The 68663-nt window shown below is 58.4% G+C and overlaps 5 protein-coding genes across 6 annotated transcripts; 2 read left to right on the top strand and 3 right to left on the bottom strand.

Moving 5' to 3' along the window:
* Window positions 1-13935: 13935 nt before the first annotated feature.
* Window positions 13936-16016, top strand: CCDC188 (coiled-coil domain containing 188; the record flags this gene model as incomplete). The annotated part of the gene is made up of 9 exons (XM_080717538.1): window positions 13936-14472; window positions 14570-14677; window positions 14754-14858; window positions 14928-14984; window positions 15069-15128; window positions 15216-15280; window positions 15417-15474; window positions 15700-15749; window positions 15830-16016. 9 exons carry the CDS (start codon window positions 13936-13938, stop codon window positions 16014-16016), a joined length of 1227 nt encoding a protein of 408 aa, XP_080573664.1.
* Window positions 16017-18851: 2835 nt separating this feature from the next.
* ZDHHC8 (zDHHC palmitoyltransferase 8) lies at window positions 18852-31093 on the bottom strand (the record flags this gene model as incomplete). Its single annotated transcript, XM_080717928.1, has 11 exons — window positions 18852-19002; window positions 20006-21006; window positions 21819-21928; window positions 22011-22131; window positions 22297-22435; window positions 22503-22594; window positions 22784-22886; window positions 23011-23183; window positions 23278-23435; window positions 23534-23655; window positions 30990-31093. The coding sequence occupies 11 exons, from the start codon at window positions 31091-31093 to the stop codon at window positions 18852-18854; spliced, it is 2274 nt and encodes a 757-aa protein (XP_080574054.1).
* Window positions 31094-36030: 4937 nt separating this feature from the next.
* RANBP1 (RAN binding protein 1) lies at window positions 36031-44208 on the bottom strand (the record flags this gene model as incomplete). The annotated part of the gene is given in 8 exon segments (XM_080717478.1): window positions 36031-36291; window positions 36591-36656; window positions 37270-37398; window positions 39077-39234; window positions 42052-42188; window positions 43963-43986; window positions 43990-44049; window positions 44053-44208. Coding segments are annotated over 8 exon segments (834 nt in total). The 3' UTR covers window positions 36031-36187.
* On the top strand, window positions 44207-48287 carry TRMT2A (tRNA methyltransferase 2 homolog A; the record flags this gene model as incomplete). The annotated part of the gene is made up of 11 exons (XM_080717847.1): window positions 44207-44355; window positions 44540-44648; window positions 45824-46005; window positions 46121-46235; window positions 46332-46447; window positions 46525-46636; window positions 47112-47234; window positions 47373-47448; window positions 47651-47767; window positions 47875-47971; window positions 48056-48287. 11 exons carry the CDS (start codon window positions 44207-44209, stop codon window positions 48285-48287), a joined length of 1428 nt encoding a protein of 475 aa, XP_080573973.1.
* Window positions 48288-50739: 2452 nt separating this feature from the next.
* DGCR8 (DGCR8 microprocessor complex subunit) lies at window positions 50740-67655 on the bottom strand (the record flags this gene model as incomplete). 2 transcript variants are annotated; one of them, XM_080717450.1, is made up of 13 exons in its annotated part: window positions 50740-50823; window positions 51909-52022; window positions 53270-53397; window positions 55003-55109; window positions 55372-55472; window positions 58005-58087; window positions 59702-59800; window positions 60917-61018; window positions 61276-61473; window positions 63015-63297; window positions 63461-63603; window positions 66388-66547; window positions 66945-67655. In XM_080717450.1, 13 exons carry the CDS (start codon window positions 67653-67655, stop codon window positions 50740-50742), a joined length of 2313 nt encoding a protein of 770 aa, XP_080573576.1. The 2 variants fall into 2 exon arrangements, with proteins under 2 accessions (XP_080573576.1, XP_080573577.1); XM_080717451.1 differs by lacking the exon at window positions 59702-59800.
* Window positions 67656-68663: the final 1008 nt, after the last annotated feature.

Genomic DNA, 68663 nt, shown 5'->3' with positions numbered 1-68663 from the left:
AGAAGGGGCATGGGAGAGAGAGTCCATGCACCGTGGACACTCGAGGACAAAGGTCCTTCAAGACCTGCCCTGGCCTGACCAGGTGAGATACCTCTCAGCCCATCAGACCAGCACAGGAGGCTTCCGTACCGGAGCACACACCGAGACATGGAGGCCAGCAAACCTGGCGAGGGTGTGGCAACGTGCTGCCACAGGGATGGTGGTGATGGTCACAGTCGTACCAAGTGTAGTAATGGGGCTGGTGGAGGAGATGGTGGTGATGGTATAGGTGACCATGGTGGTGGTGATGGTGATGGTGGTGGTAGTGGTGGTGGTGATGGTGGTGATGGTGGTGGTGATGGTGGTGGTGATGGTGATGGTGATGGTGGTGGTGGTGGTGATGGTGGTAGTGGTGGTGATGGTGGTGGTGATGGTGATGGTGGTGGTGGTGATGGTGGTGGTGGTGATGGTGATGGTGGTGGTGATGGTGGTGGTGGTGATGGTGGTTGTGGTGATGATGATGGTGATGGTGGTGGTGATGGTGGTGGTGGTGGTGATGGTAGTTGTGGTGATGATGATGGTGATGGTGGTGGTGATGGTGGTGGTGGTGATGGTGGTGGTGGTGATAGTGGTAGAGGTACCCATGGTGGTGGTGATGGTAATGGTGGTGATGGTGGTGGTAATGGTAGAGGTAACCATGGTGGTGGTGATGATGATGGTGATGGTGATGGTGGTGGTGGTGGTGATGATGATGGTGGTGGTCATGGTGATGATGGTGGTGATGGTGGTGGTGGTCATGGTGATGGTACAGGTGACCATGGTGGTAGTGATGGTGATAGTGATGGTGGTAGTGGTGGTGATGGTGGTTGTGATGGTGATGGTGGTGGTGATGGTGGTGGTGGTGATGGTGACGATGGTAGAGGTAACCATGGTGGTGGTGATGGTGGTGGTAGTGGTGGTGATGGTGGTGGTGATGGTGGTGGTGGTGATAGTGATGGTGGTGGTGGTGGTGGTGATGAGAGAGGTAACCATGGTGGTGTTGATGATGGTGGTGATGGTGGTGATGGTGGTGGTGATGGTGATAGTGGTGGTGATGGTGATGATGGTAGAGGTAACCATGGTGGTGGTGGTGATGGTGATGGTGGTGGTGATGGTGGTGGTGATGGTGATGATGATGGTGGTGATGGTGGTGGTGGTGGTGATGGTGGTGATGGTAGAGGTAACCGTGGTGGTGGTGATGATGGTGGTGATGGTGGTGGTGGTGGTGGTGATGGTTAATGTGGCGGTGATGGTGGTGATGGTGGTGGTGATGGTGATGGTGGTGGTAATGGTGGTGATGATGATGGTGGTGGTGGTGGTGGTGATGATAGAGGTAACCATGGTGGTGTTGATGATGGTGGTGATGGTGGTGGTGATGGTGATGGTGGTGGTAATGGTGGTGATAGTGATGGTAGTGGTGGTGGTGGTGATGGTAGAGGTAACCATGGTGGTGGTGATGATGGTGGTGATGGTGGTGGTGGTCATGGTGGTGGTGGTCATGGTGATGGTACAGGTGACCATGGTGGTAGTGATAGTGATAGTGATGGTGGTAGTGGTGGTGATGGTGGTGGTGGTGGTGGTGGTGGTGGTGATGGTAGAGGTAACCATGGTGGTGGTGATGATGGTGGTGATGGTAGAGGTAACCATGGTGGTGGTGATGGTGATGGTGGTAGTGGTGGTGATGGTGGTGGTGGTGGTGGTGATGGTGATGGTGGTGGTGGTGGTGGTGGTGATGGTAGAGGTAACCATGGTGGTGGTGATGATGGTGGTGATGGTGGAAATGATACGGTTGTGGAGATGGAAGTAATGGGGTGGTGGTGACAGTCATACAGTGACAGCAGTGCTAATGGAAACCGATTCTCTCAGACCCAGTGAGCAGCCCCGTCGCTTTCTCAGCCAAGTAACTTTGCCCCCAGAGCCGCCAGGCTTCCCCTCCTAGAGGGCTCCCCCTGGAGGCAGGAATCACAGTGCCGACTGAGCCTGACAGGATGGCCAGTATATCTTGAGCTCCCAGAGAACATTTAATCTTAGTTAAAAATAAATAAGTGCAATTATTGGAAAGGGTAAAATAGCCTCATATTTACTGCAAGTGAATCGAAGGTGATTACTCTGGGAAAAGCCCTCCCGGGCTGCCTCTGGCCCTCCTGGCGGGTTCACTGGAGGCAGTGGGCCGCTTTGCAGGACCTGGTGGGAGGGGACAGTGGGATTACCCCACCAGCACCCCGGCAGGGGAGGGGGTGAATCCCCTCCCAGCTCCACAAGTCACCCAGCCCCTTGCACCTTGTCCCCAGGCCTGCACAGGCTCCATTCCTGCAGTGGGAGCCCACCTGCGCCCTAGGGTTGGGTGAGGAAGACGGTGCCCGCACCGGGTGCTGGGCGATGGTGAAGGATCGGGGCTGGGGACAGCAGTCAGCCTGTGTGTGCAAGGCGGCCTTGTCTTCCCTCCCCAGACCCCAACCCAGCCGGAAGGGTTCTGAACAAGCACCTCCCGCCGACCCGAAGGTGGTCCCCAGGTCCCCACCGCCTCGTGGTAAGGCCCTCAGGTTGGAAGCCCACAGAGCAGGGTGGGGACCGACCTGTCCAGCCTGGGCTTAGGAACCTGAGGCAGAGCAGATGGAGACTAGACGAGAAACACTTTTTAAAATTAATTTATCTAAGCCAGGCGTGGTGGCGCACGCTTGTAATCTCTGTGCTTGGGAGGCTGAGACAGGAGGATCGCACAGGTTCGAAGCCAGCCTCAGCTACTGAGTGAGGCTCTCGGCAACTCAGTGAGACCCTGTTTCCAAATAAAGTATAAAATAGGTCTGGGAGTGTAGCCCGGAGGTAGAAGGCCCCTGGGTTCCACCCCCAGTACCACCAAAAAAAAAAAAAATTATTTATCTATTTCTTTAGGTACAGGAGGTTGAACCCAAGGACATTCTCGCTCTGAGTTACATCCCAGCCCTACTTTATTTATTTTGGGCTCTGAGGATTAAACCCAAGCTCTGAGCTTTAACCCCAACCCTATTTTGCTTTATATTTTGATACAGAGTCTCACTAAATTCCTGAGGATCTTGCTAAGGGGCTAAGGCTGGCCTCAAATCTGCAATCCTCCTGACTCAGCCTCCCAAGTACTGAGATTGTAGGCATGAATCACCATGCCCAGCTTAGACTCACTTTTAAGGGAGGCAGAACTGGGTTCAAGGTCAGCTATCCAGCTCAGCCCAGGGGCCCAGGCCCTGCTACAGGCCGGGCCAGCCCCTCCCCCGGCTCTGTGGGTTCCTGGGCAGGGGCCAGGCAGCCCCACCCCTCGGCTGACGGTGGGCTAGCTCAGCCTGGTCTTCCCCTTGGGGGGTCTTGGCTCTTCCCTGGCCTGGGCACTGGCCAGGTGAGGTCACCTTGCCCAGAGCTGGCCCCAGGGTCTGCTGAGATCAGGGGCCTAGAGGTGCCCACCCCCAGGCTCCGGGCTGAGAGCCCGCCCTGCCCTGGGTGACAGCTGTGGGAGCTGCTGTTATCATCAACGCGGGACATGCCGAGTGTGCCAGGGAGGAAAATCCCATCTTGGAATTTCACGTTGGATGCAAGTTCATTTCGCCTGTGGGGCCATAAAACCCTTTTTCCAATCACCTGGTGCTGTCGGCTGCCAAGGCCATTAATCCTGGAGCTATTATTTAGAGCCGAACCATCACTGGAGGGAAAGGGGGGTCAAGTTCAAGCCCCTCGAGGAGCTCCGGGGTGTCTCCCACAGAGGCCGGGGACACGGATAGAGCGCAGCTCCAAGCACACAGGGCATGGTTGAGCACGCCTGTAATCCCCGCACTGGGGAGGCTGAGACAGGAGGACCGCAGGTTTGAGGCCTGCCTCAGCAACTCAGCAAGGCCCTCCCTCAGCAATTTAGTGAGACCTTGTTTCAAAATAAAAAATAAAAAGGGCTGGGAGTGTAGCACAGGAGTGGAATGCCCAAGGGTTCCATCTCAGTGCCAAATAATAAAAATAAGAAAAATTTTAGCCGGGCATGGTGGCGCAGGCTTGTAATCCCCGCGCTTGGGAGGCGGAGACAGGAGGATCGCGCAGGTTCGAAGACAGCCGCGCTGGGTTAAGAGACCCTGTTTCCAAATAAAAAGTATAAAATAGGTCTGGGAGTGTAGCCCGGAGGTAGAAGGGCTTCCAGGAACCCCAGTACCACACACAAAAAAATTTTTTTAATTGTTTAAATAATTAAATAGGACTAGGGTTATAGCTAGAGGTAGCTTGCCCCTGGCTTCAATCCCAGCACCACAGGGGGGAAAATTACCCTCCATCCCAAGCCAGGCACAGTAGCACACACTTGTAATCCCAGTACTTGGGAGGCTGAGACAGGAGGATCGTAGGTTTGAGGGGCTAGTGTGCATGGTAATTTAGCAAAACCCTGCTCCAAAATTAAAATTAAAATAGAGCTGGTGGTATAGCTCAGAGGTAAATACCCCTGGGTTCAATTCCCAGTACAAAAAATAAAATAAAATTACCCTCCACTCCGGAAGGCTCTCTCTGCAGGCTGCAGGGCCCTGGAGTTGGGACCATGAGCCTGTGGGAAGATGAACCCAGAGAGGGCAGAGGGTCCGGGCGCGCGCAGCTCAGCCCACTCGGCCGCCGCCCACAGCCGCGTCCTTCCCGTCCACAAACCGCCCCCCAGCCCCCACCCGAGATTGCTATGATCCTGCAGACTATCTTTAAAAATCGTTTCCTTGATTACCGAGGGTAACAATAAAAACACGTAATTGAATCTCCAAGAAATTACCATTTTTATAACTTGCGCCCAGTTCCTGAGATAAATTAAACGTCTCCCTCGCACGGGGAGCCTGCACTTGGCTCGTCAGCCAGGGCTCGATGTTGCCCTTTTGCCTTAGGAAGAAGAACGCCTCAAGCCTGGCATGCTGACACCACCTGTAATCCCAGTACTGGGAGGCTGAGACAGGAGGATCACAGGTTCGAGGTCAGCCGCAGCAATTTAGCAAGACTCTCAACAACTTAGCACAACCCCGTTTCCAAAATAGAAAATAAACCAGGCGAGCCGGGCGTGGTGGGCACGCTTGGAATCCCCGCGCTTGGGAGGCTGAGACAGGAGGATCGCACGGGTTCCAAGCCAGCCTCAGCTACTTAGTGAGGTTCTCGGCAACTTAGACCCTGTTTCCAAATAAAATATACAATAGGTCTGAGAGTATAGCCCGCAGGTAGAAAAGCCCCTGGGTTCCACCCCCAGTACCACCAAAGAAAAGAAAAAAGAAAAAAGAAAAAGCAGGTGTAACAGTGCAAGCCTGTAATCCCAGTATTTGGGAGGCTGAGACAGGAAGAGTCGTAGGTTCAAGGCCAGCCTCAAAAACTTAGGCTCCTCAGAACAGCTTTCTGGGGGAATGTGGCCCAGGGAACCAGACAGAGGGGGCTGGAGGGCAAAGCAGGCGAAGGAGCCATCCCATGACAAGGATGGAGGCTTGGCCTCCCTGCCTGCCTCTTCGTGGCCAAAGGGAGCCCACCTGGCTAGGCGGCGCCTCAGGGCCCCTGGCACCTCAAGGCTAGGCAGCCGACAGGCTCTGCAGGAACCGGGCTGGAGGGGAAACGGGTGCAGGGCCCAGAGTAAGCACCCCAACCAGGCCACCTGGACCCACCCTCCGGAGCTGCCCCGCCGGCCAGGCAGCGGAGGCCCTGCTGATTGAATAAACCACCGCGCTGTTTGTCAGTAGCTTGGATGGTGACAGAGAGTTCCCATGTCTCTCCTGGGCCATTTGGTGGTGGGGACTCTCAAGTCCCAGGCTGAGGATTGTGCTTTCTGCACGCGATGTCCAGCTGCGCTCAGCAGAACTAGCTTCAAGCACAGGACTCTGCAGGGAGACATTCAGGAGGGAAAAACGACCCTGGCCCAGGCACAGTGGCACACACCTGTAATCCCAGTACTCCGGAGGCTGAGATAGGAGGATCGCAGGTTTGAGGCCAGCTTCAGCAACTTAGCAAAACCCTGTTTCAAAAATAAAGAGTTCTGAGATACAGCTCTGAAGGAGAATGCCCCTGAGTTCAATCCCTAGTACAAATAAATAAATAATAAATAAATAAATGGCTGGGGGTGTAACTCAGAGATCAAATGCCCCTAGGTTTAATACCCAGTTCAAGCCAGGCATGATTGTACACACCTGTAATACCAGTACTTGGGAGACTGAGACAGGAGGATCACAAGTCTCAGGACAGCCTCAGCAAATAGTCAGACTCTCATCAACCCAGTGAGACCCTGTTTCAAAATTTAAAATAAAATATTTTTTTTTTATTTTTAAGGGCTGGTGGTGTAGCTCAGAGGTAGAATGCACCTGGGTCCAGTCCCTAGTACCACAAAATAATAATAATAATAATAATAATAATAATAATAATAATAATGATACCCAGTTAAAAAAAGCATAACAAAAAACAAAAAACATTCCTGAGAGAGTGGCTGGGACCTGCCTGCCGTCCGGTCATCCTGCCAGGGAGGCGGGTGCTGGGCTGGAAGCAGGGCCTGCTCCTTGCAGACAGGAGAGCGTAGGCCTCAAGAGACCCTCCTCCTCAGCATCTGGACCCACTGGGGCCAAGGGTGCTCTGGAAGGCTGGATGGGAAGGTGGGACCTTCTCCTGGGGAGGCAGGTGGCCTCTGAGCAGCGCCCTCTGGTGGGGCTGAGGAGAAACACAGTCGGGCCTGGGCCGCCCCAGGAAGGGACCAGGTGGCAGTCCCACGCATGCACCCTCCCATCCCCTCCCACTCACCCCAAGCCCCCCATCCCCTCACCGCCATAAGACTCTGCAGACCAAGAGCTTGCCCAGGGGTCAGGGGGGCCTGAGCCCTAGTGGTCAGATGGCAGAGCACTTCCTAGCCCGGTGTGCTGGCTGGGCCAGGGACCCCTCCTCCCGGCGCCTTGCTGAGCAGTGCAGGAATCCAAGGCCAGAGGGCCTCCCTGAGAGCCCCTCCCTAATCTGCAAGACGTCAGCACCCCTCTCCCCCTCCACCCTCCAGCTGTCCCAGACAGACCCATCTTCCAGAGCCTGGACGCCCAGTCTGGACAGCAAGCTCCCAGCCCCCAACCCGCCTCGCATCCTAAAGCTGCTGGCTTGCCAAGATAGAGCCCAGGCCACCGCCTGAATCCAAAGGCCAAGTGCGTGGTGCCTCCCAGAGGCCTACAGACCTCAGCTGTGTCAGTGAGCTGGATCCAGAGGGCAGAAGAAGTCTTGGGGTCCAAACCCAGGTCAGGGAGGAGCAAGGTGGGCTCTGGAACACTTGCACTGAGGCCCCTCTCAAAGGCTCTGTCCCCACTTTTTCAGTACTGGGGATGGAACCCAGGGGCATTCTACCTCCGAGGTACACCCCCAACATTTTTCTTTTTTTTTTCAATATCGGGGATGGAAGATGGAACCCAGGGACATTCTACCTCTGAGCTACACCGCCACTTTTTTTTTTTTTTTTTTTTTGCGGGTCTGAAGGTGGAACCCAGAGGCATTCGACCTCCGAGCTACACCCCCTGCCCTATTTTTTTTTTTTAATTCTTTATTTTGAAGCCAGGTCTCACTGAGTTGCAGAGGGCCTCACTAAGTAGGCTGAGGCTGTCCTCAAACCACGATCCTCTGGTCTCAGCCTTCCGAAGGCTGGGATTACAAGCGTGCGCCACCACACCTGGCTTCCCACCTCTATTTTTTATTCTTTATTTTGAAGAAACAAGGTCTCACTGAGTTGCAAAGGGCCTCACTAAGTAGCTGAGGCTGTCCTTGAACTGCAATCCTCCTGTCTCAGCCTCCAAATGCTGGGGTTACAAGCCTGTGCCACCACGCCCACGCCCAGCCTACCCCCAGCCCTTTTTTTTTTTTTTTTTTTGTAGGTCTGGGGATGGAACCCAGGGGCATTCGACCTCCAATTACACCTCTGCCCTATTTTTATTCTTTATTTTGAAACCAGGTCTCACTGAGTTGCGGAGGGCCTCACTAAGTAGCTGAGGCTGTCCGCAAACTGCAATCCTCCGGTCTCAGCCTCCCCAATGCTGGGATTACAAGCGTGCGCCACCACGCCCGGCTTGGCCCTTTTTATTTTTTATTTTGAAACAGGGCCTTGCTAAATTGCTGAGAATCTCTTCCATTGCTGGGGCTGGCCTCGAACCTGTGATCCTCCTGTCTTAGCCTTCCAAGCACTGGGATCACAGGAGAGATCATATTTCATGTGGCCGTCTGAGACCCTTGTGATAGGAAGCAGGGCCGATATGGCCTCGGGGTCAGGCACAGCGTGGTCACCCCACAATAGGGGCCGTGCCCAGCTTCCTGACAGGCCACCCGTGGAGTGGCAGCCCCCGTCCCCAGGCCGCTGCCTCCTGAGCCCTCCCAAGTAATAATAAGCATGAGACCCACCCCCCAGGGCCACAGCAGTCCACGCACACTGGCTGCTGCCGTCACAGAATGGACAGGTCTCCTTACGTGGTCCAGGACTCCTGATTCCGAGCAGCGAGGGGCCAGCTCTGGGAGGTCCAGGGTCCCTAGGCCTGGGGTAAGTCCGGGTATTTTGTTCCCTTTGAACAGGTAGAGAGAGGAACACCATCAACCCAGAAAAAGACTGTGAGCACCAGGCAGTCTGTCCTCTCCCTTCCCAGGAACCCCAGATCCAAGAGAGGGGATTTCTCCCCCAGCCCCCCCTGCCTGGCCAGGGCACTGGGCCCCAGAAACCTGTGTCTAGTCTGGAAGGTCTTTGGCTCCACCTGGTGTCATATCTGTGAACTGCACCCACTCCTGCCAGCTCCTTCACAGGCCGGGAGAGGGCAATGCAGCCTCGGGCCACCAGAAGTGCGTCCCTCGCCTGCCCCAAGACCCCGATCGACCCCAAAGGCCTGTTTCAGGGTACAGAGGCAGGCCTCAGAGTTCATAGCCTGGCGGGGACGCCGGGGCGCTGTAGGATCTGGGCAATGCAGAGGTTAGAGCGGGGCAGGCGGGAGTCCCAGGTTCTGGCCCCAGTAAGGTGAACCTGACCCTAACCAGCAGACCTGCCAGCCACGCTGGGGTCCCAGGCACCATTCAGCTGAAGGACATGAAAGGGGACTGAGCCGAGCTGGGCGGGGTCCTAGGGAGGGGTCCTCTGGGCCCAGAAAGGGGTGGGCATGCCCAGCTCCCCACAGCAACCCGGGAGCACGGGGCCCTGGCAGCCCCAGATACCACCTGCTCAGAGCCCTCAACATCCCAGACTGACGGGAGTTTACTGAGCTGTGTTGTCCACAAGAGGATTTTCCTTGACATTCTTATTATCTCTCTGATTCTTAAATAAAAAATGTGAGCAGCGGGTGTCCAGAGAGTCACCTGGGAGGAGAGACGGATGGCCTGTCACAGCACATGGTGAGCCATGCAGCATGCTGGGGCGTGCCCTCCCCGTCCTGAGCCTCCGCCTCGAAGTGGGGGTTCCCGGGAGGACCTCGTGGGCATGGGCCTGTCCTGTGTCTCCAGGCTGCGGAGAGCAGGAAAGGCCACCCAGCACTCAGCGACGCGTGTCTGCTTGCCAGGAATGCGGTCCAGCATCCCCGGTATGGGTACCACCGGCAGGCCGCCAGCCCTCACCCAGCCTCCAGTGGGCCCGTCCTCTCGGCTCGGGGTCTAGTGACACCTGGGAGGCCCAAGGCTCCCGCTGCACCTCTGAGACAGAGCAGAGGAGCGCTCACGCCAGGCACAGTGCTTGCCATCCCAGGACTTGGGAGGCTGAGACAGGAGGATGGTGGGGTGTAGCTTGGAGGTCGATGCCCTGGGTTCAATCCCAAGTACCAAAAGAAGGGGGGTGCAAGAAACATGGAGTGAGCTCAGGCCTGGCGGGGCGGCACACACCTGCGATCTCAGGACTTGGGAGGCGGAAACTGGAGGGTCGCAGGTTCAAGGCCAGTGTGCAGTCACTTAGCAAGACCCTGCTTCAGAATAAAAAGGGCTAGGGGTGTAACTCAGAGGCAGAGCCCCTGGGTTCGTCCTCAGTGCCAAGAGGAAGGGAGGGAGGAAGTAAGGAAGGGAGGAAGAGAGGAAGGGAGGGAGGAAGGAAAGAAGGAAGAGAGGAAGGAAGGAGGGAAGGAAGAGGAAGGAAGGGAGGAAGGAATGCCAGGGTCCCAGTGAGTTTGGCCAGAGTGCTCGTCTAGACCCCGCCCTGTCCCCAGCCAGCTCTGGGCAGGAAGGCCTGCGTCTCCTGCCAGTGACCGGGTCTGGCCTCAGCTTCCCTGGCCACAAGCCAAGGAGGGCCAAGGGCAGCTGGGGAGGCCCCTTCTCACTACTCCAGGATCCCCAAGGCCGTCCGGGCGTCATGGCAACACGAGCAGGAAGCTGCTACCATGGCAACTGGCGTCCAGGGATGCGCTGCCTGGCAACATGGGCCACAGCTCCCCCTGCCTCCGTAACATGCTCCGGCTGGCCGCACTTGCCATACAAGAGGCCGGGAGTTACAGTGGCCAGCCGGTGCCCCGGTGCCCCAGTACCCTGAGGCCGACTTAGCCCTCTTCTGTGTGGACATCCTGGAGCCCAGACTTGCTGCAGACCCCGCCATGCACTTCCCATGCATTGCAGAGTTAGCAGGTCTGACCCAGCGCACGGGGACCCTACCTTGCTGCAGGTCCGGGGCTCCACTCTCCTCACAGACCCCACACACCCCTCATGGGACTTCCTGGGGCTCAGGACCGCACTGCAGGACCCACAGGGAGAGGGAGGGAGAATCAGAGGAGGCACGCAGCCAAACTTCTATCCGGGCACAGCGCAAGGAAAGCTACGGGCCTCGGGGAGGGTGGGGCTCCAGGCCGAGAAGGGAGGCACCCCATGGCCTCAGGGAGGGTGGGGCGCCAGGCCGAGAAGGAAGGCACCCCGTGGCCTCCGGCAGCACAGGGCACAGGTGCACCCAGGTTTCCGGGCCCCTGCAGAGCACCTGAGGACCTCACCAGGCAATTCATCTGCATGACCACTGTGTGTGTGTGTGTGTGTGTGTGTGTGTGTGTGTGTGTGTGTGTACTGGGAACTGAAACCAGGAGCATTGTATCTCTGAGCTATACTCCAGCCTTTCACTGTCATTTGTGGGACTGTTCTGTGTGTGCGTACGTGTACATGTGCGGCACTGGGGTTGAACCCGGGGGCATTCTACCTCTGAGCTGCACCCTACCCCTGTTTTCACCTTTTGTTTTGGAACAGGGTCTCTAGGTTGCTGAGGGTCCTGCTGTGTTGCTGCAGCTGTCCTCAGACCTGGGATCCTTCTGTCTCAGCCCCCTACACCCTGGGATTCTGGGCGCGCACCACCACAGTCACATGCTATCATTATTACAGGGGTCATCAAACATCCCGGGAGCCCACCAGGCACCCAGGAGAACCAGGAACACCAGAGAATAGGACGGAACCCCCACCCCACTTCACCCCACCCTGAGGCCCGCCGAAAGCCTTTGTTTGCACTGCCCCACTCCCACCCACAGCCACCTCACCTCCTAGGCCCTCCAAGAGCCCACCCTGAGACCCATGAACTCCCCAAGAGGATGGAGCCAGCAGGCGTCGGAGGCCCACCGCCCGGGGCCCTCAGAAGCAGCCCCAGGCCCAGGCCTTCCCGTCCCATCGGTCCTCAGTCCCAGCCTCTTTCTGCTCGGCTGCTGTCCCAGCAGGCAAGAGCTTGAACACGCTTTGGGGAGGCTCTCGCTAAGTGACGAGGCTGGCCTCAGGCCTGTGATCCTCCTGCTCAGCCTCCTAAGTACTGGGGTTACAAGCATGCGCCACTGTGCCAGCTCAAAGGACATAGATGTGCTGGGCGTGGTGGTGCACGCCTGTAAACCCAAAGCGTGGGGGACGGAGACAGGAGGATCCCGGCTTGAGGGCAGACTCAGCAACTTAGGGAGACTCACGGCAATCTAGGGAGACATTTGTGATCCCAGCATTCGGGAGGCTGAGGCAGGAGGATGGCAGGCTCTCAGCCAGCCTCAGCAACTTAGTGAGACTATGTTTAATAATAAAGAACAAAAAATAGGGCTGGGGGTGTAGCTGGGAAGTAGAATGCACTTGGGTTCAATCCCCAGCACCTAAAATTAAAATATATAAATAAGAAAAAAATAAAGGGCGTAAATATCTCCAGATTCTATCTTCAGTTTCAACAACAGCAACAACAACAAAAAAAATGGCCTGGAGCAGTAGCTCAGAGGTAGAATGCCCCGGGTTCAATCCCCAATACCACATGAACAAGCACACATAACCATAAATTCACTGAGGTCACCCCATATTTAGGAGGCTGAGCGGAAGATTGCAGGTTCAAGGCCAGCCTCAGCAACTTAGAAAGACCCTATTGCAAACTAAAGCAGGCAGGAGGTAGAGCTCAGAGGTAGAAGGCCCTGGGTCCCGGCCCCAGGACCACATGCGCCTGTAATTAGGAGCAGCCCTGGTAAGAAGATGCGTGTCGCCGTCTCTGCATCTATCACGGCACATTTCCTGTCGATATTTACAGTGCACTCCTACTTATTAAAGAGTTCCCCATAAAATAGCCACCGTGCCGTCTCCACGGCAGCCCTCCGCTGCCGCCCGTCGCGCCTCCCGGTGCCTCCTGTGGATTCCATCTCGTGCTGTTTGGGTCACCGTGGCCCAAGGAGCATGGGTTACTCCATACACGTAGGCATGGGCTCTACGCTGCACATCCGCGTGTGGGGTAGCTGTATGAACCACCTATGCGCCGTGCAGCCTCTGTGTAGGAGGCTGCACTACATAGAGCTGGGCTTGCGTAGTGAACCTCGGGGTTTTCGCACAGCCACAGTGTCTAAGGATGGATTCTCCTGGTTGCTGAGCAGCACACAGCTGGACACCATGAGAGTATTAGGATCCAGGGAAAGAAGCCATGACTCCACCAAAAGGGCCAGCACTGAGCGTTCACAAGGGAAGTGGGCAGAGCAGAGAGACTTCTATCAGCGAGCTGCCGCCCCGTGTGGCCCATGCCAGGCTGATGGCGCTCCAGGGAGGCTTTGCCTAGCACGCACCAGGCCTGGGTTCTATCCCCGCACTGAGAAAGAAAATCATCGAAAATACGGCGCACGCCCACCGAGTGCCCAGCACCCTGAGCCACAAGACCTCCTCAGCAGGTCCAGAATCCCAGCCCGGGGTCAGCAGCCAGGAGTCACGGCGAGTTGCCCCTCGACCTGGAGGTGTGTCCCCCTCAACCCCCCATCCGAGGCCACGCCAGACCCAGTGGGAGCAGCCTGGCTGGCCTGGGCTCGGAGGGCGTGGGTTGGTACGTGGCCTACACACGCACCTTCAGGCAGGTGCACCCAGCCAGACACACCCAGGGACCATAAGGGCCACACGTGTTTTCTCCCAGGCCTGAGATTTCCTCAGAACCAGCCCCCGGCACCCCTAGTACTGGGGAACAAATCCAGTCCAGGAGCACTCTACCACTGAGACATACCCTTTTTATTTTTTAGACAGGTCTCACTCAGGTGTCCAGGCAGGCCTGGACACACAGTCCTCCTGCTTCAGCCTCCCTGGTCACTGGTATGAAAATGTCTGCACCGGCTGAGCCCGTTTCCTAGGACGTTCCTGGAGGAGGTCGTTCAACCAAAGGAGGGGAGACTTGGCCTTCAGGGGGGAGGACTCAGCTTTCAGGTCTCAGGGGGGAGGACTCAGCCTTCGGGTCTCAGGGGGGAGGACTCAGCCTTCGGGTCTCATTCGGGGGAGGACTCAGCTGTAGAATCTCAGTCAGGGGAGGACTCGGCTGTAGGGTCTCGGTTGGGGGAGGACTCAGCCGTAGGGTCTCAGTGGTAGCAGGCTCCGGTCCCAGCCGCGCCCATTGTGACCTCCTTCACTGCACCTAGGCCTTTGTGACTGTTGCCTGGCACAGACCTGGGAGCCAGCATGAGACCCAACAGCCCTCAGTAAGAGGGTGGCAGGTCAGCCAGGCCAGAGCCTGGACCTGGGGTCAGGAAGGGGTCACAGGGAGGGATGGAGGGGCCGAAAACCCTGGGCCCCTGCGGCCACTCCTACCCCCAGTGTCCCCCTGCCCCAGCCTCAAGTAGCCACGGAGGATCCTCGGATCAGCCCTGCCAGGGATTTGTAAGATGGCCCTGCCTGATCCCGCTCCCCTCCGCTCAGTCTCTGGAGCTGGCCAGGCCTTTCCCAGCCCCCAGGCCTGGGGGCGGGGGGCCCAGGGTGGTGGGCGAGGCGCCCAGGGTCTTTCTCACGGGGAAAGAAGGAGTTCTGCAGCAGCAGAGAGCCAGAGAACCGGCGGGGCTTCGACCAGGAGCCCTGGAGGCCGGGCTGGGGTGGGACTGCCCCCTGCACCCAGGGCCAGAGCAAGCACCGCCCAGGCAGGGCGGATCCCCTGGCCCAGGGCCGGGACCCTGCCCCTGCCCCTGCCCCACCCTGCCCCCCGGGGGAGGGCCCCCGGCCTCGCCCAGGGCAGCCCCACCGCTGCTCCCAAGCCGGTCCTTGGAGTCTGCAGAGCAGTCTTTTCTCCAGCTAGAGGAAAGCCACAGCCTGGTGAGTTGGCTGCGGCTGACCTCAAAGCGGGCCCAGCCCGCCACAGAGCAGCCCTGAGCGTGACCGGCGGCCCCATCGCTCTGCCTCCTCACTCCAGAAAAGGCAGCACCAGGACCTCCACGAGCAGCTGGGTGCCCTCCTGGGGCCAGGCCAGCACTTCATACCCCTGCGCCCCCAGTACTCCAGCTCCTCCGCCTTGGCCTGGGTGAGTGTGGCCGCCCGTGACCCTGCGCGGCCCCAGCCGCGGACCCGGCCTGGGCTCACCTGGGGCTCTCCCACAGCCCCCCGAGTCAGCCAGCAGCCAGCCCCTGGACCACAGGGCCCCCGGACCGCAGCTGCGGCGAGAAGTGTGCCAGGGAGAAGAGGCCTTCGTGCGGCAGTCTCAGGTGGGCCTGGAGGGGCGGCCGGGGCCAAGGGAGCGCGTGCCCGCGCCCACACTGTCCCTCCCCAACCAGAATGAGCTACGACAGATACGCCTGTCCTTTGAGAGGAAGAAGACGGCCATCACCGAGGTGCCCGTCCAGCGGGCGGGAGAGGGCAGAGGCGTGGCCCCGGCAGGTCCTGCCCCGAGCCTGACACAGCCTCTCGGCCCCCAGGTGTGGGATGGAGTGGCTGAAGTTCACATGGCCCTGAACAACCAGGCCACTGGGCTCCTGGTAGGTGCCCAAAAGCAGCAGTGGAGGGGACGGATGGCGAGGGGCAGGTGGTCAGGGCTAAGCCCCTTCACCTCATCCATCCCCCAGAACCTGAAGAAGGACGTCCGGGGCGTGCTAGATCAAATGGAGGACATTCAGCTGGAGATCCTGGGGTGACGTGGGGCTCCGGGGCCTGACCGAGCCAGGTTGGGATGGGGCGGATCAGTCTCTGACACCCCAATTCCACAGTAGGGGGTGACGTCAGACTGGGGGTGAGGGGTGTGCGGTCCTGACAGTGCGGCCCCCCAGGGAGCGGGCCCAGTGCCGCACTCAGGCCAGGAAGAAGAAGCAGATGGCATGCCTGGAGGTGAGCCCCCACCCCACAGGCCCTGCCCAGCCTGGAGACCTGGTCCTGCCCAAGAGACTGCCAAGAGGAGGGGAGAAGTGGGCTCTGGGGGGCCAGCCCGGGGCGGGGCGGGGCGGGGCGGGGCGGGGCTGGTCTACTCTGGAGTCCCCCGCAGCAAGGGTCCACAGAGCTAGGAGCCCCTGCCGTGGTCCCCAGCAGGCTCTGACTCGGCCCCTTCTCTGGCAGAAAGGGAGGCCACCGCTGGGATGTTCCGAGGACCTCAAGGGCCAGCTCTGGTAGGTCACTTTGTGGGCAGTCTAGTCCCCAGGATCGTCCCTGCGGGTGCCCCTTGCCCCCTGACCACCACCGCCCGCAGGCTGCTGGCCCTGAGGCTACTGCTGGGCGTCCTGCTGGCCTGCACCGCCGCCTACGTGTACGTGGTGGACCCCGCGCCCTTCGAGGGGCTAGTGCCGCCCCTGCTGAGCCGAGCCACCGTCTGGAAGCTCCGGGCCCTCCTGGGCCCCTTCCTGCGCCTCGAGGTGGACGACTTCCTGCCCTTCTAGGCCGGAAGCCCAGTGGCCCCAGCAAGGAGGAGGCCGGGTGGCCGGCATTGCCGCAGGTGCCCTGTGGCCCCACCAGCCCCTGGCCACAGCACAGCTGCGCACTGTCCCCGCCAGGAGCCGCGGAGAAGGGCGGAGGCGGGGTCTGTCCTGAGGGCTGGGCCTGCCGCTGGACATATAGTCATGACGTGCTTGGTGTGTGAGCTCGTTTCCATGGAAACAGGAACAGGCATTTGACTTGCATCCGGCAGGGGGGTCCCCCAGGGGAGACTCCTGCCTCACCCCAGCACCAGCACTGGCTCCCATGCCCCACCTGCGCCTCTGTGAGGAGACCCAAGGGTGTTGCAGGAGAGTCTCCCCCGAAACGTGACGGCACAGTGTGGAACCACAGCACCTTGGTTACTTACTGCCTGCTGGGCCGAGCCCTCTGGGGACCACGGAGGCCGGAGATGCTGGCCTCGTGCGTGGCCTTCGCATGCCCCCGTTCCCATCCGGCCAGCCCGCACCCTTGGGCTACTTCCCCACCCATCCCCAACCCAGGGTCCCTGGCCAGTCCAGCCTCCTGGCACTGCCCAAGGCTCAGACAAGCGGACCACACTGGTGGGCAGAGCCATGGAAGTAAACACCAGAAATTTTATTGGGGGAGTAAAGTGGGGTATCCTTTAGAACAACAGGGAAGTCACTGCCCAGGGTGGGCTCTGAGACGGGACCCTGCGCAGGAGGGCGGGCAGGGATCCCTCCTGCTCTGCCCCAGAAGGGCGCCGGGGCCGCGGTTGCAGCTGTGGCACCGGCTTCCGGATGCGGCGGCTCCGGCTCCGGTGCAACTGTAGCAGGGTCGGCGGGAACCGGTGGGCGGGCGAGGGGCCAAGCTGACGGGCTGGGGTCCCAGGCTCGGCACGCCGGCAGCTCCGGGAAGTTAAGGCATCTGTTCATGTGCTAGGGGTGGGGTAGGGGAATAACCTGAGGCCCCCACCCCCACCCAACCCACAGAGGCCGGGGCTCCCCAGGAGGAGTGGCTAGTCTAAAGTGCTTGGTGGCTTAGGGAGGCTGGGGTGAAGGTCCTGCTGGTCCCGGTGGCTTGGAGTGGCACCCCCAGTGGGGTGCTTGGACCCCCCGCAGCAGGTAGGGAACTCCCTGAGGTCACTTGGACACAGGGTCACAGGCCCTGGCAGGCTGCAATTGGCCAAGACGTGGCTGGTGGAGACAGGGCCCCTCAGCGCACGCCCAGCTCCACTCCAGGGTCCAGGGCAACCGGGACCCCTGGGCCCAGGCCGGGTTGTGTGTGGCCTCAGAGCAGCCTCCTGGCGTCCCGCTAGGGCCCCCCCGAGAAGCTGGGGAAGAGGCTGGATGCGGCCGAGTGCAGGCGGCACATGGTCCCGTAGGGGGGTGGCCCGGCGGCCTGGCTCCAGGGGGCCCGCAGTGGTGGGCGGTCCTCGGGGAGGCCGAGGTGGCAGAGGTGCAGGCCGGGGGTGCCCCTGGGCTGGCCACGCCACACCCATCCACGGCTACAGGTGCCTATTCGCCCCCTACGGGCCGCAACATCCGTAAGAGAAAAGCAGAAAGGTGGAGGTCAGCGTGGGGCCGAGCTGTGGGGTCCCAGGCTCAGGCAACTCCCTCTGGGTCCCCAAGCACCCGTCCCCTGCACTGGGCCTGCTCATCCCCCCCCCCCCGGTCAGTCCCAGGGGATTCCTGGCACTGCCTGTCCACAGCACACGCGGACAAGAGTTCCAGAAAGTTCTGTGACCCCGGAGGTCACTAGCAAGCTGCACTGTACCCCATTCCCTCCCCCAAGCCCGTCTTTCCCCAAACGCCCTTTCCCCCCAAACCACCAGGAATGATGCAGATCCGGGGCATGAGACATCACGCCCGCTGGCCCCCACCCCAACAGCAGAAACCTGCGCCAGCAGCTGGCGGGCCTGAGCCAGCGGGGCCGCCCTCCCGAGGCCCTCCCTTCCGCCGAGGCCCCTGCACCCGGTCCTGGCCTGGCCCAAGTAAAGGATCCGAATGACTCTTTCTCTTTTTTTTAATAAAATTATAGATATATAGATGTAGGTATAAAAACATAAAACAGACACAACGCAAGCGGACGCTGCCACGTGTTTGCTCCCGGGCGGGGGGCTCGGAGACACTCCCCATGTGCTTTCCACGAGGGACTCTATGCGTTGGGTGGGGGTTCTCCAGGTTGGCAGGGAGAGCCTGAGGGCTGGGGAAGGCGCTCGCTGGGCCTTGCTGGCCCGGCCGGCCGCCCTGCCCTCTCCTCTCCCACAAGAGCGGAAAGCGTAAGTTAAGGCTTCAATGGAAGACAGCAGCAGCCAGCACTAACACATCAATGTGGCACAGCACACAGACACGGGGACGCGCCCACGGCGGGCGAGACGGGACGCACGCGCGGGGACCCCGCCACGGCTGGCGTGTCCACCTTCGCCCCACTGGGCAGGCCAGGCCTGCAGGGGCACAGCCCTGCCAAGCTGCAAGCTGCCAGCGGGTAAAAGGCAAACCCTCGGGAGCAGCTGCCAGGCGGGCTCCAGGGCTCCCTCGGCTCATCACTGGACACAGTGACCCGGCCGGAGGGGAGGGGCCCGCTGGACTGGCCTGGGGGGACAAGGGGGATGGTGGAGGCGTTGAGCTTGGCCAAGGGAAGAGGCCCTCTGAACAGGTTGGTGGACAGGCAGGCAGAGGGCGCGGGGACCGGCTCGCAGAAGCGTAGCTCTCCTCCTGGCGCGTCCGACACCAGGCTCGGGCCTCCTCTCCCTGGGGCGGAGAAGCCGGAGGGGGTGGGGGAGCCGCCGTGGGGTGCTGGTGTCTGTGGCGCCACGGCGGATGGGTGGCGGTCAGTTCTCACACGGAGATCTCGTACGTGGTCCCACCCACGCCGGACACCTTCTTAACCAGCGTGTGCCGGGCAGGGCTGGCGGCGGGCCCCGGGGGGACCAGGCCTGGGGACTGCCCGTTTAGCTTACTTGGGGGGGTCTTCAGCTGAGGGTGGTCCCTGCATCAAAACACACACGCACACACACAGTGAACGCAGGACAGTGGAGTAACAGATGCACACAGACGCAGACAGGAGCCCTGGGTCCTGGACCCTGGGGAGCCCCCTCCCCGGAAGGGGCCAACAGAAGACATCAGAACCCCCATCGCCCCCCGGGCCCTCAATCCCTCCCAGCTGGCACTAGCCAGAGAGCAAGGCCACCAGAGACATCAGACGGAGCCCCTGGGCCTCTCGCCTGGCCAGTGCTGACCAGTGGCGTTCCCGACCTTACCGCTAACACCCGAGGATGTTCCCCATCCCTCCAGACACCTCCCCGGCCCCGCAGCCTGGCTCAGGACCAGGCCACTCACGGCTCAGCTCTGAGCCCCACGGGCCATGTAGCCTGGACCATGGGGCCGCCTCTGCCAAGTGGAAAGAATAAGCCCATACTCAGGCTGCTGGAGCTGGAGCCACCCTTGCGGACGCGGCCTTTGCTATGCTCAGCTCTCCCACAGGGCCTGGCCCTGGGAGGTGGCCTGGGTCACCAAGCTCCCCGGGGGCCTAGAGCCAGCCTGCCCTCTCCGGGTCTCAGTCTCCCCATCTAGAAACAGGGAGACCCCTGTTCCTGGGACTGTGTACCCACGGTGGCACATTTCACCCCAAGATGAGGGACCCCAGCCTCAGGGACTCCTGAAGCCATGTGGAGACCCAGGAAGGTCAGAGTCTGCAGCCCAAAGATATCCCATGCGCCATGTGCCACCCAGTCCAGAGGAAGAGGCCCCAGGGCCCTTCTCTGTGCTGAGTCTGCGCCAGCTCCGGATGAACTTAGGCTTGGGATCCATGGAGCATGCCAGGACGTCCTGAGCTGGACCACCCTTACACGGGAGCTAAAAGCCTTCAGGATGAGGCCCACCCTCCCTGCCCTGTCCCTGCTGGCAAGCACAGGCTCCCAGGACAACCTGTGAGGACCAGGCCAAGAGGCCCACCAGGCACTAAGAATCCATGCAGACCTCCAGGCACCCACCTCTGCACAGCCAGCGAGGGCGGCCGCTCCGGGGGGTCAGTGTGGATGAAGGCGACAACTTTGGGGCCCACGTAGGAGGGCGAGCGGGGAGTGCCAGGCGGGGAGGGCAGGCCCTGGCGCGCAGGCGACCTGTGTGAGCCGCTGCCAGGCCGGGGCCCTGGAGCGTTGTTGTTGGCCTGGTCGGCCTGCAGGGAGGAGGAGGATGTCCGTGGTGCCCGGCTCACAGAGCTGGACAGGGATGACAGCGACGTCTGCAGGGCAGGGTTGCGGGCGCCACCGAAGCCAGGGCCAGCCCCCAGGTCATCTCGGGAGCCGTAGTGCAGCACGGAGCCGCGGGGGCCCTCGGACAGCACGCTGGCCTGCTGCAGGCTGTAGGAGCTGGGCGCGTCGTAGACTCCAGAGTCACCGAAGAGAGAGTCGGCCTGGGAGCGCAGCAGCCGCTCCCGCTCCTCCCTGTCCTTGCGCTCCTGGATAGAGGCCATGATGGTCCGAGACAGGTTGTCATAGCGCACGGGCGAGGGCTCCCGAGGCCGGGGGCCCAGCACGGGGCTGAAGCTGCGGGGTGGGGGCCGTGGGGGCTCGCCTGCCGCCCCAGGGTGCAGGTAGGGTGAGCGGTAGCCAGCCACGCCGACGGAGGGGTGTGCCGGGCACGCGTGGCCACGGGGAGAGCCGGGGTTGAGCAGGCTGTCATAGGACAGGCTGCCGTTTCGGTTGGGCAGTGAGTGGGGGGCAAAGAGGCTGCGGTGGGGCGTGGGGGGGGCGCCCTCGGAGCGCAGGGGCTGCAGGGCCACGTGGTCACCACCCCGCCGGCCGGCAGCCTTCAGGCTCAGGGAGCGCAAAGCACCGGAGAAGGTATCGGTGGCGCTGAGCGGTGGGGACGGCGGGTAGGCCGGGTGCAGGCCGCCAGGCCCGTGGTCGGGGAGGTCCAGGCTGGGCTCGGACACAAAGTCCAGGCTGTGGGTGCTGTCATCCGCCAGGGTCAGGGAGTCAGGGCCTGGGACCTGTGGGGAGACAGTACTCTGGGCTCATGCGAGGTGGCCTGGCTGGGAAAAGCCCAACTAACCTCAAACCCCAAAGGGGGTGAGGCAACGTGGCCTGGTGCACAAAGCCACCCACAGTTCCTCCATGGGATCCAGGCCAGTCCCTGGAAGCCGGGGACGCAGGAGAGCCCCTGGAGCGCCCCATTCCCGACCAGGGCCAACCTCCTCCCGTGGCACAGGGCCACCGTGGGTCCATCCAGTGCCACCAAGGCAGCGGGGGCAGGCTGTGGGTGCCGAGGGGAGGGGGTCCCTCAGGGATGGAGCCCTCAGGGCTGCCCTGGACACTCAGGGCTTTGGGTCACTGCAGGCTGCCCAGCACTGCCTCCGTTCCACAGTAATGGGCGGCAGAATTTCTAACTTGGGGAAAATAAGCATGTTTTCTGAACAGATCTCCAATTCTTTCCAAGGCTTCCCGTGGGCCTTTCAGAGTAACTTGGAATTCCAGTCGTACTGGCGGCGCTGCTGCCAGGGCAACCGCCCACCTAGCAGGGTCATCAGCCCCTTCCTGGACACAGGGCCTGGCACAGGTGGGGTCCTGCTGGCAAGAACAAAGGGTTGGGCTCTCTGACGGGAGACCTCTCTGGGGGCGTGGTCTCCTGGGCCTCGCCTCTCCTGGGCGTGGCTTCCTGTGGACCAGCCTTCCTGGGGGCGTGGTCTCCCGGGTATAGTCTCCCTGGGGGCTGGCCTCTCCTAGACAGGTCTCTCTGGGAGGCTCAGCCTCTCTGGCAGTCCCTCCCCGGGCCTGGGCTGGGGACGAGGCCTGGCCACCTTACCTGCTCACTAGGCCCACAGAACGGTGCCTTGGAACCACCGGGGAAAGCTGGACGGAATTTGTACATGGCGGGTGTCGGGGGGCTGGTCCTCTGCACCGACAGGGCACTCTCTGGGGACAGGACGCACTGTCAGACTGGGGTGGGAGGAAGGTCCGTCGACGCCCCTTCCCCAGTTGGGCTGCTCCACCTCACCAGCACTGCCAGGCCGGGGGGTCTTCAGGTCACCTCCAAAGGTACCCGCCTCCATCTTGGGGGGCAGCGGTGGCACCAGATCCAGGGGCTTCTCATCCAGCCGGTCCAGACTACCCTTGGACTGGGAGAGGCGGGGTCGGCCATGGGTGGGGCTTGGGCCCAGGGCGGGACTTAACTGAGGCTTCCCTCCGGGGGGGCCAGAATCCACTCAGCCCCTCCTCTGGGGGCCCTCGATCCCCCTGCGAGGGTCTGGCCCCACCCCTCTCCCAGCGGGCCAGGCCCCCACCTTGCTGCGGCCCAGGCCGGCCTTCAGCCCGTTGTCAAGCTTGACCTTGAGCGGTGCCGCTCGCTCCAGGAGCTCTGGCCGGAGGAAGGGCGGCTTCAGGCCCATGGACAGCGGCAAGCGTGGCGGCTCGACCACGTACCTGCGGGCAGAGGGGTCAGCGGCCAGGCAGGGAGTCCACGGCTGCCCTCCCCCAGGCGGAGCCTCACCGGGGTGCCAGGGGGCTGCACAGCACGTGCTCCACGTTCCCGTAGCAGCCTCGGGTGAAGGGGTTCACGCCCCCACGGAACTTTCCGGTCACCTGTGGACGCAGGAGTCCTCAGCCAGCCTGGCCACGCAGGATGCAGCCAGGGCCGGCAGGGTGAGGGGCCGCAGGAAGTGGGAAGCGGGGTGGGCGGCAGCCTTCCCGCAGTGTCCGGGGCAGGACCGTGCGGAGGGACGAGGCAGGCACAGCCCCACACCCCGGCCGCCCCGCGAGGGCTCCCGGCACCTGCTCGTTGGTGGTGCGCCCCCGCGTGACCAGCACCACGTGGAAGCCGGTGAGGCCGATGACGGGGATGAAGAAGAGACCAGCCACGCACATGACGGCCATGCTGGCCCGTTAAGGCCAACGTCTGCAGGAGCAGGCACCTGCCACGCTCGCTCTCCCGCCACGGCCGCCCGCCCGGCCCCTCTCGGCGTTTCCGTGGCAGGTCCCGGCCTCCAGGTTAAGGATACGTGATGGTGGTGTGTGCGGCACCCAGCCCCTCGGCGTGGTTCAGCACGTAGACCAGGCCGAAGGCCACCACGCCGACCATGTGCGCGCTGAGCGAGAGCAGGAAGAGGAAAAAGTAGCGGTAGTTCCGGCGCCCGATGCAGTTGTTGACCCAGGGGCAGTGGTGGTCGAAGTCCTAGGCAGAGGCGGGGCGGGGCGGGGCGTCAGGGCGGGGGCGGGGCTTCGGGGCGGCGGGGCGGGGCTTCGGGGCGGCGGGGCGGGGCAGTCACCTCCACGCAGTTGTCACAGACGCTGCAGTGGGAGCAGCGCGGCGGACGGTAGAAGTGGCAGGTGGCGCACCACTTCATGCGGACCTGGATGCCCCGCACGTCCACGTTCTTGTACAGAGGGGCCCGGAAGTCGTCTTCCTTGTCCTCGTCCTCATCCGCTGCAGGACGGGAGGACAGCGAGGTGAGCCCCTCTCCAACCTCCACCCACCGGGAACCCCGAGTCTGTCCCAAGGCTGAGCCGCCCGCTAGGCCCTACCTCGGGGGAAGACGCCAGGGTCCATGAAGGTGGCCATGCTGAAGTTGGCCAGGACAAAAAGGAAGATGATACCATTGTAGACAGGGACTGCAGGGGACACAGCTCTCGTCAACCAAGGGCACCTGGAACGACAGCCAGGCAGCGAGCTGGGGTGCGGCGGGCCGCAGGGGCAGGCTGTAAGATGCGCTACAGGCGTGCAGGCCTGCAGGGCCTCCGCTGTCCACCAGCCCCCGGCTCAACACCAGAGGCCGCACGAGCCATGCCCAGACGTGGGTTCCCCACCTGCCAGCTGTGATCCTGGGGATCCCGGAGGCAGCCACCTGGAACGGACTCCTAGTGGAGGGAACTGGGGCTCGCAGAGGCCCATGTGCCTGGAGAGGCACCGCTTCAGAGAGGTGGCTCAGAGCCACAACACGTCCTGACCCCAGCCCGACTTCCCAAGCTGCCCGCCCTGGGGGTCACAGACAGGAAGTGAGCCCGCAGTGCCCATGGCTGGTGGCCTGCCTGGGCAGGTGTGGCCAGCCCAGGCCTTGCCTGGACCTGTCCCCAGCCTGGGTCAGGAAACGCCTGGGTGCAGCCCCCGACTCTTCCCTGAGGCCACAGTCCTGCTTCCCAGATGGTGGCACGGACGCTGGAGACACTGGAACGCACCCTCCTTCCCCTCTCCTCACCCCGAAGCACTAGGCTCAGCGGCCGCCCCCTCTTTCGGAAGCCTGCCAGGACCGCTGGCTCTCTGCCACATGCTTCCTGGAAAGGTCTCGCACACCTTCCTAAAGGGCACCTGCCTCGGGCCTCACAGCGCCTGACCAGAGTCCTGCTGGCCCTTGGCCCCAATCCTGAGCCTGCCCGAGTGGGTCCTCAAGGCCACCCGCTCGGCTCCCACAAAGCCCCTGGGGCTCTTCCCCAGTGCCGGCTGCCATGGAAAGAGGGGACAGGACCCCCTCCCCGCATCGGGCCTCCATGGAGTCAGAGGGAGGTGGGATTCCCTCACAGCGGCTCAACAGCGGGGACAGGGCGCACTGGCAAATAGCGGGACAATGGGGGCACATGGCCCTGCCCGCCGCCCCAGCGCACGCCGGCCACGCGGGAGCACCCACGCCTGCCTTGGCCAGGAGCCAGCCCGCCACCCAGGCAACCACCACCATGGCAGCAGAACTATTTTTAGTAGAAAGCAAGAGGCTATTTAAAGATTCTGCTTCCTACAGCAGCATCCTCTGTGGGGCCGATAGCCATGAGATGCCCCTCTCTTCTCCAGGGCCCTGCAGGGACACAGGAGGAGCATACCGCTGAAACGGGGAGGGTCCCCGTGGCAGCAGGACCTGGCTCTGTCGCCGCCACCTGGTGGCCAGGGGTGCTCACACCGCACAGGCCTCCGTGTCTGCCATACTGCCTGCACTTGAAATGCGCCTATCAATTCTGTACGCTGGACTTGCTGGGGCGCACCTGGATCCCAGGATTGCAGGTTCAAGGCTAGCCTCAGCAGTATAGTTTCAAAATACAAACAAAAAAGGGTTGGAGTGTGGCCAAGAGGTAGAGTGCCCCTGGGTTCACCCAGCACCAATAAATAAATAAATAAATAAATAAATAAATAAATAAATAAATACTTCAAAATAGCAAGCACATCCCCGTGGAGCCTGTGGAACCAGCAGCTCTGGGAGAGGAAGGGCCCCCAGAGTCCTGGGACCAGCTGTAGCCAGGTGGACGGACGCACAGATGCGGGGAGGGGCCCCAGGTGGGCACCCAGGCCAGGCGGTCCTCACAGCCGCAGGTGCATGCCGACCCCGCTGTGAGAACAGACCTCCTCACATCTGCGTGTTGGAGTGAGTACGCGCCCAGGGCATTTGAACACAGCTACGCTCCTCGTCCCTTTATTTATTTATTTATTTATTTATTTATTTATTTATTTTTGTTTTGTTTTGAGTTTTGAGGGGTTTTTTATTTTTTGTTTTTGTTTGCGGGTCTGAGGATAGAACCCAGGGGCATTCAACTTCCGAGTTACAGCCCCTGCCCTATTTTTTTATTATTATTATTATTTATTTTGAAGCAGGGTCTCACTAAGTTGTGGAGGCTGTCCGCGAATCTGGATCCTCCTTTCTCAGCCTCCCCAGTGCTGGGATGACAAGTGTGTGCACACCTGGCTTATTTATTTTGAAACCTAAGTTGCTGAGTTGAGCCTGCAGTCCTCTCAGTCCTGAGATCAGAGGTGTGTGCTGCCACGCCTGGCTGTCCCGTGTCTTCTAGACAAAGAGCTGAGGGCCTCGGCCTGTCTGCCTGTGAGCCAGGCTTTGAGCCTGCTTGCCGGGCCCCAGTGGGTCTGGCCTTGGCAGTGTGCTCATGCATGGGGTGGGCAGGGCCTGAGCCCCGCCCCGTCCAGAGATCCCCACCGGCACGAGGCTGCCCTACTGTGTCCTTCAACCTCAATTTGCCCCTGGGCCAGGCAGGGGCCCTAAGTGAGGTGCCCGGAGTGGGTGGGCACAGATTCCACATGACACCCAGGGCCCATCTGGCCGTGCCCACCGCAGCGGGGCGGTGTTTGCACTAAGGTGCTGGGCGGCGGCGGCCTGGAGGGTGAGTGGGGGATTAGCTCTGTGCCAGGAGGCTCAAGGGGCCTGGCTCTTTTTTTTTTTCCCCAGAACTGGGGATTGAACCCAGGGTCATTCCACCTCCGAGCTACATACTCAGTCCTTATGTTTGGGAACAGGGTCTCACTACATTGCTAAGAGGCTCACTAAGTAGCTGAGGCTGGCCATGAACAGGTGATCCTCCAATCTCAGTTTCTCACATACCGGGATCACACGCCCGCACCACCACACCCGGCTCCGGGGCCTGCTCTCTGATAGGGACCTGAGCCACAGCCATCCCATCATCTCTCGCTCCCACAGTTTGGCCCGGGCCCAGGACCAGGCACTGGTCCCCTGTCACCACCAGCTGTTGCTGCAGGCGCCTCAGGGCCTCCACCCCACCCAGGGGCCTGGCAGGAGCCAGGACTCAGGAGGCATGTGTGTTAAGTAGGGAGCAGAGAAAGAGGACACCCAGGCGGTGCAGACACCTGTGTGAACATGCATGTAGACACACACGTGCCCACATACAAACATGCTTCAAGGCACACGGCACAGGTGTGTGTGCGAACGAACACGCAGGCCCATAGACACGCAAAGCTCCACTCCTGTACACAGAGGGCACATGTGCAAGGCCAGGTACACGCCTGTAATGCCTGTACTTGGGAGGCTGAGTCAGGAGGATCGCAGGTTCAAGGCCAGCCTCCCTCAGCAACTTAGCAGGACCCTCAGAAACTTAATGAGACAGTTTCAAAATAAGAAATAAGCCAGGCTGGTGGCACACACCTATAAATAATCCCAGTACTTGGAAGGATTAAACAGGAGGATCGCCAAGTTTGACCCCCTCAACAACCCAGCAAGACCCTGTTTTACAGCAAAAAAATAAAAAGGACTAGAGGTGTGGCTTGGAGGTTCACCAGTCCCCGGGTTTGAACCCCAGTACCAAAACCAAAAATGAACAAATGAAAAAGGTTGGGGCTGTAGCTCAGCAGTAGTGTGCCCCTGGGTTCAATCACCAGTAACCAAAAAATAAAAATAAGGAAGGGCTGGGGAGAGCTTGGATATGGAATGCTGCTAGGTTCAATTCCCAGTACCAAAAGGGGTTCAGGGTGTGGCTGAGGGAGAACAGCCCTGGTTTCAATACCCAGTACCAGAGAGACCATACACGCCGCACACACGCGCACATCCGCACACAAGACAACGCTCGCATACTCAGACACACACGTGAGCACGCACGTGAGCATCCATGTGCAGCACAGGCACATGTGAACACACGTGTGTGGACACACCCGCCTCCCGCTGCCCCCAGTCCTGTCCAGCTTGGCTGCCACTGGCCATGGGCCGCGGGCAATGCCCTCTGCCTCTGGACTTCCACTGCTCCCTGTGGACGGGACACACCTGGACCCTGAGGACATGCGTGAACACACGGAGACGCAGAAGGCCAGATGAGAACTTGTGAGGACACTGGGGACACGTGTGCTCCATGCCTGGCCTGGCCTGGGCTCTAGGAGGCCTGGCTGCCCACAGGGCCACACAGCCCAGCAGTGGTGCACACCAGGCTGCTCCCACCCTGGCGGGCTCCAGGGGCCCCAGTGGGCACCCCATGCCCCCTGCACGTCCTGAGCTTGCAAAAGGGTCAGAGACAGGCAGGCTGCAGGCCTCTGGGCCAGGGCAGGGCACCCGGCCTTCCATGAACCCTGCCCACCCCTACCCTACCCCTGGCTGGGCCAAGGGGAATCCTGGAGGGTCCCAGCTCCTCCTCCTGAGCGCCAGGGACGTGGGCCGGGACACGAGCCACCAGTACGCGTCCCGGGTAGAGGTCCCAAGCCCCGCCTGGCCGCAGGGAGATACCACCCAGCGAGGTGGGGATCCTCAGGGGTAGAATGTCTGCCACAGCTAAATGTGGAACGGAAAATTTCAACTCAGACGTTTTCATTTAAATCAGGTTCTTCATTAACGCTGTTTGCATTTGAGAGTTGCTCTGGCCCGTGGGGGGATGGGTCTGCAGCCATTCTGCCCTTGGTCCTCGCAGGCCACCTGTGTGATCCCTACAGACACCTGGACAGAAGGGGACACGGACTCAGGCAGCGGGAGGCCTCAGGCCACACGCACACACAGGGGAGTTCAGTTTCCATCCCAGGCCCTTCCCCAGGAGGCCTCAGACCCACTTCCATGACCTAGCCTGGGTCCCAGGCCAGTCTGCCTGCCGTGCCGCCAAGGTAGACAGGGCCCGGGGACACCTGGGGACCAGCCGCACCAATCGGACGCCCCAAACAGATAAGACAGCCCAACCCAGCTCCGGGATCGGCCATACTATGGTGAGGGCTCTGGGAGCAGGAGCCCAGGGAGGCTTCCTGGAGGAGGCTACGAGGGCCTGCCTCACACTGGGCTCGCTCAAAGAAGGCGCGTCCCATCCCAGCCTGTCCTAGTATGTGGACGGCCTGCTGGGGTTGGGGTCCTGGGGCTCCCCACCTTGTGAGACACCAGGAGTCATGGGACAGGGGTGGCATCTACCCTGAGGGGGTAACTCACATTTCCTGAGTAGAGAGAGGGGACCTGGGGCTATTGACACCATCTGATCAAGTCCCAGGAACTGAGAAGAAGGGAGCCTTGTGCAGGCCCTGACGGCATGGTGAGGAGCCGCTCCCTTCCCGGGCCCCTGTCTAAAGTGTGGTGTGCCTGAGCCCAGACACGGGGCAGGAAGAAGCTGTTGAGGGCAAGAGGCCTATCCTGGGAAGGACACACAACCTGCATGGCCACCAGCTCTGCCCAAAGCCCCATTTAACCAGATGGACATGGCGGGCCCACTGTCTCAAAAACTGAGCCACTAGCCAGGCATGGTGGCGCATGCTTATAAGGCCAGTACTTGGGAGGCTGAGACAGGAGGATCGCAGGTTCAAGGCCAGACTCAGCAAGTAGTGAGACTCTCAACTTTGCAAGACCCTGTTTCAAAAGAAAATAAAGCCGGGCGTGGTGGCGCACGCTCCTAATCTCTGCGCTTGGGAGGCGGAGACAGGAGGATCGCACAGGTTCAAAGCCAGCCTCACTGGCTTAAGAGACCCTGTTTCCAAATAAAAATATAAAACATAGGTGTCTGGGAGCATAGCCTGGAGGTAGAAGGGTTTCCAGGAACCCCAGTACCACCGAAAAAAAAAAAAGAAGAAGAAGAAAATTAAAATAGGGTTGGGAGTTTAGCTTGGAGGTAGAATGCCCCTGGGTTCAATTCTCAGCACCACAGTCTCACACACACACAGCCACCAAGAGGAGCCCAGAAGGGCCAGGGCAGGACAGGCTAGGGTCCCGTCCCCAGCAGTCACTGGGTCCACCAGGGACCTCAACCCCTAGCCACCAAGCCTCACTAGACGGCCTCCATAATGGGACCCAAGAGCACCGTGTTCCCAGCTGCCATGGGAACACACAGTGCACCTTCTCCCAGGTGCAAGGCCAGCAAGGTCAGAACTGGCTGCCCAGGGTCAGGGTGCTGCTCCCAGAGGGAGCCCCACTTCTCAAGAGCAGCACTGTTCTTACAAGAACAATCCCAGTACCTGGGAGGCCGAGCAGGAGGATTCCAGGTTCAAGGCCAGTTTTCAGCAACTTAGGGAGACCCTGTTTCAAAATAAAGAACAAAACATAGGGCTGGAGGCAGCATGCCCCTGGGTTCAATCCCAGTACTGCAAAAAATAAATAAATAAATAAATAAATAACAGGGGGGAGGGCGGCTGGAGATAGAGCTTGGAAGGGGAATGCACTAGGTTCAATCTTTAAAAAAAAAAGACAAAACTTATTTTCCCGACGTTTCCCAAGTTCTCCATAAAGTTACAAGGAAAGGCACTGAGTGCACTTGGGGACTGGGACCCCGCAGCCCCCCGCCTTCCAGAAGCCCTGTAGGAGATGTGTCCCCTACGGGCGCCCACACTCGCCCTCCCTCTCTGCCCCACGGTGAGCAGCAGGAGAGTCACTAGAACAAGCTGGCTCCACAGCCAGAAATAAGCCCATCCACACAGGCCTTTTTTAACCGCTCTTGGCAGCTTGCGGCTCCCACCCATCCCCAGCCTCCAGGTAGGGACTCTCCGCCTCCAGAGGCTCCGATTCAGACCAGCTGGACACACTGCTGCTGCCCCCGCTCCTAGAGGGCCAGAGGACACCAGGCCCACCCAGGCTCACTCCAGGCAGAGGCCGCCCACCTGGGAACAGGTGTCCAACGCTCTGCCCACCTGGGCCTTGTCCAGGCCTCGCACTTGTGGAAGGGGGTGAGTGGTCAAAGACCCTCACAAGGGAAGCCTGGAGCCCCAGCCCTGGATCCCTGCGGTGGCCCCAGGACGACGGAGGGAGGTCACTCCGGGCTGCCAGTGGGAGAAGGAGTTGAAGCTGAGGCCACCGGCCTACAACTACTCTCCTACCACCGGAGGAGGCTTGGCCTTGAAGGTCCTGGTGACCCCGTAGGCAGCCGGAGGCACACTAGGTAGCTTTCTGTCCCGGGGGTGCAGCCTGGCCGGTTTCTTCAAAGTGTGATGGTCACGGGGTCTTCCGGAGGAGGCCACCGGAGAGCAGAGAACCCATCCAGACCCGGTGACCAGCGGCCAGCGCTGCCCAGCAAGCAAGTGGCACGCAGGCCAGGCCACACCTACGCGACAACTTGGCCTGGGGCAGCGCCAGCGCCCACGCCTGCAGGGAGGGCCAGCGGCTCAGGCAGTCCAGTTCCCTGTGAGCCGGGCAGGGAAGGGCTGCAGCCACACCCAGGGCCGCCCTGGCACAACACCATGCCCAGCCGCCGCACGGCCCTTTCTGCCCCGGAGCGCGCCGCGCCCTGTCCACCCCGGCACCCTGTCCACCAGGGCGCCCTGTCCACCAGGCCGGGCGGCCTGGCCCCCGCCCCTGCCCGGCCCCGCCGCACTCACGTGAACACGAAGAAGAGGGTGCTGGAGCCGACCAGCAGCGCCGCGGCCGTGGCCACCGGGATGTACTTGGCGGGTTTGAGGCGCGTCCCGGGGCTGCGGGGCATCCTGGGCGCCGCGCCGCCGCATCCCTCCCCAGGGCCAGCGGGCGGCGGCTGGACGCGCAGGGCCGGCGGGGGAGGGGAGGAGATCCCACCCCGCGGCGGCGGCGCGCTGATGTCAGCGCGCCCCTTAAGGTGGACCGGGCTGCGGGCGGGGCGGCCACGCAGGCGTCCTGCGACCTCCGGGTCGGCGGTCGGAGGGGCCAGCCCCTGCGCCTGCAGCCGAGGGCGGCAGCGTGCGGCTGGCCCCTCCTGGGCCGCTCTCGCGAGCACAGCTGGGCGTGGACCCCTCTCCTCCCGAGCCCCCTCCCCCCGCGTTCACGATGGTGGGGTGGGGCGTGACACTGCTGGGGCCACCTCTCAGTCCTCTGGCCACTGGGCTGGACCCCGCAGGAGCCCTGCTCCCGGCCAGGTCAGCCGGGTGTGTGGCGGCAGAGCCCAGGGCGCCTCCCCGAGCAGGGTGCCCTGGGGGGGGGGGGGGGCTGCTGGTCTCCCGGGCCCTGGACAGGCCAGGGCGCAGGCTCCTGGCAGGAGACCCCACCCGCCTGGGCCAGCGCTGCTGCTTAAGGTGGACCGGGGCAGAGGGCAGGGACTACGGGAGGTGGGCTGGGCCGGACCTGGACCTCAACCAAGTCCCACTGCCTCCCAGCAAAAGCGTGCCTCTCCAGAAACCCAAACCCTAACCTTGAGGGGATCGCTGGGGCCTCGTCCTCCCAGGCTCCTCCGCAGCAGCGGGACCCAGAGCTCAGCAGCCACCTCCTCCTGCCTGCGGCACAACCCTTGGCCTGCTTATGGTGGGGTGTAGATTAAAGCAGGACTTCCACCATGAACTATATCCCAGTCGCTGTTTGTTTTTAGAGTCTGTGGCCCAGGCTGGCCTCAAGCTTGTGATCCTCCTGCCTCCACCTCTCAAGTAGCTGAGATTATAGGCTATCTTTGTCTTGTGATGCACCCAGCTAGCAACCTAGGGCTGGCTGTGGGCCGAGTCAGGGCCCCCAACGCAGCCAGCGTCCAACAGCTGGAAGGGGAATGGGCTCCCTCCCAAACGGCTCAGGGAGTCGTCCCACTCCAGGAAGCGCGGCGCGGGGCACTGATGGAGGGCACAGTGGAGAGCCCAAAGCAGGCACCTGTCCTCTCCCCTGTGGCCTCCAGTGGGAAGCTTGGGGGCCCCTTCCCAGATGAGGGGCAGCCACCCTGACACGGAGGCTGACCCTACGCTGCCCCATCACGAGGGTCCCCAGGAGGACCCAGCGCCGACCACACGCCATGGCGCCAGGGGAGTGACTGAGCAAGCCTGCTCCCATTCAGGGCCCGGGAGAGGTGGGCTGGTGGGGGCGTGTCCTGGGCTACAAGTGGCTCCTCCTCCCCCCTCTGCCTTCCAGCTGAGAAAAGCCTTTCCGCTCAGACTGCCACGCCCAGAGTCCCTGCCTCACAGGGCTGAACCCCAAATCTCCAAGGAAAACCTCCAGTCAGTCTTCCTATGTCTTTTAGATTACGGCAGTCACCTTCCTCCACTGAAGAACAACCATGCAGAAAATGCCAAATGCTGATCACAGGAAGAAGTGTTGGCCTTGGTGCGCTCCCTCATTAATGTAGATATAACTGGGCAGAGCGGGTCACAGCAAAGCCAGCCCAACAGCTGGACAACCCAGAGCCGGGCACAGGGTGCTCGCCTACAACCAGCTACTGACAGAAGGACACAGGTTTGAGACCAGCCTCCGCAACTCAGTGAGACCACTTCCAAGTTAAAAAAATAGGGCTGGGGTGTAGCTTAGACGTAAGATTCCCAAGTTCAATCCCTAGTATCCCCCAAAAGATGTGTGTGCGCGTCTGTGTGCATGTATAGTGCTGTAGATCTTACCAACGTAGCCCTTTTTTGGGAGGTGGGGGGAGACTGGAGGTGGAACCCAGAGGCTTTCTACCTCCTAACTATACTCCCAGACCTATTTTGTATTTATTTGGAAACAGGGTCTCACTAAGTTGCTGAGAGCCTCACTCAGTAGCTGAGCCGGCTTGGAACCTATGCCATCCTCCTATCTCAACCTCCCAAGCGCGGGGATTACAAGCGTGCCTACCACGCCCAGCTCTTAACATAACCCTCTTAGACAACTTTCACCTTTTCACTTACAGGAAACACTTTCCAGGTTCTCTGGCATATCTGAATTGCCAGGACCACTACTTTGCTCTTTGGAACATTATTAAAATAAGGGTGCAGACATGGTGGTGCAAGCCTGCAGTCCCAGTATTGGGGAGGCTCAGACAGGATTGCAGGTTCAAGGCCAGCCTCTGCAATTCAGCAAGACTCTATTTCAAGAATTAAAAATAAACAGCATGGTGGTACTTGCTTCTAATCCAGTATTTAGGAGGCTGAGACAGGAGCTCAGGTTTGTAGCCACCTGCAACTTAGTGAGACCCTATTTCAAAATAAAGAATAAAAAAGGGCTGGGGGTGTGCCTGGGAGGTAGAATGCTCCTGGGTTCAGTCCCCATACCACAAACATGAAGCCAAGCGTCGGGTGAATGAGCGCTGGACACGATGTGCGTGTGCTGGGGGACGGACCGATCACTTCCTGGGCAGGATGGAGCCATGCCACAGAAGAGTAAGTGAGCCTTCCATCTTCCTGTCTTAGCCTCCCGCGCACTGAGATTCCAGGCCTGCGCCACCAGCTACAGTACAGTATTCTGAGACTTCACTCATTACGGGACGGTGTCCTTCATAAGTTAGCCCTTTTTATTTTGAAAGTCTAAGCTACTGCATGCGGGCCTCGAGCCTAGGACCCTCCCATCTCAGCCTCCAGGTGCTGGAGTACAGGGGTGCACCAGCTGTTAGCACACCCATCTGGCTCGCCATCAGACATACCAGGCTGGACAGCGTGCGCAGGAACCTCGGGAACCCTCACCTGGCCCGCGGCCCCCTCCACAGCGCATCGTGTGCCAGCACTGTCAACAACTGCTGGCGGTGTCCCCGCCGCCGAGGGAACTCCCCCTTGAGACACTTCTCCCACCCCAAGATGAAGGAAGTCGGCCTGGAGGTAGGCCTATGGAACCCAAAGCAAAGGCCACGTTACACACCTGCCGATGCTGAAACGGAGTGACCGCTCCAGCACGGGGCAGCTAGGTGTGCATCCACCTGGCTCCTCTGCCTGTGAGCGTCCAGGCCACTCAAGGCTTCGGGCCCCAGAGAAGCCAAGGTCACTCCAGGGCCCCGGCGGACTAGGTGCAACTGAGGAAGCTGGTGCCGCCTCCGGGGGGTCTTAACACAGGGCAGCTGTTTGGAAGTCACCCCAGAGTGAACAAGAGCTGATGCTTGAACAGGGCACACGGGGCTGCACAGAACACCCAGTAGAAGACCCCAGCCAAAGGCAGAGCAGTGAGCAGCACCAGGCGTGGCGGGTGCCCTCCTGACCCCCGGTGGGTGTAAGAGCAAGCTGCCCCAGGCCAAGCCTGAGCCCCTCTAGCCAGTGTGAGGAAGGTCTTAGCTCAGTGCTGCCCATGGACAACAGGGCTAACACAGCTCCCATTTCTCCGTCACACCATGACACTTCATGACCATCAGGACTACTTTATTTTGCAGGTCTGGGGATGGAACCCAGGGGCATTCGACCTCTGACCTACACCCCCTGCCCTATTTTTTATTGTTTTGAAACCGGGTCTCACTAAGTGCAGAGGGCTTCACTAAGTCCCTGAGGCTGGCCACGAACCTCAGTTCTCCTTTCTCACCTCCTGAATGCTGGGATTACAAGCGTGCCCCACCATGCCAGCTCAGGACTACTTTAAAGGCTTCTCAAGAGCCAGGCGTGGTGGCGCACGCTTGTAATCCCTGCGTTTAGGAGGCTGAGACAGGAGGATCGCACAGGTTCAAAGCCAGCCTCAGCTACTTAGTGAGGCTCTCAGCAACTTAGTGAGACCCTGTTTCCAAATAAAGTATAAAATAGGTCTGGAAGTATACCCCAGAGGTATACTTCCTCTGGGTTCTACCCCCAGTACCACCCAAAAAAAAAAAAAAAAAAAAAGCCTCTCAAGAGACCAAAACTCCTTCTCCCTGTAAGGAATGTGCAGAGATGGCCCATTTTACAACCTGACCCCTGAACAGCATGCCTGAAAGCATCTTTTTATTTAGACTGCAGCCAGACCTGGTGGCACACACCTGTAATCCTGTACTTGGGAGGTTGAAACAGGATTGCAGGATCGAGGACAGCCGCCCAGCAAGTGGTGAGACTCAGCAACCTAACAAGACTGTTAGGAAACCAAAAATAAAAAAGTGGGCTGGGGATGTAGCCTGGAGGCAGAGGCCCCTGGACCCAATCCCCTGCCAAATGGGCACGAGCACTACTGCAGATGCTGCGGACCAACAATGTGAGCTTAGACTTTAGTCCAGGAGGCCCAGAGCGGACGGGGCTCGCTGAGCATGTGGCGGGACAACAGGACTTCCATGGGCGAATCCCATCTGACACCACCTAAACCCCCCCCCTCCGCCCGCGGCTCTACTAACAGGCCACCACCGCCCGCCTCAGCTGGCTGCTGCCTCCCTGAGCCGCAGCAAGGCACCCATGGTCTTCCTCCTCCCCCTCCCCAGCCCGCCTGCCCTCACCACAGTGCAAAGCGGCAGCTGCTCAGGCCGCAAGTACGGGCACACCTCAGCTACACCGCAGGCCACGCCGCCACCAACCCACAGGTGTCTCTTGGGCGGCAGACAGGGACGTGAGGACGCAGACACACTCGCTCACAGCACACAGGTGGCTGCCGGGAGCGGGCGGAGGCCGGCAGCACCACAACATGGGAGCACACACGCAGGCCGCCTGGGCTCCAGGTTTCAAGTGCGTTGTTTATTCGCTATTTCTGATGACTATAAATAAGTGTTTCCACTATGGAAAAGAAAGTTAGCACAGTACATTTTCATGACTGGGGAATGGATTTTCTCAAGTCATCTTCGACAGGGTAAAAACTTAAAAAAAATCTGAATGTTGGAATTCAGTTCTTTATATAAAATCCCTTGTGAAAACAAAACAGAATAAAAACAAACCCAAAAGGAGGGGAAGGGCAAAATTTAAAAAAGAAATAGAAGAGGAAAGGGACAAAGAAAAGGAAAATTAAAGACGACTCATGGCTTCTCCTCGGCCCCCTCTCCGGGCTCCTTGTCCTTCACAGAGAGCGCTTCCAGCTTCTCAGTCACGTTCTCGGCGTGGTCATTTTTGCTGGGTCCTGCTGAAACATGTGAGCAGTGAGAACAGGTGCGGCCCCCACCCACGAGGGCCACCACTCCCCAGCCAGTCTGGGGCCCAGCTACCACCCGCCGGCCCTGGACAGGCAGGAGACCAGGTCTCAAAGCACTCAGCCTCTGGGCTGCACCCCCTGTCACCAGGCAGCCGCATTGCCTGACAGTTCAAGGCAGCCACAGCACCCTGGGATGTTTCTCTGGCAGACAGAAAAAGCACCCGCCTGGAGCTGCAGCCAGGTGCAGAGTGAGTCTGCGAGGAAGTGCCCGCCCAGCAGCACCCTGTCACCTTTCTTTTCTCTCTCTTCAATTGCTTTCCTGCATTCTTCAAACTTTGTTTTGAATTTCTGTGCATCTGTGGAAGGAGAGAGGTGACTTCCTAAGAGCCCAAGTGTGGTGGGAACCCCTCAGAGGCCGGCCCACGGCAGTTCCTGACTAGTGGCTGGCCACGAGAGAGCAGCGGCCACTGACCGAATCCCTTCTGATGCCAGCAGCTGTGCTGGGCCACCCTTTCACCTGAGTGCAGCCAGCTGCACAACCCAAGGGTGTCGGAAGGGCTGCTGGACAGCCCACTCAGCACCAGACCACCAGCCCTAACACCCAGTGACTCCCCAGGACCCATGCGCACAGCTCCTGCCACTCCAGACAGAAGACCCCTGAGCAGAGACACAGGTGAGGCCGGAGCCCTCCGAAGTCTTGCTGGCCACCAGGGGACATCACTGCCTGGCCTCAAGGGGCAGCAGCAAGGCCAGGAGCCCTGGGGTCTGACTCCACGCCGATGGGAAGCAGAGGTCGAGCAGCAGACTAGACGCCAAGCAGGGGCTGCGCAGGAACAAGGCGGGGGCGGGGAGGGAGCCCCAACCTCCTAACGCCACTTCTGGGCAGTCTCCCCTGAAGCATCCGTGTTTGCTGGCAATTACACGCCTGACCTCGCGGTCAGCAGGGAGCCCAGGGCCCACTTCACTCACTCTCTGCATTCAGGAAGCGGATAGCAAGCAGCTCTGGTTTGGGGCACTCGTCGGCGAAGTCGGCATGGGTGTTCCAGACCCAGGCGCGGTCGCTGCCGGCGTTCGGCTTCAGCTCCATCATTGGCGTGACTGGGGGAGAGAAGCCTGTGAGGATGGTGGACCCTCCGGGGCAAGGCCACCTCCCGCTCGGCCAGCCCAGGACTCGCTTCAGGCAACAACACCTGGAGCTTGGGGCCTGAGGGCCAGGCCTACACAGTCGCACGGGCTGGAGCTTACCCAAGCCTCTTGGAAACGCCCAACACCCTAAGTGTGGGGAAGGGCAGCTGCTCCTGACCATGAGGGCCGACTGCACAGACCCCACTCCAGGGCCGCAGAGGGACACCACAGTGCCGCTGCTCACCCAGCCCCATGGACACTGACAGGAGGCTCTGGCCACACTCATCCGCACCGCCAGGGACCCGCTTGGTGACAAGATGGGGAGACTGGGGAAGCAGCTCAGAAGTGGACCACGGCCCGGGACCACGGCCCAGGACAGCACGTGGCCAGGGCAGCCACCCACCCCTCTAGTCTAAGGACAAAAGCAGCAGCTCCTAGGAATCCACAGAAAACAGCCATGGCCCACAGCCACACGCTCACCCAACCCTCAGGTCCCACAGCCAAGCAGGGGGTCTGCCCCCAAGGGAGACTGCTTGCCTGTAGCTGGCCTGCAGGTGACGGCTCGCTAGGTGGCCCCCAAGCCCAGGGGTGTCCCCAGCAGGAGTCTTCAGGGACTCCTCATAGGCCCACGGCCACCCCTGGCCGCTCCTCGACACCCAAGCTCAACTGAGCACAGGGCTCTCTTCGCTACAGCCTCACAAGGGAGTCAACCACCCCTCCTGCACTGGCCATACTCCTACCCCCCTGCCCCTAACCTCTCTCCATCCGCAAGGTATTCTGATGTGACTGCCCACGCACACACGCAGGGCTCTCACAGCACACCAACGCCTGATGGGCCTCAGGAGCCATGGGCTATCAGCCAAGACCCCAAGCAAATGCCTCACAGTGGGCACGAGGGTGAGACCGAGAACCAGGCCCGAGCGAGTGCAAGAGGCACTGGGGTCTCCAGGGCCTCCCCAGCACCTGAGTGCCACATGCTCCGGTCCCTACCTTCTGGACACACCACACTCAGAAAACAGACTGACCCGTAGCACGTGTTCTGAACACGACGCACACCAGCAGCCGCCAGCTAGGCCTGCCAGGCAGCCAGCAGGCGTCTTCCCACACCGGGGCTCCTGTGACCTTCCCCAGACCCTCAGAGATCCAGGTCCTGTGACCTGGCCACAGTCCCTCAGCCCAGCCACCCCACACACTGCCTTGCACATGCTACAAGATACACCCCTGGCCTGAGAGACGCTTACCTTAAAACAACACACCCTGAGGTTCCCCATCGGCGGGAAGGCCCCAAGCCACCTCAAGTGGACTTCTGGGGCTCAAAGCACAAACCTCAAAGGCCACCTACAATGGTGGTTGGGCATATCTTCAGGGCTTTGTCCTCCTCACGAGGAGGTGGACTGTCCCTGGTTTTGTTTTTTTTTTTCAGGTCTGGGGATGGAACCCAGGGGCATTTGACCTCCGAGCTACAATCCCTGCCCTACTTTTTTTAGTTTTTATTTTGAAAGAGTCTCACTAAGTTATGGAGGGCCTCACTAAGTAGCTGAGGCTGTTCATGAACCGTGATTCTACAGTCTCAGGTTCCCGAATGCTGGGATCACAAGCGTGTCCGCCCCGTCCAGCTCGGACGGTCCCTTCTGCCCCAGAGGCCACCTACTGTAGTGGTTGGCACATATCTTCAGGGTCTTGTCCCTCCTCATGAGGAGGCGGATGGTCCCTTTCTCCTTGTGTCTCAGGAGCTTGACGTCGCCGGTGCCGCGCTCCTTCCACTCCGGAAGCTCGTTCTCTGAAGCAAACCGGAACAGCTTTGCTCGCCTGTGAGAGAGGCCGTCGAGTGAGCGCTTGCACACGCAGAGGAGCACACTCACAGGCGGCACGCACAGCTGGGCGCCACTGGGGTCCATGCCCCCACGAGAGCCCTTCCCCCGGCCCCCGCCGCAGGCACACCACTACTGGGCCAAACACCACCCTGCACACGGCGGCCCGACAAGCTCCAGGTCGTTTTTACCTCACAGCCAGAGAAAAACATGTACGGCTGTAACATTCCCCAAAAGAAACACGTGACCTCTCAAATAAAGGGACAAATGAAAGCCAGGCGTGATGGCACATGCTCGTAATCCCGATGCTTGGGAGGCTGAGAACGGAGGACCACAGGCTCACGGTCAGCCTCAGCTACTTAGGCCCTCCACAACTCAGCGAGACCCTGTTTCAAAATAAAGAATAGTAACTAGGGCCGGGGTAGAAAAAAAAAAAAATAAGGCTTGGAGGCAGAATGCTCCTGGGCCCAATCCCCAGTACCGCAAAAAAAAAAAAAAGTCAAATGGCAAAAGTGGGTAAAGCCGTTGCCAGGAGAGTGAGTACAGCGACACACGCCTCGAAGCCCAGATTTAGGAGGCTGAGGTGGGAGGCCCACAGCCTCAAGGCCAACCTTAGGCGCTCAGCAAGACCCGTTTCAGAGCGGGAACACCTCTGCATTAAGTTCTCCAGTACTGAAAGAAAAAGAAGCCCTCAATGGATAGCACTCCACCCCAGCAGTGCCACCCCATGCAGGAGCACCCTAGAGCCACACAGGCTCCCCAGGCCCAGGACCCCCACCTGCAGAGGGGAGGGACCCGCCCCAGGTCTTCCTGCCGGGAGCGGCACTTCACCAACAGCCTGTCCTGGACTCAGGCCCCTGCCCTCACTGGGCCCCCAGCTCCCCCCGAGGCTGCCCTCCACCAAACTTGAGCCTGCCATGGGAGACTGTCCTCAGCAAGTTCCCTACCAGGAAGTCCAAGGGCCCAGAGGCAAAGGCCCAAGTGCTGGCCTGGAATCCCACAGAAGGCCCCTCTGCAGGACAGTGGAAGCACTTCCCAACCAACAGACCAGGGAGTGGCAGAAGCTAGTCCATGACGGCGCAGGGAAGACCCACTCCGACCCAGGCTGTAGCTTTCCTGGTGGCCACCACACTCTTGAGGTCCGGAACCCTCTCTCCTCCCTCCCCTCCTCGAGCAGCCAGGTGTTAACCAGGCGCTTGGGCTCCTCGAAGGGGAAAAGGGCCACACACATGGACAAGGCCGGAAGCACAGCCTGACTTCCGCAAAATGTATATGAATCTAGTATCCCAGCAAGTCTGACTGTAGGCAACAGGCTGCAGTCTGCGCAATGCCATGATGTTACAACACAAAGCCTGGGCCTGGAAGGGCTTCCAAACCAGTTCTGACGCTGCCACACATGGGTGTGCTGGCCTCGACCCACAGCCTCCGGTCTATCTCCAGGTACTGGCCTCGACCCACGGCCTCCGGTCTATCTCCAGGTACTGGCCTCGACCCACGGCCTCCGGTCTATCTCCAGGTACTGGGATCACAGCCGCCCCTGCTCCAGCTTGTATAGTACTTTTGTTGGTACTAGACACTGAACTCAAGAGGCATTCTACCTCCAAGTCATACCTTCATCCCCATTTTATTATTTTACTCTGAAATAGGGTCTGGCTAAGTTGCTGAGACTGACCTTGATCCAGCAAGCCTCCTGTTTCAGCCTCCCAAGTACTAGGATTATGGGTGTGCAGGTGCTGTACAGTACTTCTTAAAAGATAACCCTGAGAACACCTGCAATGCCAGGGACTTGGGAGGCTGAAGCAGGAGTGTCAAGTTTGAGACCAGCCTGGGAAACTTGGTGAGTCCCTGTCTCAAAATAAAAAATAAAAAAAAGTTGGGGATTCAGCTCAGTGATAGAGCACCCCTGAGTTCAATCCCCAGTAAGGGGAAAAAAAAAAAAAAACCCCCCAAGGGCACGATAGATATAGATATGAGTAGGATCACTCTGCGTCACGAGTCACTGTGTGACGTTTCCAGCCAGGTTAGGATTTAGTGTGAGGCCCTAACTTAAAGGCTGGAAGCACGCTCTGGGACTTCCTGCCCCAGAACCATGAGTTAAATAAACCCCGTGATAATCAAGTATAGCAACAGAAAACAAAGACAAGTTTAGGCTGCATGACTGGTTAAGGGTCCTGGCTCAACCAAGAGAAGGGGCCTACAGGTTGTTTGGCGGCAAACAATGACGGCCGGAAAGCCAAGGGAAGGACCCAGGCGGTGTAAGTCCATCGCAAGAAATATCTTTTGGTACTGTGCTCCTGGCCGCTGGAAAATCACCAGACTTTAGCCCAGCTAGCCATCAAAAAGAGTTCCTATCTACCTTTGTTCAGAAAGCAGCCTGCCCGCCCCCAGTGCCTGTTTCTTTCAGCTAAAGCCTCAATCAAAACCTCACCCCTGCGCGGTTCTAATATTTGGCTGCCTTGTTTCTTTTCCATAGTACTGGAGGTTGACCCAGGGCATTCTACCCCTGAGCCACACCCCCAGCCCTATTTCTGTTTAGAAACATGGTCTTGCTAAGTTACTGGGAGCCTCGCCGATGCTAAGGCTGGTTATGAACCGGAACCCTCTCACCTCGGCCTCTCGAGTACTGGGATTACAGGGGTGCGCCACCACTCCCAGCTCACTGGGTCTCACTGGTTGCCAAGCCAAGAAAATCCTGCGCCTGGTAACACCTCAAAGAGCCTTGGTCAAGTCAGGCCAAAACGTGACACTCGTAAGAATCCTAACTTCAACATTTCTCTACACAGAACTCTTTGTCAGGTGACGTCAATGTACTTACATCTTAAAAAGTTCCTCTTCATCTTCCTCCAGTGTTTTAATCTCTTGCTCAGGGAGCGAAACTATTGGCTCAAACTGGGGGTCGTGGTTGGACTCATCTGCATTCTCCGTGGAGGTGTCATGGTCCTCATGCGTGTCCTGTGCGGGGAGGGACAAAGAGGTGATGCTGCAGGCCACAGCGGGCATCCGGGAACCGAGGGCAGGCCCGTCCCCAGCCCACGGCGTCCACGCCCGCCGGGCCTCGGTCCAGGCGTGCAGCTGGGCACCGATCCCAGCGCCCCTCCCGGAAGCCCCCTCCTCTCTGCGCCCCGCTCCTCGGCTGCAAACCGCGTCCGGATCACGGCACGCGAGGGCGGAGGGGCCGGCTAGGGCCGCGAGCGCGCCGAGGGGCCGGGCTCGCCGGGGCTCCGGGCTCCCGGGGGCGGCGCGGCCCGCGGGTCCGCGCGATCGCCACTCTGCCGCAGCCTCTCGGTGGAGGGCGGTTGGGGCCCGAGCCGGGCCGGGCGCCGCCCCGAGCGCGACGGGCACAAACGGCCCCGCCGGGCTCCGCCGCGGCGGCACGCGGGAGGCGCACAAAGACGCGGCTCGGCGGCCGGCTCCGGGTCGGCGGGCGGCCCAAGGTCACGCGGCCCGCCGCCCCCCGCCGCCGGGGTTGAGCGAGCGGGCCGCCCACGTGGCCGGCCCCGCCCGGCCTCGGCCCTGCGCACCTTGGCGGCCGCCATGGGCGCGGCGGCGGCTCGGCTGGCTCGGTGCTCGCTGGCTCCGCGGCCTCAGGCGGCTGGTCGTGGCTCCTTCCTCCGCGTCTGGCGCCGGCGCCCGCCGCCCGCCGCCCGCCGCTCTTTCCTCCGCCCCGCGACCCGAACCCCGACCCCTGACCCCGGCGGCGGGAAGCGCGCCGCGATTCAAAGCCAGCGCAGCTTTATTGGCTCCGGAAGCGGACACTCATTGTCCGGCCCGCCCCGCGCTTCCCGCCAAAACGCCGCCGCGCATGCCCGGCGCGCCGTCAGCCTGGGCGCGCGCCTCCCGGCGGCCCCCGCGCGCACTTCCGTCCAACCGGCCGCGCGCGACCCTGTTGCCGGCGCCCTCGGCCGGCGTGGGGGCTCGGCCCGGCGCGTGCCGATGACGTCGACGGAAGCCAGGACCACAGAGAGGCGCGGCCCGGGCGGCGCGCCGCTGGCGGACTCAGAGCCGCTGGGCGGGCGGGCGGTGCAGACCCACGCCGAGGTCCAGCCCGGCCTTCGAGGGTTCGAATCCTGCCCCAGTTCGAAGCGGAGCCGCACGTGCTGTCTGAGCACCGACTGCGTCACAGCACCGGGGCGAGGCACCGCGGCGGTCCTCTCGGGGCCGCGACTATGAGTGAGAAGCCGGACAACGAGGTAAAGTGAAGGGAGGCGGGGGAGGAGGTGGTGGGTGGATGGGACTCCATGGAAAAGGAGACGGGATGCAGAGGAGGGAGGGGTAGAAAGAGGAGCCCGGCTGCACGCGGGGGCGCACACCTGTAATCCCAGAGGGTCACAGGTTCGATGCCAGCCTCGCCCAGCTAGGAGCCCCTCCGCAGCTAGGCGAGACCCTATTCAAAACAGAAACCCTGAAGGTGTATCTCAGAAGCAGAATGCGCCTGGGTTCACCCCCCAGTGCTAAAAGAAAGGGGGGAGCGAGATGGAGGAGTGGGTGCAGTAGAGGCCTGGGGGGTCGGTGTGGGGTCCGGGGCCAGTCAGGCCCCAGGATTCCATTTCTTCACACAGGGCACGGAGCCTATGGAGGGCTGTGGCCAGGATGGCGGCAGTGCCCTGAGCAGCCCAGCAGCCCCAGGGTGCCAAGAGGAGCCGGAGAAAGAAGAGGGGCCTGGGGCCGTTTCGGGGTCAGGGCTGCAGCCCGGGCTCTACAACTACATTAGAGATGATCTGTTCACCTCGGAGATCTTCAAGCTCGAGCTTCAGAACGTGCCTCGCCACACCAGCTTCAGCGATGTCCGACGCTTTTTGGGCCGCTTTGGCCTTCAGCCCCACAAAACCAAACTCTTCGGGCAGCCCCCCTGTGCCTTTGTGACATTCCGCAGTGCCGCTGAGCGGGACAAGGCCCTGAGGGTGCTCCATGGCGCCCTCTGGAAAGGCCGCCCACTTAGTGTGCGCCTGGCTAGGCCCAAGGCTGACCCCATGGCCAAGAAGAGGCGGCAGGAGGGTGAGGGGGAGCCACCACCAGCGCGAGTTGCTGACGTGGTGACCCCTCTTTGGACAGTGCCCTACACTGAGCAGCTGGAGCGGAAGCGGCTGGAGTGCGAGCAGGTGCTACAGCGGCTTGCCAAGTGAGTGTGGGCACCACTCTGCGCCATCTGCCCTGTGCCCTGTGCAGGCACTGTGTGGTCTGAGCTGTCCGTCAGGGGTGCCTAGTAAGGCTCCTGGGGTACCTAGGGTGAAGGTGAGGTCTCCGGGGTGTGGCCCATTGGGTGGGGCAGTGAGCTGACCCGATACGTCCACCTCATCTTTCAGGGAAATTGGGAACACCAACCGCACCCTGCTGCCGTGGCTGCTCACACAGAGGCACAAGCACAACAAAGCCTGCTGCCCACTGGAGGGAGTCAGGCCGTCACCCCAGCAGGTCAGGCTAGACTAGGATGACCACAAACCCTCATCCTATGTTTCTGTTGCTGTTTTTGTTTGTTTGTTTTGCAATGCTGGGGATCAAATCCAGGGTCTTGCACTTACTTGGTAGGCAAGCAAGCCCTTGAACACTGAGCTCCACCCCAGCTCATCCTGGGTTTTATTTATTTATTTATTTATTTATTTATTTATTTATTTATTTTTTGGTGGTACTGGGGATGGAACCCAGGGGCCTTCTACCTCTGGGCTACACTCCTATACCTATTTTATATTTTATTTGGAAACGGTCTTTTAAGCAAGCCGAGGCTGGCTTTGAACCTGTGCAATCCTCCTGTCTCAGCCTCCCAAGCTCGGGGAATACAAGCATGCACCACCACACCTGGCTCATCCTGGGTTTAAAAAAAATTTTTTTCTTTTGGTGAGACAGGATGATCACAGGTTCAAGGCCAGCCTCAGCCACTTAGCAAGACTGTTTTAGAATAAAAAGTAAAAGAAGCTGGAGCCAAGGAGTGATGGCCCATGCCTATAATCCAGACTTGAGACTGAAGCAGGAGGATCAAAAGTCCAAGGCCAGCTTCAGTGGTTTAGTGAGACCCTCAGCCACTTAGCAAGACACTGTTTCAGAATTGACAGGTTTGGTGGCGTGGCTCAGGAGGAGACTGCTCTTGGATCCAACCCCATTCTCTCAGAAGAACTAACTGTTGAACACTTGGAAGGCCAAGATGGGCGGCTCTCAGGTCCCAGAACAGCCTCTGAAACTTAGCGAGGGCCTGCTTCCAAAAAGAAAAAAGCCAGGTGTCTATGCCTGTAATCCCAGTACCTGGGAGGCTGAGATAGGAAGATCTCCAGGGTGGAGGCCAGCCTCAACAACTTAGATCCTGTGAAACATAAATAAGTAAATAAACAAATAAAAGGCCAGAGACATATCTTGGAGGTGGAACGGCCTCGGTTCAATCTCCAGTACTAAAACCACCTTTCCTTCTGCCACTCTCCCACCTGCTCCTGCCTCGTGTCCCCGCTGGCTTCCCCAGTCTCCTCACTGTTGGTTGTTTCTCCTGTCTTTTGCCTGCCAGCTGTGGGGAGATCGAGGTTTTCCCACTCGTGTGGGTATTCCCCTCCAGGCAGCCAGGATAAGGTCTGGCTGCCGCTCTCTGACTCTTCTTCTCCCCACAGACTGAGTATCGCAACAAATGCGAGTTTCTGGTCGGCGTCGGGGTGGACGGGGAGGGTAACACCGTTGGCTGCCGGCTCGGCAAGTACAAGGGTGGGACGTGTGCTGTGGCGGCCCCCTTTGACACGGTGCACATCCCTGAAGCCACCAAGCGGGTGGTGAGCGCTTTCCAGGAGTTCATCCGGTAAGGATCTAGGCCTGGGTTCCTGGCGGTCTGAGGCCAACTGGGAGAAGAGGGAGGCTGGTCCCGTCCCGTGTGGAAGACACTGGGTGCTCAGCAGTCCTCATGGCTCCCACAGGTCTACCCCATACTCGGCATACGACCCTGAGACATACGCAGGCCACTGGAAGCAGCTGACGGTGCGCACCAGCCGCCGCGGCCAGGCCATGGCCATCGCCTACTTCCACCCCCAGGTCTCAGGTGGTGGCCCTGCTGGGGGAGGCAGAGGAGGCCTGGCCGCAGGTGGCGTTGGCAGAGCCTGACAGGCCTTTGGTGTCACCTCGTTCTAGAAGCTGAGCCCCGAGGAGCTAGCGGGGCTGAAGGCCTCCCTGGCACAGCACTTCATGGAGGGCCCAGGCAAGGCCAGTGGGGTGACCTGCCTCTACTTCGTGGAGGAGGGACAGCGGTGAGGAGCCCTGCTGGGAAAGGAGGGGGTCCCTGCAGGAACTGGGGTCACTGACAGACTTGCTCCTCCACATGCAGGAAGACTCCCAGCCAGGAGGGCCTGCCCATGGAGCATGTGGCTGGGGACCGGTGCATTTGGGAGGACCTGCTTGGGCTCACCTTCCAGATCTCCCCGCATGCCTTCTTCCAGGTACGTCGAGTCCCTAACAGGCAAGAGGCCCGGGCTGATGGCTGTAGTGCCCGAGGGCTGCCTTGTAGAAACTGGGGAGAGCATCCAGCAGGGTGTGGGCCAAGATAGGAAAGGGATCATTTGTCACTGGTGTGGTACTCATGACAGGCCGTAGAGAGGCACCGGAACAACCCTCTCATCACGGGTAGGTTGAGGACCAGTGCAGAGGGGCCTTGCCAAGTTGCTGAAGCTGGCTGCGAACACACCATTCTGTCTCAGCCTTCCAAGTACTGGAGTTACATGTGTGTACCAGTATCCCTGGCTTCAGGTTTGGCTTTTAAAGCCTGGGTGCTGGGAGAAGTCACTGGCATGGCGTGGACTGGGGGCGACCAGGCAGGTAGCACTGCTTCCGGGGCGTGTGCCACAGAGGCCCTGGAGTCTTCAGCAGGAGGGTGGGGCACTAGGCCTGGCGTGATTGTGTGTGACCACCCTCCAGGTAAACACGCCCGCAGCCGAGGTCCTCTACACGGTCATCCAGGACTGGGCTCAGCTGGACGAAGGCAGTACCGTGCTTGATGTGTGCTGTGGCACCGGCACCATTGGCCTGGCCCTGGCCCGGGTGAGTCCCCAGCCCTACTGCCCATGCCCCCTGCACCCCAAGATCCTGTTGACCCCAGTTTGAAGGCTCAGAAAGTGCCATCTGTCCCAGGCACAGTCTGATTGTGCTGACAAAGCCATGCACCTTTTTACATTTCAGAAGGTGAAGAGAGTTGTGGGGATCGAGCTGTGCCAGGAGGCTGTGGAAGATGCCCGGGTGAACGCCCACGCCAATGGTGAGAGCCCGCAGGCCAGTGGTCCCGGGGAGCGGCTACTGCGCCAGGGACCGAGCCCACGGCTCCAAGGGCCGTCATGGTAGAGGGAGGACACAGCAGTCCCTTAGACCACTCCAGTTCTGGAGCTGCCTGCCGAGGAAGCTGCCGGTCCAGTGGTTTCCTAGACCCCTGGGCCCCATAGCTGTGGTGGTGCTCTCTCCAGATCTGAGCAACGTTGAATTCCACTGCGGGAGGGCTGAGGACCTGGTGCCTGCCCTGGTGAGCAGATTGGCCTCCCAACAACTCGTGGCCATCCTGGACCCGCCCCGAGCTGGCCTGCGTGAGTGGCTTCCACTTGGGGAGGTGTCAGGAAAGACAGCGGGGTTGTGTGCCCACAGGCTGTGCAGTCTCAGGCCTTGAGGACCTAGCCTGTGTCTGCCTTTTCAGATTCCAAGGTGATCCTGGCCATCCGTAGAGCCGAGAATCTCAAGCGGCTCCTGTACGTCTCCTGCAACCCCCGGGCAGCCATGAGCAACTTTGTGGAGTGAGTGCTGGGGCAGGGCCTGCCTTCCAAGGGAGCTATGGGCGGTCCAGTGGGGCTGACCTTGACACTCCCCTCTCACCACAGCCTCTGCAGGGCCCCGTCCAACCGGGTCAAAGGCACCCCCTTCCGACCAGTCAAGGCTGTGGCCGTGGACCTGTTCCCACAGACCCCACACTGCGAGATGCTCATCGTGTTCGAGAGGGTGGAGCACCCTAATGGTACAGGGGCCCTGGAGCACCAAGACCCTCCAGCACAGCCCCCACCAAGGCCCCCAGAGGAGACCCCATTGGAAACCGAGGCCTCCGTCTCCTGCTAGGCCCTGGAAGCTGAAGCCAGCTTTTGCAAAGCAGGGCCAATCAAGGCAAAAGCCAAGACTTCCCCCACAGCCCACAGCTCATCGGTGCAGGGTGCCCAAGCAGGCAATCAGCGCAGAAGCCCTGCTGCACCCCCAGCCTGCCTCTATCGTGGCCCCAAAGGTGGGTAGACTGCTGTGGCCTGTCCAACCCCCAAGTTCTTTTGGAACAGCAGGGCTAATGAGGACCAGAATAAACGACCACTGAACTAAGGATGCTTCTGTGATGAGCCAGAGCTTTGGCACATGGGTTCCTCTGCCCTGTACTGTGCGTGCAGAGGCAAGGCGCCTCAAGCTTATCCTGGCTGCCTAGGAATCCAGCCTGGCCGCTTTCCTTCCAGCCCTGGGTATTGCCAAGTGTCCAGCCAGGTGGAGATGGGCACTGGTGCCCCTTTGAACAGCTGGTAATCAGTGAAGTTTGCTTCTCTTGGTACTAGGGGTTGGATCCAGAGGCATTCTACCTTGAGCTACAACCCCTGAAACCAGGCCTTACTGGGTTGGTGAGCATCTAGTTGCTGAGGCAACCAGTGATGATGTCTCAGCCTCCCAAATACTGGGACTATAGGTGTGTGCCACCACACTGGGCTGTTTGCTTTTTAGTAGAATGTTGGGTCTTGTGCTTTCAACGAAAGAGGGCAAACACAAGCTTCAGAACCAAGCAAGCACCAGTGACTGTGCCAGGATAGAAGGCACAGAGCAGAAAGTGATCTCTGCACCTGGTCACACAGGTCACTGTGTGCCACACAAGGGCTCAGGAGAGGTTCTGGTAGTTCCGGGCATGCAAGCCCCTGGCCTCCCATGCTCAGAAGGAAACACCAGCCACTCCCTTTCAGAGTTTGTTTTATGTGTTCAGACCATTACAGCACACTCTAGTCACAGGCCAGTACCCAGAAGGGGCTCTGCACACACCCACACATGGCTGTGCACACAGGACTTGACCCGCGTGGCAGATGGAGGACACCAAGTCTGGGACAGGTGAGGCTCACTGACCTCTAGGGCAACATGTGTGCACAAGCTTTGGTTCGTGGTGGCGGCTGCTTCAGGGGTGATAGTCGTGGTCAAATGACTATTCACAGGTGCAGACACAAGGCAGGACAGAAGCAAGGATCTAATTACAGCAAGGTGGTTTGGGGGCTTTCTTTTCTCAGGGTCAACACAGATGCCACCCTCAGTCCCACGGTCGTAAGGGAAGGACATGCTGTAGGTGGCTCACAGCTGAGATTCTGTCTTCAGGCTGAATGCCATCAACACCATGTGCAGGGGCACAGTAGGAGACAGGCACCGTGGAACGTGGGTACAGCCCCGAGCTGGGCTGCATCTGATGATGCTCGGTTGAGCACACAACCCCTGGATGGGTGCTAAGGATAGGCCAACAGCTGGCTGCCACCACCGAGCCTGTGAACACACCCCTGCTAATTCACACGGCTCACCAGTGAGCGCAGGTGACAAGACAGGCCAGGAGCCCGCGAGGCCCAGGTCCTGATGGCTTCCACTGAAGGCAGTTTCCCGTATGAACAAGTCCACTTGCTAAAATGCATGATTCCAAATCTATCTTCCATTCTCACTGTAAAAGTTTCTTTCCAAATGCCAAAATATCATAAAAGCTTTAAAAATTGATGAGTTGACAAATTAATTCAACTGCAAAAATCTGTGTAAAAACTCGCCAGGCGCCAGCAGAGGCGGTACCACCGTGTCCAGGGAGGCGGCTTACTAGGGCGTTGAGACTGGATCAGAAGTAGACCGCAGCGCAGCTGGCGCAGGGGGACGGGCTAGACGTCATCTTCGCTGGCAGCACAGGTCAGGGCTGAACAATTCTACCTGCACGGTGTGCCTGTGCTCCCTAAAATGGTGTTTATTTAGACCAAAATATTCTGAAATATTCCTAGCTTTTTCAGAGAAAAAAAGGAAAACACGGGAGGCAGGTGGAAAGGGACAGGTGCCATGTGCACCTTCTAAATCGGTCCCTGCAGCGGCCCCACAAGCCTGGGCGCAGGGCCGCCTGCACCTCGGGCTGGCCACAGCCACAAGCCTCGGCCTTCCTTTTTCATCTCATCTGTCATCCAAGCATTGCTTCTATCAGTGCACATTACTAAAATTCATGAAAACCTTCATAAAAAGTCTGCAGCAGGTGCATACAAGCAAAGTCTACAGCTGTCTAAGCTATCAGCTTCCATGTGTGTGGTCACTTGTAATTGATCCTTGCACACATCCATTGAGACCTGGGAGCAGCGACGGGAGAACTGCTATTTGACCTGTGCTGTGTAACCATGGCCGTCCGGTGTGCCAAAGCCGCCTCCCTCTGGCCACAGGGAAGTGACTAAGGTTGGCGGCCTGACGTTGCAGGGCGAGCGGTGCCTGGCAGGGATTCTCCCAGGGTGCAGCTGGCGGCCCCACGCCCCAGCCGGCGCTGCCTCCCTCACACATCCACAGTGCACAGGGGCTCGCCGCCGGGCTGGGCAGAAGCCACAATCGACATCTTGGGCTTCTTCCGAGTCTCCTCCTGGAAAAGAAACAAAGGTCAGGGAGGCTAGGGAGATGGCCCTAGCGAGGACAGAGTGTGCGCCCTGCAGACCAACACCAGGAGGCCCCTGGGCTCCAGAGGGCACCGCACAGTGCTTGCAACCCCTGGCTAGGGCAGAAACCTGAGGAAGGTCTCGGGAACGGCTCAGCACCATGCACCGCCACTTCCCTGACAGCTAGGACACAGCCCCGGAAGTAAGGGGCCTGAGCAAGGTCACAGCGATAAGCCGGGACTTGCCCCAGCGTGGGGGCCTATTCCAGGCAGGTGGTGGAGGTTTTTGCAGGTGTAACACTGCCCTCTCCCAGCCAGCCTCTTAATTCCCGCTGCTTGCCCTGAGCCCCGGTGTCCTGGTCCTGTTGCCCTCTGGTTCACAGCCCATCTCACAACCAGGGCAGGCTGGCCAGCCCTGCTAGCTCCAGGCAGCCCCGGCCCACCCCACCTGAAGCCAAAGCAAGGCACTGCCCAGGCTGGGGAGGCTGCAGCAGACACCACTCCGCAGAGCCATGTGCAGGCCCGGGCTGACGCCAGAGCTGAATGAAGCCCCCGGCCCAGAAGGCCCAAGCAGGGTTGTAGGTGGCCACACAGGCACTTTCTGGGGACAAGAAGCACCATCTGCCTGACAGGGTTCTGCTGGAGTGGGGCACCCACAGTGGCTTTAAGGGGCTTCACCACGACCAAGCCCTACCCAGGGTCAGTTGTTCTGTGAGCCTTCTGAGCTGCCTCGGGAACCAGTCAGGACACTCCCACTCAAAAGCCACGGTCAGTGCTAAGGCAGCACCCTGCACCTACACATAGCCTGGCCTGCCAGCTCTAAAGTCATTTTATAGAAGTATGCACGTTAAAGCTTAAAAGCAGCCAGCTGCATGCGGCTTGCAGTGTTGAAAGTCAGGAAAGCCTGATGTTCCTCCACAGCTGCCACAGGAATGGCGCTGGCTCAGGGGCTGCGTACAGGAGCCACACCGGGGACGGCGCTGACTCAGGGGCTGTGTGTGCAGGAGCCACACCGGGGGCGGCGCTGGCTCAGCGGCCCTGTGTGCAGGAGCCACACCAGGGGCGGCGCTCACCCTCTCCTCAGCCAGCCTCTTCATCTCCTCCTGGAGCTTGCTCAGTATGTGCAGGTTGGGTTTGTTCTTCTTGGCATACTGCTGCAGCTCAATCACGCTCTTGTCTGAGGTCTCCTGGGGAACACAAGCCCTGACATTAGGCCCCACAGCATGCTGCCTGCCTAGTAGCAACATGCCCATGACCCTCGAGGCAGGCGCACCAGAGCCTGGCAGGCACGCAGCAGCCAGGGAAGCTGAATGCTTGCTGTGCAGGAACACTCACTCACAGTGCCAGGAGCACGGCTACAACAGGAGGGGACAGTAGTGCTGGCTACACAAAGCCCTGGATGCTGAGCTCTGCGCAACCCTAACGCAGAGCAGGACCAGCTGTCCTCAGCCCCTTCCTGCGCCAAGAGGCCACTGTTGTGCCCTGGGATGCACACCAGAGCTCCTCCCCTACCGTGGCTGCTGCCAGGCTAGGCTCCCTGCCCTCCAGCCAGGGTGCTTTCTACCTCTGGCTTAAGCCACACATGCTGTCTCTCCCTCCATCTCAGCCAGGGCCATGCACAGCAAGACAGAGCACTGGATCTACACTTTAACGCCTTTCCCTTAAATGTCTACCCTGGGGCTGAGTGCAGCTCAGCGTAGAACAGTTGTCTAGCATGTGTGGCGCCTGGGTTTGAGCCTTGGCACTGCTCGCATGCACAGGCACACATGAGAAAAAAGCCTGTATCCTTCAGTTCCTTAAAGACCACGTAGCTCCTGGACATTGCCATGCCAGGCCCAGAGCAGACACCAGGCCACAGCCTCAGGACAGGAAGGACAGCTGGGTTGCTGTGGCTTAGCTTGAGGCAGGGTGGCTCCAGGGCTCACAGCACAGTGCTCAGGGCCGCCTGCAGCCCCCACTCCTCCATAGTGGTAGTGACTGCAGATGGCCCGGATACTGACAACCCGGGTGGCTTATGGAAACATTTGAGGTAGAAAACGGAAAGTGCCACCACCACCTCTCAGTACTCCCTCCACTCCCTGGGTTCAGACATTGTATTAAGTTTTCTTTTCCTTTTGTGCAGTACTGGGGATGGAACCCAGGGGCATTCTACCTCCGAGCTACACCCCTAACCTTATTTTTTATTCTTTATTTTAAAATAGGGTCTAAGCTGCAGAGGGTCTCACTAATTAGCTAAGGCTAGCCACAAACCATGATCCTCCTGTCTCAGCCTCCCAAATGCTGGGATTGCAAGTGTGCGCCACCACGTATTTTAAGTTTTGAGACCTTGGCAAAACCCACAGAAACAGAACAGGTGACACACAGCCTTGGGTAACAGGGAGCCCTTGACTCAGCAGGCTCGCACTGCCCCCAAAGGCCAGCCCAGGCCAGTTACCTGCTTGACCATCTTGCTGCTCTCGCGGCCATACATGCGTAGTAAAGACCCCCAGTTCTTGACGTGTGGGTGCAGCAGCTGGAGGATCTTCTGAGAGGCTAACTGTTTTCCAACTCTCTTATTCTTACCTGTGAATAAGAGCAAGAGTGGCGTGGAATTACAAACACCGTGTTCAGGAGGCTACCTGGTCCAGGCAGGAGGGCACCTGCTGCCCCGCCTTCTCCAGCCATCTACAGTTAAGGCCTCAGGAGGCTCCAGGCGAGGTGGTTGCTGAGGCCAGGCCCTTCCTCCACCCATGTCCTCTTGAGGGCCAGCAGCCTCAGGAGCTCAGTGCTGCCCACATGCTTGACCCTCCCCAAAGGCGGCTCACCACAGGTAGGGACTTTCCAGGCAGGGGATGCACGGCCAAGGCCAGCCACACTTCCCAAAGCATATGCCCACCACCTGCTTAGGGGCCAGCCACAGTAAGGCTAGAGTCTGCAGAGTGCAGAGAAAGCCTGGGGCAGCGGGGCGCACAGGCTCCGAATGCTGTTTGCAGTTTCCCAGGGCCCGCTGCGCACCACCTTCTAATTGACACAAACTGATGTGTTGAGCCGGGCATGGTGGCACACACTTGTAATCCCAGTACTTGGGAGGCTAAGACAGGAAGACTACAGGTTCAAAGTCAGCCTCAGAAATTTAGCAAGACCGCTAGTAACTTAGTGAGACCCCGTTTCCAAATAAAGAATAAAATAGGTCTGGGAGTATAACTCAGAGGTAGGAATGCCCCGGGGTTCCATCCCTGGGAGCAAGCACACCAAACTGATTTATAGCCGGGCGTGGTAGCGCACGCTTGTAATCCCAGTGCTTGGGAGGCGGAGACAGGAGGATCGCACAGGTTCAAAGCCAGCCTCAGCTACTGAGTAAGGCTCTCAGCAACTTAGTGAGACCCTGTTTCCAAATAAATATAAAATAGGTCTGGGAGTGTAGCCCAGAGTAGAAGGCCCCTGGATTTCATCCCCAGCACACCACACACACACACACACACACACACACACACACACACACACACCAGACTTATGCTTATAATTTTCTTACACAACTTGGGTTTTGAGGTTTTTGGTAGTACTGGAGACTGAACCCAGGGGTATTCCAGCTCTGAGCTCTGCCCAGCCCTGTTTTAGTTTCTGCTTTGAAACAGGGTCTCAGTAGGTTGCTGAGACTCATACTTTGCTCAGGCTATCCTTGAGCCTGCCATCTTCCTGTCAGCCTCCCACGCATGGGATTACAGGCCTGGTTTCAAACTCGTAGCCCCAAAGCTCCCACCTCAGCCACCCCAGCAGCTGGATGACCACTTAAACTTAACTTCAGACTTAAAAGTTGTGCAGCACTGCACTCGGCTTTAAGTTAGCTTCTAAAAGTTAACTTCTGCTACAAAGACGGCCAGAGTACAACTGGCACCCAAAGGCCAGAAGGCAGAGGGCAGGCAAGTGGCCAACGTCTCAGGGGACGCCTCTGCCTCTTGCTCCAGGAGGCCGCCTCTCCTCCTGCCACAGGGACAGGCACCAGATGGAGCCGGGAGGGCCCACAGGCATGGAGGAGAAAGGCACCTGGGCAGCACGGCCACCAGTCCCGCCTCAGAATGTGCAGTGGCCAGCACACACAGCGGGGCTCAGCACTGACAACAGGGGATGGCAGGGCACGCAGCCCAGCGCCACCACAGCCACCAGAAAGGGAAGCAGGAGGCGGCTTACACCATCCGCGCACTGTGTGCTTGCCACAGGCCATGACATATTCACTCTTCTGGTTTTTCCCTGGAACCACTTCAAACTTGATGGACGTGTCACCCATTCCGTGGTTTCTTCAAGAGAAAACAGACACCAAGATGGTATCAGCCGAGGAGGGGGAAGTGGCAACTGCTGGGGACAGCTGCTGAGGAAGCTCGCTCAAGACTCTGAGGAAAGGCCAACCCCCCACCTGTCTTCCTGGGTGGCAGAAAGGGAGCTACCCACAAACCAGGCTCAGTCCATGGCTCTGCCCAATGGCCAGGCCGAGGGGCTCCTCCGTCCCAGGGGAAAGTGGCCACGACTCTGCCCGAGGGCGCCCGGAGGAGAACTGCCTACCTTTTAAGGCACTCGTGCAGGATCTGGTACGGAGACAGCAGCCCGGCCTTGCTAGTCAGCTCGTAGACGCGCGAGTCCTCGATGCTGATGTGGTTAAAATACTACAACACAAAGCAGCCGCGGCTGAGCCCCGCCCGGCCACCCCGGCACTGAGCATCTTTGTGCTACCAGATCGGGCACATCAGGCCCTACAGACATCAGGTGTAGAGGTCACACTGCCTCACTGTCCGGCCACCATCTCCAGAGTCTGAGCCCAATGGCAACAAGCCCAAACACGGCCAGGTGTGGAGGCATGCACCTCTAATCCCAGGGCCTGGGCGGCTGAGACAGAAGGATCACAGGTTTGAAGACAGCCTCAGCAACATAGGCTTTCGGCAACAAAAAAATAAAAAGGGTCACACGTAGCTGGATACTATCATTGTGGTACTTGGGAGTCTGAGACAGGAGGAGCTCAGGTTCACAGCCAGCCTCAGCAACTTAGTGAGACCTGCTTCAAAAATAAAAGAATATGCCGGGCGTGGTGGCACACGCTCGTAATCCCCGCGCTTGGGAAGTGGAGACAGGAGGATCGCACAGGTTCAAAGCCAGCCTCTCTGGCTTAAGAAACCCTGTTTCCAAAGAAAAATATAAAAATAGGTGTCTGGGAGTGTAGCCCGGAGGTAGAAGTGTTTCCAGGAACCCCAGCACCACCAAAATAATAAATACATACATACATACATACATACATACATACATAAATACATAAATAAGAAAAGAAAAGAATCGAGCTAGGGTTGTAGCTCAGAGGTAGAATGCCACTGGGCTCCATCCCCATTACCACACATACACATACACACACACACACGCTCAAACACCACAAACATACAGAAGAATTAAGAAGAATTAGTGGCATGGCTCTCCTCAACCCTATCCTCATCAACCATGGGTGACCCATCAGAAATCTAATGACAGCCAGGCCTGGTGGCACATGCTTGCAATACCAGTATTTGAGAGGCTGAGACAGGAGGATTGCAAATTCATGGCCAGACTCAGCTACTTAGTGAGGCCCTCTGTAATTTAGTGAGACCCTGTTTCAAAAATAAAAGAATAAAAAATAGGGCTGGGGTGTAGTGTAGCTTCGAGGTAGAATGCCCCTCAGTTTAATCCCAAGTTCTGTAAACCAAAAAAAAATCTACTAACAGACCACCTTCAGAAACATTCACTGTCATAACTGAAGCTGTAGGAGGGACAAGACGAACACTTTAAAAGCCGAGCTCCCCGAGGGCTGGAGCCCAGACAGCGAGTGGACTGAGGAGCCAGAGGAAGGGCTTGGCCTGCTTCAGCCTCCAACAGCAGCGTCCTGGCTAGGCACCGGATCCCTCGGACCAACCGACAGAAGGGTTAGTAGGAAGGTTAGCAGGCAACCAGGGTGACCACCGAGAGGAGAGTGAAACCCTGCACAGCAGGCACAGGGAAGAGGTCGGGAGGAGCAGCCATAAGGGCCTGAGTGAGACGGAGCGGGGCCAGGCCACAGGGACGCAGCCTGCATCTGCACTACCCCTCCTAGAACATCCTCTTCTGGTGGGCTAGCCACTTCTGCTGCCAAGATGGCTTTCCAGAGGCCTCCCAGACCTTTAACCTCATCATAATCCCATCTGGCAGGCTTGGTGGCCCCTGCCTATAATCCTAGTACTTGGGACGCTGAGATAAGAGGATAGCAAGACTCTGTTTCAAAATTTAAAAATAAAGCTGGGCCTGGTGGCACATGCTTGTAATCCTAGTACTTGGGAGGCTGAAATAAGAGGCTTGCAGGTTCAAGGACAGGCTCAACAACAAGTAGTGAGACTTTCATCAACCTAGTGGAGACCCTGTTTCAAAATAAAAGCCAGAGCCAGGCCTGACGGCGCACACTTGTAATCCCAGGACTTGGGAAGCTGAGATAGGAGGATCGCAGATTCACAGCCAGCCTCAGGTGCTTAGTGAGGCCCTTCCCAATTTAGTGAGATTCGGTTTCAAAATAAAGAATGAAAAATAGGGCTGGGGATGTAGCTTGGAGGTAGAATATCCCTGGGTTCAAACCCTACTACCACAAAAAAAATAAAAGGTGGACATGGTGGGAACGCTTATAATCCCAGTACTTGTACTTGGGAGGCTGAGACAGGAGGATTACAGGTTCAAAGACAGCCTTAGCAAATAGTGAGACTGTCATTAACCTAGAGAGACCCTGTTTCACATATAAAAATAAAACAGGGCTGGGAGTGTAGCTCGGAGGTAGAATGGCCCTGGGTTGAATCCCCAATGCCACAATAAATAAATGCTAAAGATAAAATAGGGCTGGAGTGTAGCTTGGAGATAGAATACCACTGGGTCAATCTTCAGTATCCCAAAAGAAAAAAAAAAAGCTCATATAGAATGCCGCTAGGTTCAATCCCCAGTACTGAAAAAAATTTAAAAAAAGAACATCTAAATCGTGTAGTCTGCTTCAAAGGCTCATTCCCACCAGAGATCTACGCTGACAGTGCACACTAACCCTTGCAAAACACAAAGGACAATAATCACCAACAAGAAGATGGTGTTTTTCCTGCTCACAAAAAGAAAGCCGGTGCCCTCTGTTCTGAGTACGAGCACCACAGCAAGGCACGTGGACCACTCACCTCCAGTTCCTCACTGTCTTTGGGCTTCTCCTCAGAGGTCTGCTTAACAAAATCAGGAATGAGGATTTCCAGCGTAGCTCGGGCTAAGACAAGAAAAGGTCCAAGGGTGAGGGCCAAAGTATAGCCAGACCACCCTCTGCAACTTAGGCCCTATTTCAAAACAAAAAGAAGCAGGCGTGGCAGTGTTCCCTTGTAATTCCAGTACTTGTGAGCTGTGACAGTAGAATCACAGGTTCATGGCCAGCCTCCGCTACTTAGTGAGACCCTCCACAGCTCAGACCCTGTTTCCATGAATAAAGCCGGGCGTGGTGGCACACGGTTGTAATCCCAGCATTCGGGAGGCTGAAACTGTAGGGTCACGATTTGCAAACAGCCTCAGCTACTTAGTGAGGCCATCTGCAACTTAGACCCTGTTCCAAACTAAGAATAAAAAATAGGGCAGGGGGTTTCACTCAGAAGTAGAATGCCCCTGGGATCAATCCCCAACACTACAAAAAAAAAGGAAAGAGTCCCCAAACTGTGAACACCACTTGAGGAGTGCCAGCATGTAGGCCACTTCTCTCCAGTAGGCCCATATGTCACTCTGTTTAAAAACAAACCTGTTGCTGGCTTGGGAGGCGGAGACAGGGTTGCCAGCCTCACTGGCTTAAGAGACCCTGTTTCCAAATAAAAATATAAAATAGGTCTATGAGTGTAGCCCGGAGGTAGAAAGGTTCCATCCCCAGTACCCCCCCCCCAAAAAAAAATAAACCTGTTCCACAGTGTGTGCTGCCCAGGTGGCTCCGAGCACATCCTGGCCCAAACATGGCCAGGCCATGCAGGAGACACTGGCCCAGGTGGCATCAGGGAGGAGGGGTTTTCTTTCTATTAGTATTTTTTAGTACTGTGGATTGAACCCAGAGACATTCTACCTCTGAGTTATACTCCCAGCCCCTCCCCACCGTGTGTGTGTGTGTGTGTGTGTGTGTGTGTGTGACTAAAGATTAAACCCAGAGGCATTCTACCTTCCAGCTACTACCCCAGCCAATTTTATTTCTTTCTTGGAAACAGGGTCTCACTAAGTTGATGAGGGTTTCACTACTCACTGAGGCTGTCCTCAAACCTGTGATGCTACTGTCTCAGCCTCCCAAGTACTAGGATTACAGGCATGCACCCCCATGCCGGCTTATTTTGTATTTTGAAATAGGGACTCCCGAAAATGCTAAAGCCCTTGCTAAGTTGCTGAGGCTGGCCTTGAACTTTTGATCCGTCCTCCTGTTTCAGCCTCCAAATAATGGGATTAAGGTACATACCACTATGCCCAGTTTCTATTCTAATTTTTTGTTGTTGTGGTGGTGCTGGTGCTGGGGATTGAACCAAGAGACATTCTATTTCCGAGCTACACCCCCATTCTTGTTTTTCTATTTGTTTCTGACAGCTCACTAAATTGCTGAGGCCAGTTCTGAACCTATGATTCTCCTGTCTCAGCCTCCCAAGTACTGGAATTATAGGCATGAGTCACCACACCTGGCTGTCTATTCTACTTTAAAATTTCATACTTTACTCTCTCCATTTAGGTCTTTTCTGATGCATGCATAATATTAAAAGTCACAGTAGATAAAGACACAAGTCCAAGTGCCCACCCACACCCTCCCCATCCGAGGGGCGAGGCCCCTGCAGGCAGCAGTCCCTCTGGGCCACCCAAGCAAGCACATTACCAGCTTTGTTCTTCGCAAGTTTTTTGCTGCTTGCAGTTCCAGATCCGTATGTCACACCATCAATGGTCACCGAGGCACCAAAAGGCTCACTTGGGTTCTCTTAAAATCAAAGTGACTTGTTTTAATAATAATAATAATAATTTTTTTGTGTGTGTGTGGTACTGAGGGTGGAACCCAGAGGCTTTCTACCTCCGAGCTATACTCTCAGACCTATTTTACATTTTATTTGGAAACAGGATCTCACTAAGTTGCTGAGAGCTTCACTAAGTAGCTGAGGCTGGCTTCGAACCTGCGCGATCCTCCTGTCTCAGCCTCCCAAGCGCAGGGACTACAAGCATGCGCCACCACGCCCGGCTTTAAGTGACTTGTTTTAAAACACACTTGCCAGCCGGGCGTGGTGGTGCACTCTTGTAATCCCAGCACTTGTGAGGCTGAGATTGGAGGATCACACAGATTCAAAGCCAGCCTCAGCTACTTAGTGAAGCTCTCAGCAACTTAGTGAGACCCTGTTTCCAAATAAAGTATATAATAGGTCTGGGAGTACAGCCCGAAGGTAGAAAAGCCCCTGGGCTCCACCCCCAGTACCACCAAAAAAAGAAAACAAAAACCGCTTGCCAAGTGTGCATACACACGTCCAGTCTGCAGTCCCTGCAGAGTTGACCGTGTGTTCATGTGCAGAGACCAGGCCTTCTCTGGAGCGTGGTGACAGGGCTGGGACAGTCAGCACCAGAGGGCACAGCTGAGAAAACTGAGCCAGAGGGGAAGCAAGAGCTGGAGGCAGAGCCACCAGGACAGGGAAAGGCGTCTGGAAGACGGAGAGTGGCATGCCCAGGAAGCAGTGAGCCGGAGAAGCCACGACAAGGCCAACCGTCTCTCCCAAGGCAGGAGGCAATGCCAAGGGAGCCAGTTTGTAGAAGCATGGGCCAAGACTCCTTATCTACCCGAGGGTACCGAGCACCACAAAGAAGCCCAGTGCAGCGGGAAGGCCTTCCTCACAAGGACCTGAGACGGCACGGGGTTATGGATGGGATCCGCACGGGACAAACTCAGAGGGGAAAGCAGGGCCGTTAACCCAGCTGCTTCTCTGCCCAACATGCTTCTCTGTTCTCCCTTGCCCTTCCAGGCCGCAGAGGAGGGCTTACAGCTCCCACCTCATCCTCCCAATCAGAGTGACATGAGTGAGTCTTTGGAGCTGAAATGGAAAGTGAAGCTTACCACATTCAAAGAAGTTGTACACAGGGCGGACCTTGAGGACACGCTGCATGTACTCGTGCAGGATGCAGACCTCGGACTTCCCGTTGGGGTTAATAACAAACTCTGCGACAACAAGGATGTCTCAGCAACCGTGCGAGGAGTGGCCACGAGCTAGCGCCCGGGCCGGCACCTTCTGCACCGCTGCGTCAGTCATCAGGGGCTCACCACGTGAATGTGGCAGAATGTGGTACCTCTGTATCCATAGGATAAACATAAGCGCCAAATTACGTGCGACCCACTCATCAAACGTCCACTCTCAACACACGAGCCAGCAAGCACACACTAGGTCTGCTGATGTCGACACGGACAAAGCCAGTCACCTTTCTTTGTGGGCGCGTCTTGCACGGATAAGGTGATGAGCTTCTGGTTGGCTGGCAGGATGGGCCTCTCACACTCAGCCTGCTTCCGCTTCATCTCACGGTTGAACTGCCGCCGCTCAGCCCAGGTTCTGAACTTTTTCACAGTCACTTGCTCAAAGTCAAAACGCTTCTCCAGGTAGTTCCGAAATTCCTCTAGATCTGTCCAAGATTTACCAGAGAAGCCAATTACTAAATTGTCAACACAGGAGTTGTGTTCCCTGAGCAACAACCTACCTGTCAAATGGCTCTGGGCCACCTGGTCTCATTCATTTGAGGTCTCAGTCAAGGCCCTTCTGTCTCGTTCACACCTGTATTTTGAGTGCCATTTCCCTTTCCCTCTCCCTTCCAAACAGGCAACGACAGTGAAGCATCCTGTCCCTTCACTCCTCCAGCTCAAATTATTCTGGAAGACCCCTTGTGGTTAGACTCCTAGGATGTCTTTTTGTTTCATTAGAAGCAAAAACAACAATACAGACTATGAAAAAGAAAAGGGAAAGCTTAAAAAAACAAAAGACATGGTCTTCAGGCTTTTCTCCCTGTGTACAAGTAAGTTCCGAGGCTGGGGCTGGGGCTCAGCAGTAGAGCACTTGCCTGTTTTGTGTGAGTGCCTGGGTTCGATTCCCAGTGCCACGATGGGGGAAAAGTTTCTGACCGCCAACAGAGGCTGCCGAGCACCTCTCTGGTCTCTCCCTCTGCACTCACTAATATATCCAGTCCTGCCTCAGGACCTCTGCGCCTGTCAGGCCTCTTCCCAGACCACCTCCCTGCCCTCGGCAACAGCTCTCCTGGCACCTCACCCCACCCCAGCAGAGTTAAGACATGACACTGACAAGCCTAACTCTGAAAACGCAGTCATCTTTGACAATGACCCAGAAGGCAGGCTCAAAGAAATGTCCCACCACTGAAGAGAACTTTAAGGCGTCAGAGGGCAGAACTGAGGTAAGACATTGAAGAGATGCCAGGTGTGGTGGTGCATGCTTGAAATTCCAGTGCTTGGAGGCTGAGACAGGAGGATCGCAGGTTCTCAGCCAGCCTCAGCAATTTTTAAGGCCCTCTGCAAATTAGACCCTATTTCCAAAAAAAGAACAAAATAGGTCTGGGGGTGTACCCAGAAACAAAAGGCCCCTGGGTTCTATCCCCAGTACTACCAAAAAAAAAAAAAAAAAAAAAGACACTGAGGAGAAACAGAAATATCAACACCCAGCCAGAAGACAGCCACAGGACTTCCGCTGTCCACTCAACAGCAGTTCCCCAGGGCTAGGCCTGTGCCCGGCGGCTCATCCCGAGCTCATGAGGTAAGTGCCGACACCACCACACGTGCACATCCTACCAAGGAGGAAGGGTCCAGGAGAGAGAACACAGAACCGGACAGAGGACCACAGCCCTGCCCAGCTCGGTTCTCCCAGAACCAACCCAAAGGAGGACCACGGCCCTGCCGGCACCATCTCAGGACAGCCTCAGCGAGAAAGCCCTGTGGCACTGGGCACCAGCACTGGGGTGCAGCGCCCAGGCTGCTTTTCTCAGGAGCAGAGAGACAAGCCTTTCCAACCGTGTGAGAGTGGACACACAGCTCCCTCCTCACAGACACAACTAGAAACGGTGGCCTTTGGCAGGACGAGATCCCCGCGGGGCAGAATGCGCAGCCTCCCAGGTGGGCCTTGGGCAGCAGGGCGGGAAGCACGCCCCTCAGAAGCACTCACCAACGGACTCGTCCTTGCACACCTCCACTTTGGCCTTCACCTGCCCCAGGGCGCCAGGGGCGGCCTCAGCCCCCACCGGGTCCTTCTCGTCTGGTGGCCCCGAGTCTGCACCCATGGGGTCGGGTTCCTCCAGGGGGGACTCCAGCTCTGCAGAGCGTCCCAGAGGCTTAAGAGGGGACACCTCCCCACTGGGGGTGAGCTCGCGACTCTGCTCACGTTCCTCGCTGTCCTTCATCTTCTTATAATGCAGGCAGGGGATGCTACTCAGAGGAGGGTCGTGTTTCTGTGGAATTGCAACAGAGGTTACAAGAACGACCTTGAGAGCCTGAGCGCCTGATGTCTCTCACCAGCCTCTGCGTGGCTACGGTGTAACACGTGCGGATGGGCAGGCTTCAGCCTGACGACGCACACGCCTAAATTCACATTCACGATGACGCCTCCCCTACCCGTATGCTTCCCGTTCCCAGGAAGTAGGGCCTGGACCAGGTGACCACCCGAGACTCTCTGTGCAGGTACACGGGGACGCCAGAATTATGGAAAGTCATGATCCAACCGTCAGGCAGCGGCTCTGTGGGCGGACGGCCACGACCTGTGCAGAGGACGAGAAATTCCTGCAATCACTTTAAGAACACTTGGAGCTGGGCGTGGTGACACACGCCTGTAATTCCAGTATTTGGGAGGCTGAGACAGGAGGATCACAGATTCTAGACCAGCCTCAGCAACTTAGTGACACTTTCAACAACCTACTAAGACCATTTCAAAGTAGAAAGTGACTAAAGGCTGGGGGCATATAGTTCAGGGTAGAATGCCCCTCAGTTCAACCCCCAGTAAAACACACACACACACACACACACACACACACACACACACACACACACTCTCTCTCTCTCTCTCTCTCTCTCTCTCTCTCTCTCTCTCCCTCCCTCCCTCCCTCCCTCTCTCCCTCCCTCCCCTAACCCCCCACAGGTTGGAGCCAGGCAAAGTGGCGCATGCCTATAATCCCAGTACTTGGGAGGTTAAGAAAGGCTTACAGGTTTGAAGCAAACTTTATCAACAAGACCCTCAACAACTGACTGAGACCCCATTTCAAAATAAAAAAATAAAAAGGGCCAGGCATAATGGTGCACACTTGTAATCCAGTTGGGAGGCAGAAGGATCGTGGTTCCCAGATGGCCTCCGCTTCTTAGTGAGGCCCTCGGCAACGTAGTGAGACCCTGTTCCAAAATAAAGAATAAATAAATAGGGCTAGGGGCATAGCGCCAAGGTGGAATGCCCCTGGTTCCATCCCTAGCACTACAAATGAATGAATAAATGAATGGCTGAGAGTGCCAAGCATGGTGGTGTATACTTTACTTGGGGGGCTGAGACAAAAGGATTGCAGGTTAGAGGATAGCCTCAGCAATTAGCAAGACCCTGTTTCTAAGAGTGGGGCTGGATCTTGGAGGTAGAATGCCCCCTGGGTTCAATCCCCAGTAACACACACACACACATAATCATATAGGTTACAGCTGAGCAGAGTAGCACATGCCTATAATCCTAGTACTTGGGAGGTTAAGACAGGAAGATCACAGGTTCAGGCCAGCCTCAGCAACTTAGCAAGACCCAGATTAAAAACAAAAAGGGCTGGGGGTCCAGCTCAGAGTTGGATGTCCGGGGTTCAATCATAATCACCACACACCTCTTTAAAGCCCCTCCTGCACGTCACACTGCTCTGTGTTTGTGTATTTGTCCATCTGGCTCTTTCCAAAGAACTGAGAGTCCCATCCATCTTGCTTCCTCCTACCCCCAGATCATGCCTGAGGCGGGAACTTACACATGTAGAACCAGTGCACGAGGAGAGCCTGGTAGAGTTTCAGGCTTCTGTTTTTGTTGTTTTGTTTTGGGGGTACTGGGAATTGAGCCCAGGGCTGTCCCACCTCTGAACCATACCCTCGTACATATTTGGAAATAGGGTCTCGCTGAGTTGCCAAGGCTCCTGCCTCAGCCTGCCAAGCACTGAAAGTACAGGTGTGCACCACTGCTTCCGGCGTGTTTGTTTGCAATGCTGGCAATCCCCAGAACTTCACACGTGTCAAGCAAGCACTCTATTGTCTCTGGCCCTTTTTAATTTTTTTTATTTTGAGAAACAGGGTCTCACTAAGTTGTCTAGGCTCGTTGTGAACTTGAGATCCCCTGCCTCAGTCTCCCAAGTTATTAGATGGCAGGCATGCACCACCATGTCCACCAAGTTTCAGGTCTTATCCACTCGTCACTGACAGACCTGACAGCTGTGTAAAGCACAAGGCAAAAACGTAACTAAAACAATGTTCTCATAGCGGCTGGTATAATGTAAAACCCAGGCACTAACAACAAGAAAAGCAAGTGAAGCCAGACACCACCATGATGGAACAAACGCAGCGGCGCTCAGAGGAGTGCAGGGCGCCGCTGGGTTCAAAGCCGCGGGGCACAAGCTGCTGCGGGCGATCCCCGGGAGGCGTGCGCAGGTCACAGCACACCTGCGGGCACTCAGGCCAAGGTGGGCCCCTCCCGCCAGCTGTGGGCTAGCACTGGAGAAGAGGAGAGCAGAAGGCGAAGTCGCACACGGGATCCAGCTGCATTCTGGCATTTCATCTGTGACAACGAGCAGCCAGCCCAGCCTCTGAAAACCTCACAGCACTGCAAGCAGGAAGCTCCTCCAGGCAGACAGGCAGCCTGGTCTACTGCTGGCCTGTGGGCCCACACAGCACAAGACGGGTCAATCTGCTCAGAATCAGACTGCTAAAAGCACAAGAACACAAAGCTGAGCTGCAAGGGGCACTGGCATGAAGACTGGCCCCGCGCCCCGGGCTGGGACCGCAGGTGCACCCAGGCCCATCAGTCTGCGGTCGCCGATCTACTCCTCCACGCCCCTCCGCCCTGTACCTCCACCGCAGCAGCAGCACGAGACACCGGGGGCCTGACAGCTGCAGACTTGTCTCTTCGGTGGCCCAAGGAAGATACTCTGGGAATGACCCTGGCCTGCCTCCAGTGGCTCTCCCTGACACTTGTGCACAACTTGGACTGTAACCCACGCCTGCCACCTTGCTGGACACCTGCCCTGCACTCAGGCCCCACACCAGCTGGCGGCCAGTCTTGCTGTCTCCCAGCGTGCTCCGAGGCGCTCATCAGGGTCCCTACAGAATGCCCACCACTCTTCTGTCTCCACAGCGCTTACCAGGACCCACCCCTGGTTGTGTGTCTGAGCGCATCCTTGTATCCAGATGTGACTGGCCGTCCCGCACTCAACACATTTCCACCGAGACTTGTGTCTGGTACCAGTGGCCCTCAGTACACTTATGAAGGAACAATGCACTTCGGATGCCTGGACACCCACTACTGCGACCCACCAGCTTACTTTTGAGCACTGTTTTGATCTTGGTCATCATGGGCTGCACGCTGGTCTCTCCGTCGGACGGATGGTCACTGTCTCCCCCATATTTTTCCTCCGTCCGCCTCTTCTTAGGAGCACAAAGGCCTTCTTCCAGCAGAGCATCCACATCATTGTCAAAATCATCCTGCAAAACAAGGCGTTCAGGTCTACTCACAGCCCCCACGCCCGTGCAGGCAGGCTAAACAAGAGCAGAGGGCACTCAAGCAGTGCAGACGCTCAAGGGCCAAGGTGTGCCCAGTAGGTGGGTGATCATCTGAAAAACAAACAGGAGGAGTCATGTGATGCCAGCACCCCTGGCCCTGGTGCCTGCCGAGGTGGCTTCTCGGCACCTGCCAGCCAAGCTTTCCACAGGAGCTGCATGAGCGTGGACGCCTCGCACCTCTCTGCTCCACACGGAAATCCCACTCCACCACGCGTAAGGTTCGGCTTCGTGCGTGTGTGCCCACCCCCTTTCAAGAGGCTGCCATTCCCAAACCTCTCTGAGCTTTGCTCAGAGCCCGACAGAGGGGTCGCCAACATACCTCGTAGGAGAAATTCAAGACTTCGTCGTCCACTCGGTCTCTCTGAACGATCGCTTTAGCCGTGAACCCGCCTGCTCCTTCTTCATCTAGCTCCACATTGTCAGTAAAGTCTTCTAACTCATCGAGCACTGCGTACTCCACTCTCTTTTCCTGATCCAGCTCATTCTCCTCATCCTTCTTATCCGCACTCTCACCCCCTACGCCTACCCCGTTACCAATACTCCCGCCAAAGGGACAAGCATGCACGTCTCCACTGAGAGGGCTAAGGAGGGGACCGCACTCGTCACGCTCCACTCCCGTGTACAGCACCTTCCTGTCCTTACTCCTGCAGCTCTCGGTAAAGCTCACGCTAATCTTTACATCCTTAAGCAACTTAAGGTCAGGGGAGAACTTCCGCACCGCAGGTGCATGCCGGGCGGTGCGCGGGCTGTGGCCACTACAGTTCGGCTCAATGAGAAGGTGGCCCTTAGAGAAAGGTCCTTTGGAGAGAAGAGAAGCTCCGCAGAAGCTGAACAGGTCCTCGGCAGGGGGCTCGGACTGTCCATCACCACCAGAGCCAACGTCCATTACCTCTGCATCACTGGACGTTTGCAGGGGAGGTGGTGGAGACTGTTCACAGGGCAGCACTTGGAAGGGGCAAGCTCGGTTCTCCATCATGGCTTCCCCTGCGGGCTCACGCGGGAGAGGAGAGGGACTCTCATACGTCTCCATATTTAAGCAGTTAAGACTATTTTAAAACACCTTACATAAATCTATACAGCTAACATGCACAAGTCCGTCGAGACCCGGAGCCGTCCTGCCCGCGCTGCACACTGCGGCTTAGTCAAGCTGGCCACATTGCTCTTTTCATTAATGTAGACAGCTTTTAGAACCACTGCCTCAATTATTGGAAATCACAATGCACTCAGCTTAAGAGACTGACGACTAAGCGAGTCTGTCTTCATGCCAAAGTGGCACCTTTCTTCTTCCACCTGCAAAGAAATTTAAAAATATCGTCACAAAATGACAGAAAGCCTCTGCTTTCCTGGTACCGAGTTAAAAGTCAAGCACTATTAACACTATAGTAGTGCGCTTAAAAAATAATACTGCCTATGAAAACCTCTTAGACATCAGGATGAACTAACTTGTTTTTCTTCAGGACCTAAATTATCATTTAAGTTGTAAGTTGAATATTTTATTAATTGCCCACTTTAACCTCTACTTCAGAAGCACAAAAATATGACCTGAAAACTTGAAAGAACTTAAAGTTAACACTAAACTTCCCTGCAGCACTCCCCCAACTCAGCCTCCTAGTAAGCAAGCATGCAGTGGGAGGCGCCCCTACGGACACACAAGCGCGGCTCCCTCAGGCCGCCAGAGCAACACGATCCACTCACCTGCACGGGCTGGCTCGTCAGAGGGCGAGCGCGAGACCCTCGCTCAGCTCTGCGGCACTAGGGGCCTCAGAGGATGGCCAGGCGCTCTGCTACCCAGGGAACCCCTCTCCTGGCCCTCAACGAGGCAGTAGATGGGGCAGCGTGCCGAGTTCTGTTCCCAGGAGAGGAAAGGGGCAGGTGGCTGTTGGGAAGGGAGCCTACTAGGGTTTCTGGGGAGAGCTGCAGGAGAGAGTTGGAGCCAAGGCACAAAAGTCCTGGTTGCCACTGGAGCTTGGGCTCCACCCCGGGGCAATAATGAGTCACCAATGAAGTGACTCTAGTTTGAAAGGAGACTCGGGGCTGT

This window comes from Muscardinus avellanarius (genome assembly GCF_963383645.1).
Source record: "Muscardinus avellanarius genome assembly, chromosome: 21".
NCBI lineage: Eukaryota > Metazoa > Chordata > Mammalia > Rodentia > Gliridae > Muscardinus > Muscardinus avellanarius.
Note: the sequence above shows the minus strand (reverse complement) of the source record. Positions and strands in the feature narration are given on the sequence as shown.